The sequence below is a fragment of the Tursiops truncatus genome, chromosome 3, assembly GCF_011762595.2.
Source record: "Tursiops truncatus isolate mTurTru1 chromosome 3, mTurTru1.mat.Y, whole genome shotgun sequence".
In the NCBI taxonomy this organism is placed as follows: domain Eukaryota; kingdom Metazoa; phylum Chordata; class Mammalia; order Artiodactyla; family Delphinidae; genus Tursiops; species Tursiops truncatus.
The window spans coordinates 3594892-3666980 of record NC_047036.1 but is presented as its reverse complement, the minus strand read 5'-3'; positions in this window follow the sequence as shown (position 1 = coordinate 3666980).

Genomic DNA, 72089 nt, shown 5'->3' with positions numbered 1-72089 from the left:
AAATTTTAGCAGAATTCACAAGTGAAACATTTAGGACATGGTGGTTTCTTTTTTTGGAACATTATTAACTATTGATCACTTCCTTTTATAGATATAGTTCTATTCATATTATCCTTTTATCCTGTATACATTTTGATGGTTTATGATCTTTCAAGTTACTGGCCCAAATCAAATGTCAAATTTGTGGACATAGAGTTTTTCCTAATTTTCATTTATTATTTTATTATCTATCAGATCAATAGTGATGATCCCTCTTTAGTTTTGGTATTAATAAATCATTTCATCTCTTTTTTTGTGCTTAGACTGGATACAGTTTCATTAATTTTATTGATCTTTCCAAAGAATCAGTTTGGTTTTCTTGATTTGTTCTATTGGTTTCCTGTTTACAATTTAATTTATTTCTGTTTTAATTTTTATTGCTTTTTTTTCTTAATTTAAGTTTAAATTGCTTTTCTTTCTTTGGTTTAGTAAGGTAGAAGTTTAGCCTATCGATTCCACAAATTTTCCCATATATATGCATGCAATGCTGTAAATTTCTCTCTAAACACTGTTTTCGCATCACAAAAATTTTGATAAGTTTCTTACTTGTTTTCATCTAATTCAAACATCTTACGTGTTTCAATGGTTGGAAATATTTTTAAAAGTCTCAAGACTTTTCTTTGTCTCGAGTGTTATTTACACATGTTGTATTTAATCTCCAAAACTGTTAGTGGTTGCCCTAGAATTTGCAATACACATTTACCACTAATCTACATCTACTTTCAAGTAACACTTTATTGTTTCACAGATAGTATAGGTAACATAGAAGTGAGTATTCAAAATTCCTCCCTCACAATGTTATAAGTAAATAACATTTCTGTCATCCATTACACTCATCCATATGCTGTAATCACCCAGTACATTTTTGCTATTATTACTTTAAACAGATCAATTTAGATCAATTAAGAATAAGAAAAAAGAAAAAAAAATATTTTGCCTAAATTTATTCCTTTTTTGATGCACTTCCTTTCTTTATGTAGATCTAACTTACTGGCCTAAATAATTTTCCTTCTCTCTGAAGAACTTCTTTAAACATTTCTTGTAAGGCAGCTCTGTTAGCTCCAAAATCCCTTAGGTTTGTTCCTGCCTATGAAAGTGTTTCTTTCTGCTTCAGCTTTGTTTTTCTTTTCTTTTTTCTTTTTTTAACATCTTTATTGGAGTATAATTGCTTTGCAATGGTGTGTTAGTTTCTGCTTTATAACAAAGTGAATCATATATATATATATATATATATATATATATATATATATATACACACATATATCCCCATATCTCCTCCCTCTTGTGTCTCCCTCCCACCCTCCCTATCCCACCCCTCTAGGTAGTCACACTTTGAACAGTAATTTTACTGTGTGCAGAATTATCATTGGTTGAATCTTTTCATTTATCACTTTAAACATTTTACTCTATGCTGCTTGTTTGCATAATTTCTGATGAGATATCTCATGTAATTCTTATCCTTATTCCACTATAGGTAAGGTGTTTCTTTCTTCTGGCTTATTCTAAGATTTTCTCTTTGCCTTTATTCTTCTGCACTGTGACTAGTGATAGACATTTTTGTATTTACCCTGCTTGGTGTTCTTTGAGCTTCCTAGCTCTGTGACTTTGTGTCTGTCATTAATGTTGGATACCATTATTACTTCAGCCATTATTACTTCAAACATTACTTCTGTTCCTTGTTTCTTTTCTTTGTCTGTTATTCCCATTTGGCATGTGTTACACTTTTTGTAATTGCCCCAAACTTCTTGAATATTATGTTCCATCTTGTTCATTCCTTTTTCTCTTCGTATTTCAGTTTCAGAAGTTCCTGTTGACTTATTTTCAAACTGATTGGTCCTTATTGTCCTTCCTGTCTCTCCTGGGTCATACATCGCTCCTTCTATGTGTCCATTCTGAGACTTCTGTGTACTTTACTTCTAAGGATGTGTATTTGGGATTCTCTTGGGAGGAGAAAACTTGGATTACTGGGCAAAGTTACCTTCAGGTTCAGGAGGCAAAATGTCTGTCATTTAATGTGGACTTGACCCAGGTGTAGGAGTATAAGAGCACAGGTGACTTGGCTCAAGAATAGACAAACTCAGAGGCACAATTTACACTTTAGAGCTCCCTGAAGATTGAAACTAAGATTGAAAGGACACTACTGTTTAACTTCTTCCTCTTCCCTCTCTGACTTCCACAGTTTCTCACTGTGTTTTCATGGAGCAATTCCTTAATCAATCACTTGCACATGAATCCTGATTTCAGGGTCTGCTTCTGGGGAGTACAACTTAAGCCATTGGTCCAGCAATCTCTTATTATTTCATTAAAGATTTGATCTTTTCAAGAAGTGTTTTTTTTCTTTATTATGTTGTCTAGCTTCTGATTTACCTTCAGCAGGAAGCTGGGGACAAATTGCGTAGTCCACTCGGAGCAAAGTAGAAGTCTGCATTCTCAGTTTGGTGCCGTTATCTGAATATCAATGCCTTGAGTGTGGTGAGCAGCTCTCCGTTTGCTCAGGATCATTCTGTCCTGGTTTTACTACTGGAAGTCCTGTGTCCAGAGAAACCCCGCAGTTCTGGGCAAACAGGGTCAGCTGACTATCTTAACCAACTTGAAAAAATTCCTCTTGGTAGGGCAATTGGGAGCAGTGCCTGTTCTGTGCCATCTCAGACTTTTTCTTTCCTTTATATATTTTAACTCCAACTGTGTTCTTTATCTTGCCTCAGTCTTTGTGGTAAGAATGTCTCCACTGCCTCTTTACTTTCTGTCTCTCCCAATGTCTCTTCTAAGTTATCTCAATGCCATTCCTACTAGTGAAACCTGAAACATCTCTCTCCTATAATAAAGTGGATTTTACTTCTTACCCACTCTACTCAACAAGATCTTCTAGACTTGGAATGGAAACAGGGCAGATCTGGAGATCTATGATGCTGGTTTGGTGCCCTGTCACTGGAGCACTAGCTATCATTGTGGCTCTGTTTTAAACAAAGTTGCCTTATCTCTCTCCCTTTTTAATTCTATGTTCCTGGGAGAGAGTAACTGATTGGTCAGCATGTATTGCTTGTTTATCCTAGATGGATGTACTCTGGCAAGGGGGTGGAGCTATATGGCACAGACATGAGTGGACAGAGGGTGTTTAATTTAATTATCTAAGAGTGATCCTTAGATAAAGGAGATCATTGTGAGTCAGGAAGTATACATACAACATCTGTTAGGTCAGTGGTCCTCAAAGCATGGTCTCCAGACCACAGTATCATCAGCACCACCTGGGAATATATAACAAATGCAAATTATTGAGCCCTATCCTAGAACTACTAGATCAGAAACTCAGAGCTGGGTTCAAATAAGCCCTTCTGGTGATCTTGTTGCACAGTAAATTTGATTTTTTAATTTTCTTATTTTTTGGCCACTCTTTGTGTCATGTGGGATCTTAGCTCCCCGACCAGGGATCGAACCTGCAGTGGAAGTGCATAGTCTTAACCACTGGACCACCAGGGAAATCTGATGCATGGTAAATTTGAAAGCTCATCTTCCAGAGGACACCCTTGACTTTGTAACCCTGCTTTTATCATACTGTAGTTTATTTTTTCATAAAATAAGAAGAGATGATTGAACAATTGTTCTCAATAATGAGGAATAAAGAAGTATAACCCCATTCCTTGTGATGATAGTGATCATCCCTCAGGCAGCAAGTGTCTTCCTGGAGAGTAGTACACAACAACAGCATGAGCCTAGGACAGACAAACAGCGCCATTCCAGAATTCCATGAGGCTGGCTGCTCCTGGAAGGTTTGGTGTATGAAAAAAAAACAAAAAACTAAATTGGATTCCACGGTCCAGGGCTCCCTTCTACACCTGCGTGTCGTGAAGTGTGTTCCCTGATCAGATTCTGTCCTGTGTGGGATTCTATGCTTGCAGAGTGGGGCTGATTGAGGCTTTGCTGGCTGGAAAGACAAACTCACTCCTATAATAGTTATTTCTGTGAGGACAAACCCTTGGCTGTTGCTGAATGGTCCAGTGAAGTCTCTTTACCAAACCACATAGTGGCTGGTTGGTGTCCTCAAGGGATAGTGTCATATGGGGGAGGCTTAATATTGGTCTTTTTCACCTTGAATATGAATCTTTGGTAAGTGCTACCCCATGCTGTGTCCATGTGTACCTTCAAGCCGACAATCATTCACTCTGTACACATACCTATTATGCAAATTCCCTGTTGGCCAATGATGATGGCTACTTAATGTTGACTGGCTATTTTGTCTATTTGGTTGTTCAATGCTTTTTCCTTAATGGTCCCCTTCCAGTGGGCATTAGCATGTAATACAAGTATCATCACACATTGTACTCACTCCTATATATGCATCTAGTTCCTTTAATCAGAGTTCTTTGCCTGTAATATGCCAGTCCTTTTTTTTTAGGTCCCTATCCAAAGGCCAGACCATTGGCAATTGTCTAGAAATACATGTACATTCTCACATTGGTCCACTTCTCTTTCTACACAAAGTGGATGGCCAGGTACATCTTCATGACCAGTTATGCCCACTGGGAAGATTTTCTTTCTCTGCTGGTTGTTATGGACATCCTAGAACGTCAGTAGTGGAGCTGCCATTCATTTTCAGCTTGCATCCATATCCCAAGCCAGTTTATCCTTCAGCTGATCATATGAGACCACCTATAGGGTTGTAAGAAGGAGTTGGAGATGGGTGATGCTGCAATCATAGTGGGTGGTAGTTGGTTCTGGGCTACCTGGTCATGCAGCTCCCTTGTGCCTTCTGGTCTTGCTTTGCTTGATCATGGATATTCAGTTCCCATCTTACAACAGATTGTTACAAGATCTATATGGTTTTGTAGCTTGGTGGGGGTGACAGAATGCTGTTCATAAGGTGCAGGCTGGATTTATGGTCTTTCTGACCCATGCTCAATTGTTCTATCTACCAGAGCCCAGTAACATAGTAGGAACTCTTTCTCAAGAGGCATATCATTCTCCACTTGATGCTGCAGCTTTGCTCTGGAACCTCATGTCCATTTATTGTGATTCTTCCAGTGGGACTTCCCATAAACTTCACCTTCATTTTTCCCCACTGCTGATGCCTCTAACTCATAGTATCTGCTGTATCATAGGGTCCAAAGGGAAGGACTGCTTGGTCTGAAGCCTGACCTTCTAAAGATGCCATTTCTGATCTGGGCACCACTCAAAGCTGTCAACCTTCTATGTCACCCAGTATAAGGGTTTGCCATTCATCGTTCTTCTTTGTAATAGGGCATGGAAGATAACGTCAATTTCTGTTACTTTGGAGGGGCTATCCTGGAATACCGCTGCACACTGGACCCCTTAAATTTTATCGAAGTGGCATCTCCCTAAATCTCCAGAGTCTATTTCTCACACTCTGGAATGCACGTGCATTACCAAGGTCTCCAGCATAACAGGCATCTCTCGTTCACTGCCCTTTGTACTATGTCATCCATGCAATGGACCAATGTAAGGTCCTTCAGGTATTCCACTGTTCTGAGGCCCGTGAAACTAAGCACCACGTCTATAGTGGTGGCCCTTTCCCCTCCTGACCTTCCTCTGTTCCATCTGCTGTCTGCTCAGAGGCTGACTCTGGAGGCATTTAATAGAATGAGAGAGCTTGGAGTTACATCTGCTCTGAGCCCTGTTGGTCATTCTTATCCAATTGTGCTGGAGATATGAAGTTCCTATTGTCATCTAGTCTCAGGAATCCAGGAGCTTCTGTCTCAGGTAAGCGACCTATCTCTTAGGGTTGTGCTCCATCTTGACTCAACTAATCAAATTTTCTGACCCCCATGACCACTCCTGACTCCTTCCCTAGAAGTCTCTGTATGTATTTTAACCCCCACCAATTTCCCCCTTTTCAATAATATTTTCTTATACTCAGAGAAATCAAAGAAGCTCACAACTGACTGTGTCCCTCAGTCTCTGAACCTCAGTCTCTGAACCTCAGTTTCTGCCGCTGTGGAATAGGAGTAATAACTGTATTGTTAAAACATTTAAATGAGTTTGAATGCATGTTATAATCTGTAAACTCTAAACTAGGGATTATCATTATCAGCAGAAGAGAATAAAGACTCTTTTATTATGAAGCACTATGAACACTGCAAACTAGCCTGTTTATCTTCCCTTTATTATTCCAGTTTTGTAATGTATATGAGAGGGAACGGGGGACCCTACAAATACCTGGGTCTGTTCATGAAGAAGTGTCTACATGGGGCAGTTTGTAAAGTCCCCAGGCATGTAGGCACCTGGTGGATGATGGCTGCCCATCATGACGGTGTTGAGGAGCTGAGCCCAGGCACCTGGACAGCAGGCGTGATCTCTGACTCTAGACCACCTGTCAAAGCACCTGGGTGTGGACATCACTCAGCGTCGGCCACCCCCTTCACTCTCAGAAGCAGGGTCAGAACCCCCCTCTGTGCCTCCCCACAGCCCCTCTGCCCTCCATCCTTCCTGAGTCTCACCCACACTGACCCTCTTCCCACCCTGCTCTGGCTCTGGCCGCGCCCTTTATTCACTTTATCCTGCTCTCCTGAAGCTCATCTCTTCTGATTCTCAATCAGAAGAGCCAGTTTGAAAGAAAACAAAAATAAAGCATTTTTACCTGGTAAAGCCTCTTCACATTTCTGCCCTAACAGTCTAATTCTTCTCCAGGCCTGAATGAATTGAAGAAGGGTCAGGAATTATGGAAAAGAAAGCTGGAAGATTACTATTATAAAAGCTTAAGATTTCACAAAATGCACACATGAAGATGATGGCTGTGAGAATAAACTGTGTACCAAAATCGAGCTTATCCTGGGTGATTCAGTCCTGGCCCTTGTTTGCTAAGGTGTGCTCTCAGAACCAGCGTTCTGTCCCTGACTCTGACATCCAACACATACATTGTGATCCATGATAAGCTACTCAGGGGGTTTCTATTTCCCAATTTTTATTGTCATTCCCCCTTTTTATCTTATTTTCCACCTTAATGAAGACCGCAGCCTAGGAGCCCATGGGTTTTATGAGCAAATGCCTTTATGAGAGAGTAAAGATGGGAGAGGCATCTAGCTTTAGTTCCTTCAGCTTCCCCACCTCTGCATAGATCCCTTCACTGCTAATAGACTTGAAGGGGCTAAGAAAGGAACTTCCCTGGCAGTCCAGTGGTTAAGACTCTGCATTCCCAATGCAGGGCACATGGGTTCGATCCCTGGTTGGGGAACTAAGATCCCACATGCTGCACTGCACGGCCAAAAGAAAATAAAATAAAAGGGGCCAGGAGAGCTGTATATTATAGTCGTTATCAGTCATTGGAGGGTTACTTTTTCTTTGTTCAAGGACACTTACTGGTCACCTAAAGATTGACTTTTTAATACAACCTTGGCTATTTAGTCACATATTATCAGTTTAACCCCTCCATCAACTCCCCCTCTACTTTATAGCTACTTTACATAAAGCACACACATCCTACTCTTTCCGTATCTTCAAGTCATGAACAGGCTGCTACCCTCACGGAGAAGCCACAACAGGTCCTGGGTGAGGGTTGGCATTTTCATGTAAATGGCAAGTTTTATATCAATGTCAGATTAGCTGCGAGGTTGTTTAAACACTGAAACCTTCTGACCAGTTGACAAGACAGGATTCCCATGAAGAAGGTGACATTTCTGAGGCGTCCGTACCTCCAAGGTTTTGATATATTAGTTGAGATTTCCTGATGGCTCGTGATACAGACACTCTTGTCAGTATTTTAAAAATAATAAAAGGCACATTTTTTCTTGCTCTATACTTTTCACTTCAAAATTATTCTGCTACTAAATTACCTATTCAGTATTAGCACTAAAGGTTTGGGCTAAGGGAAGCAGAAGCCACTGTGACAATGTGCTGGCGGCAGAGCAGGGGCTGTGCATGTGAAGATGTCCGTGCAGCCAGAACATCCTCGGAGCCAAACCAGGCGCCTGTCTGCAGTGTCACTACTTGCCCACTAGGAACGCGACTGTACACCTGCAGGGGTGCTGCACCCAGAGCACAGTACACCCGCAGAGGTGCTGCACCCAGAGCACAGTACACCCGCAGAGGTGATGCACCCGGTGCACAGTACTCCTGCAGTGCATACAAAGGACACTCCAGGCATTGCAGGCAGAGATTTCATAGTCCATCACTATGACTCACTCGCTGGGCGCTAGGAGCAGTCCCTCTCTATTAGTCTCCTTATATCTTTGTTCTTCCTTTTCTTTACCCTATGTTTTAGACATAAAGTGTCTGCTAAAGTGAGTGAAATTATACCATGATTCCTTGTACTTGCAGGAATAGTCAGAGCTCAGGTCAGTGGGGCACAGCCAACTCCTGCCCATACCCAGACCCTGCTCCTCTTCGCCAAGTCCTGATGGATATGTGCCCTTGGTTGAGTCATTTTCACGTGTTGTTACTTTCCCCAAACCACTGGAAACACTCATTCCCTGAGTTCTAGCAATAATAATAATGGTAACATTGATAATAGGACTGCTTCCCAAGTTGCCTAAATTCCCCCTTCCCTTCACTTATAACCCAGGGGAATTTTGAGCAATAAAATTTCTAAAAAATGGCTATATTTTTCTTGCTCAGAAACATTAACAGCAGCTTACTGCCTACCAGATAATTCTAAAGCTCTTATCCTTGTAATCAATGCTCTCCATGGTTATTCCTCCACTAAGTTTTCATAATTGACACCCAGTTCTCCTCTGTATTCATTCAGGTAAAGTCATATGGTATGTGTGTCCCCAAACATGGCCCCAGGTTTCCTTCCCATCTCCATCCCACCTCTAATTCTTTCTGGCTAAATCCTACACATGCTGCAGAACTCAGATCAAACAACATCATCTTCTTGAAGCACTTCTGCTCTTGTCGGAAAGGAGACATTCCCTTCTTCATAAATGTTATAATTTACTCATAAACTGAGCATAGAGATGATGCTTTTCTTTGTCTCTGCATGCCTATGACTCACCACATAGCACTTTGTGCCCAGAAGAAAGAGTCAATGAGAACAATTGGTATTTTTAAGGGATTGAAGGGTAAGAGAGGAAAATACCTCCACTGCCTGCCCAAAGGCTTTACTTTTATCACATCTAAACTAATTTACTTGAGGATCAGAGGGCACCATTATGTTCATGGATTTCTGTTTTGGCTTCGAGGGTTAAGTGAACATGAGTACTTATAACGTGTGCATTTGAACAGCTCCAATATGGACAGTGACTGAAAGGCTGCTGGTTGAGGCAGCAAGGTTGTGCATGCCAGAGGGGTGAGAATTCTGTTTTACAAAGTAAAAGTTTAGGTTTTAAATAAGATATGCAATGCATGAAAATCTAGATACACAACTAAGTCATACCAGATACAACGTTAATTAAAATTTATATGAAAATACTAGAATTAAGTTAGGAATCAGTAGAGAAACAATTTAAGCTCCTCTGTATTTTAGCTTGAGTGATCATTCAGGCAAATATTCTGAATCTGCTTTGAAAGTCATTCTGAATAAATTGTGTTCTGATAATTATTTGCCTTGAGTACCAAGTTTCTTCCCTTAAATCGACACAAGGTGAAGACTTCAAACTCAAAGAAGAGGAGAAAATTGATTAACATGGACCTCAATCCCTAAGCCATCTTGTTGTTTATGATATTTTTTTCTAGCTTTGTGTCAGTGGAGTGTGAAGAGGAAAAGCCTGCCTAACTTAATGGGGGCTCTGTAAAAAGAAAAAAAAATATCAAATTCAGCTTGTAAAATACTCAGAGATTGGGTGGTCTAATATAAACAAAGGTGCTGTTATAGACTACATTAGGATTTTAATCTAAGGAAATTTAAAACATATTTCAGAGTGAGTGTTGCAGTTTCTGTATGACTGCAAGACTTTTACTTGTCAATATAAAATATATTTCAGAATATGTGGTAAGACAAGGAAATGCATCATCATGATTTTTTATCTCATGTGCTAGTTACCAGCCCCTTCTCCATGAGGGCCAGTGGAAGTCAGTGGTGCCCAGGAGAAAGCCAACACTGCCTGGACTTAAGTATATTTGCACATACAAAGAGATTATTTAAACATCAGTAGATGGTAAACTATTAAAGTTCCTTCGAAGATCTTAATATGAAGTGTCATTTGGAACAAAGTTAAAAATACTTCTTCTTTGGGTAAGGATGGATGGGGAGTTTGGGATTAGCAGATACAAACTATTATATACAGGATGGATAAAAGGCAAAGTCCTACTGCACAGCACAGGGAACTATGTTCAATATCCTGTGATAAACCACAATGGAAAATAATACGAAAAAGACTGTATATAGACGTATAACTGAATCACATTGCTGTACAGCAGAAATTAACACAACATTGTAAATCAACTATACTTCAATAAAATAAATTTTTAAAAGAGAGAGATTATATTGTGTAAGACACTGCATTTCTCAGTCATAAACCAGTGTCATTTTGGTGACACCAGGGACAAAAAGAGACCAATGTGAGACAATTAGGTTAGGTTCTAAAATGATTGGTGACCATGGACTGGTTCTTTAATTTCCTTCTTCTCACGAAATGCCAACCCACCTTCCTGGACAGGTGAGCATAGACAGTGTTGGATCCAATTTACTCTGGATTTTCAAATCAGGAGGGATATTTGGTTCTCTCCATCAGATTAAAATGAGAAGACTCTCCCTGTGGGGATTTGTTTAATTGAAGAGAGAGTCATAACATAAATAATCACAACATTGATTAACTATAATTGTAGTAATTTTATTCAATCTGGGAACATCTGCAAAACATACTTAGTTCCACAGGGCCCGTCACCTGTGTCATATTTGGCCAAGGGTAAAGTTGAGTTGCAAGTTTCAATTATTAAGCTTGTGGAGGTGCTTGTGCAAAACTCTTGCTAATCAATTGTAATTCACTTTTACTCATTTATTGATCACCGACTACAGTCTAATTCTCTAAACTAATACTCTCTAATCGTGAGCATCTATTACACTAATGGTCTTACCCAGATGCTAGGAGCTGTGGTAACCCAAAGACATGATATATATTAGGTGGCTGACATGCCAAGCCCTGCTCCAATAGAAAACAATGAAGTGGAAAAATATATAACAATAAAGTCAACTGTAGTAGTTTGGCTAGTGAGGAAACAGCTGAAAAGAATGGCTGAAGTAAATCTATTTTTTAAATGATGCTGCTTTCAGACTGTCTGTAAGGATACCTACTGGACAACTGGTTGAAGGTTCACATGGGTGAGATGGCAGGAGTCGCCACATGTGTTGTCTGTATGCATTGTGTACCCTTTAGTACATAGCTCTGTGTTCTTGTTGATTTCCATCTTTACCACCATGGTTTGTGTTCAGTTCTGAAATGTCACTGCTTTTCACCTTGCTGACCATATGACAGATACTAGATAGATGTTCACGAACCTCCTGGCCCCACAGGGATGCTTTGTTTCCCAGACATCCTTTCAGTCAGTTTGGGGCCGTGGGTGGCTTCAGCTCACTCTCTGCCCCCTGTTCACAGATTAGAAGAGATACAGCCTGAGAGGACACAGCTGCACCATGGGAGGATTCGCACATGTGGAGCCACTGCTTGGAAGAGATTACCCAGGGTATCCATTCAGTCTGCCCAGGTTCTGAATGAAAAGCAAGCCTGTTAAGTTTACTCACTAAGTTTTTGCTTCTACCTGACTCACACAGAAATCAGCAAGTCTTATGACAAGGCAGTAAACAACGTGGCCCTGGGCTGTGGGCAGTGAGGCAGCCGCTGGGGTCTGGGAGATAGGGCAGTTCCAGGGATGGCGTGAAACGTGGAGCACAGTCAGGTGTGCACTGGGTAGCCTTTGTCCACTTGCTTGTTTGTTCATTGTTCTGTATGCGTAACTCCTCCATCATTCCGCTCATTAGAATGGGCTTTCCCATATTTCACTCACTTGGTTAGAAAATCTACAATGGAGATGATTAAAGAACACCACTGGAAAGATGGTTTCTCTTCCAGCTTCGGCTCCTCAGCTGACCTGTAATGTGTGGTGAGACCCAAGTGGAAGTTTCCTCTGCCCTGTTGGGCCGTACGGTTCATACTGGATGACACAGTAAAAATACAACTTGAGGGTTTAAAATTTGCCAAAGTAAAAAGGAGATTTGATTTAGGGGAAGAGTAATCTACCTGCTCTCTGATGCACTAGGCCATCCTCCATCAGAGTTCATGGGCAAAGACCACTGACATTAAAACGACATTGAAATAGATGGAATTGTTGGGATTGTTCTGTGCAACACAATTGTTTGACATGACTCACTTGTTTTAAACCTCCCCACCTTATATTACACTGTATTAGGTTGTATTCCCACATTTTTTAAAAACTGTATTGGAAAACCTCCTTAGGTAGATATAGAGACACATTACTATGATAAAATATTTCATGCTAAGGAATATTTGGTCAATAATACTGGCTGTGTTTTCATTCTTAGGTTAAGTGGCATTGAAAAATCTCTTCTTACAAAACAGTGATTTTAATACTTTTGTTGTTGATATTTTTAGTAAATATCAATTTTAGGGTAAATTCTATCTAATAACTTATTGCATGGAAAAATGAACCAGATAGAAACTGAGCTGCTGCAATGAAGCTGTGTAGAGGGCCTGTGGAGACTTCAGTGTGAACACTCCTTAACTAAGGTCACCCATCACCCAATAAACAGTTCAAGGGGTCCTGAGTGCAGGACTGGCAGGTGTGGACCTTCAATCAGAATTTTATTTTAATACTTCTTGATTTCAAATTAATGTGACTGTTTCTATCTAGTGCTAGATCCACACCCAGAATCAGTCACTTTGGGTTTTATACCAATCATTGTAATCACGAGTGATGTTCTGATCTGTTGGCACCACATCATCTGGCCAAACAAGCTTCTACTTGCAGAAATGCAATGATGATCTCTCTAGTATCAGAATTTCTCTATCTTCAACTCATGTATAATTCTCTAAATGTGTCTTGCTACCAAAAGTTAAAGATATTATTTTATCAGTCTTTGAGATAAAGCTGAGCTGAAAGGGAACATTTGAGTTTATGAGGGAATACCCAGCCTTCACACATTTCTTAACCAAAACAGTGTAGGCTACACCAGCTAAATGACGCTGTACGTGGTCCACACTTGCAATATGCATATTGTCCAATAACAATCCTAACTGTGTCAACAAAACAACACAGCATCTATCAGCCAGACTTTAAACCATCATGAGGCATTCACACTGCAGCTCCCTGTCAATCTCCTGGTCGGCTTTCCCTCAATTCGGTGTATCTGTATTCCATATGCAAATTCTCCAGTGAATGATTTTCCTGTTTTGTAAGCTAGACTGCACCTGTAACATGTGGGATTGAGTTAAAAATGACAAGCAGACAAGCACAGGCACATTATCTTGACAAACTCAGCCTCCGAAAATTACCCTGGGCCTGAATTATTAAAATAACAAGGAATGTTTCACTCAGCTGTGCAGAAATGATCCTAATTGTCCACTTTAGCTAAATCCTTTCAGTCTCTGAGATCGGTCAATTTACACTGGTGGCTTGCAAATTCCTCAACTCCCATTAGAGGAAAGAAGAACAGCAGTCCAATGCACCCTCATTTATTTTAATAGCCTGCCAAGCAGACATGAAAATGTTAAAGTTGGAAGGCTATAACATGACAGGATCCTGACTTGTCAGAGCCACATTATAATCCAGTTAAAACACTTTCTTTTTCTCTTTCATGTCTTCTCAGGTAAGTGGGGAACTAATTGTCAAATTACTAATTTTGTTGGCATTAATATCAATACTAAGACAAGAGGAGCATGAACTGTTGAGTGAGAGGTTTTTTCTTCTACACCCTCTGCTGCTGATGGGGAAATTACCCTGGAATCAAGTAAAGAATTAAATTTATATGATCCACTTGCTATTTGCTACTAACCCATTCCTGCTAGCCCTGTTTGCTAATCCTGTCAGCTGAACAGGATGCTTTGACATCATCTGGCATGTGTTTGTGGTTCCTAGTGTGCAGGACATTACAATAATGAATCAAATTAAGCATTTACTCTGTGCTACATTTCATACAAGTAGACAATGCAGCATGAATGTGTAGAAGCTAAGAGACTTGCTATTCAAAGTCCTTAAATGTAAAGAACTTTCAATCTGGTCATAGATTTTGTTATCAACATTTAGAATGTGTATGTTGTCCTGGAAAAACATTAATATCAGCACCATTCACTCTCAAACGTGTCCTGTTTTGATGGTAAATTATATGATTACCCTAGTTACCTATAAAATGTGGGCTAAGTCATATGGCATCACCTAAAACATACTTTTTGAAGTAGTTGGTGAAGAGTGTTCACACATGGGGGAGACATTGGGGAGACAGGGTCTGTGCTAAAAGCCAGGTTGTTTGGCAGGAAGGTGAAAAGGAACCAGAAGGAGGAAGTGGCTGGAAGGTCAGGCTGTAACCATTCTGCTTTGACAAGCAAAGCAAAGGAAAATGTTTTCCAAAGCTTGGGGTTTTGGGTGCTGTCTACACATTGGGTTTTGCTCTTGGAAAACGGTGGGTCTTCAGCTGTGGAATCCAGGTCTCTTTTATACTCAATTTTTACAATACTTAACAAAGGAAAGAGAAGAAAAACAACACTATAAACAAAATGGGCTTTATTTTATGAATGACAAAACTCACAGAACATACCTCTGTACATCCACTTGAAAAAAAAAATGAATCTAGAGACACAGACCTTACACCCTTCACAAAAATAAACACAAAATAAATCATAGACTTAGATGTAAAATGCAAAACTATAGCACTCCTAAAAGTTAACATAGGTGACACTTAGATGACCTTGGATATGGTCATGGCTTTCTAGATACAACTCAGTCATGATCCATGAAGGAAATATTTGATAGTCTGGACTTTATTAAATTATATTAAAATTACAAACTTCTGCTCTGGGAAAGACAATTTCAAGAGAATGAAAAGATATGCCACAGACTGGGAGAAAATATTTACAAGGACACTTCTGATAAAGGACTATTATGTAAAATGTACAAAGAAAACTGAAAACTCAACAATAAGAATACAAACAACCTGATTTAAAAATGGGCCAAAGACCTGAATAGACACCTTGTCAAATAAGATACACAGATGGAAATAAGCAGACAAAATTGTTCTCCATATTGTATGTCATCTTGGAAATACAAACATTAAAAATTAAACAGTTAGATAGCACTGTATACCTATTAGAATGGCCAAATTCCAGAACACTGACAACACCAAATTCTGGCAGGGATGTGAAGCAACAGGAACTCTCATTTATTGCTGGAGGGGCTGCAAAATGGTACAGACACTTTGGACGACAGTCTAGCAGTTTCTTATAAAACTAAACTTATTCTTACCATAAATTCCATCAATCATGCTCTTTGGTATTTACGCAAAGGATTTGAAAACTTATGTCCACACAAAAACCTTCACAGAGATGTTACTTTATTTATAACTTTATTCATAACTGCCAAAACTTGGAAGCAACCATGATGTCCTTCAGTAGGTGAATGCATAAACTATGGTACATTCAAACAATGGAATACTATTCAGTGCTAAAAATAAATGAGTTATCAAGCCATGAAAAGTCATGGAGGAAACTTAAATGTGTATTACTAAGGGAAAGAAGCCAATATGAAAAGGATGCATCCTAGATAATTTCAACTATATGACATTCTTAAAAAGGCGAAACTATGGAGATAGTAAAAAGATCAGGGATTGCCAGGGGTAGAGCAGTGTGGGAGAAATCTATGGGCAAAGCAGAGGATTTTTAGGCAGTGAAAATACCCTATGTGATACTACAATGATAGATATAACACATTTGTCCAAACTCAAATAATGTACAAAGCCAAGAGAGAAGAGTATTGTAAACAGTGGACTTTGGGTGGCAATCAAGTGTCCATATAGGATCATTGATTGTAACAAATGTACTGTCTAGTGTAGGATGTTGATAATGGGGGACACGGTGCATATACTGGGACAGGAGGTACATGCAGAATATGTACGTTCCTCTTGATTTGGCTGTGCACCTAAAACTGCTCTAAAAATAAAAAAACAAGTCAAAATAAGGACTCATAGTTTAACAAAAAAGAAGAAGAAAAGAAAAGATTGTTTGCAAACCCAATGAACCACTACATAAAATCCAACATAACATTCACTGGATCTTTGACTGCTCTCTCCAGACTCTCTTCCATCACTGTTTCAGGCAGAATCTAGGGTGTGATCACATGCCTTTCCAGGAGTTCTCTTTCATATCTCGTGGTGCTGCGCCTGCTGCTTCCTCTGCGTGGAAGACCCTCACTCTCTTCTCCAAATGGAGCACCTTTTGAGACCCTGCTCAATCTCTTCTTTGTGAAGCTTTTCCTGACCCTGCCTTCCTCTCTACATAGTGATTAGACCAACAGTTAGTTCATACTGCCAGTTTAGTGTGATTTTTGTCTATCTGTCTCCCTGCACACAAAAATTAATGGCCTCAAGGTAAGGGGCATGTTACAGTCATACCTGCATCTCAGTAGGAGTAAAATGGAAACATTATCATATTGTTAACTGTAAGGAAAATAATGATATAAACAGAGACACAGAAATTCAAAGAGGGTAGTTTCTTGGCCACCAAGTTTATTAAACCACTTTCAATGCTATGTTATTACCAGATTTCCTAAAACTCCCTCAGTGGAATGATTTATTTAGACCTTAATATGTGCTTGTTTGCAGTGGAGTTTTCTCTAAAACCCTTCCCACCTCAATCCACACACACAGGGATGGCACTGCCCTGGCTCTCTCTTTCCACTTTCATCACAAAAAGGAAGCCTAAGTCTTGGGCCAGTGACCAGTTTCAGACTGAGGAGGGACACTGTTTACTCCTGTGTTCACTTCCACAGAAACTGAGATGTTTACTTGTTAATTTGTTTGCTTGTTAGCATTAGGCTTTGTAGGAAAAACACCTTTAGAATTAACATGTGGGAAGGGAAGTTTTCTCAGTCAAGTAAATGAATCAATATTTAATGGCATTTTTAGAAGCAGTATTTGTCTATGATAATGTTGAAAGGTTTGTAACTTGGAAATTAAAACACCACGGCTGTGAGTTTTTGAAGAGCATTTAACCTTACATGTGAGATGGATCTTGGGTAGAGGAAGATGAAGTCAAGGAACTATAGATATTTTTAGAAAACAGAGTGCCGGCAGGAAAAGAAGAGATGTATATATCAGGACCTGTTGAAGGCAAATCCATGTTCCCAGGGATAAGAAATGGAACAGGAAGGAATGATGGGGCAGTCATGATTTGGTGGTTTCAGAGTCACCACTGTCCACAGTGAGGAGGTTCACTACAGAGCAAAGCATCCAGCTGTTCCTAGCCATGTGCCACACTTCATGCTTTAAATCTATCTGTGCTACTGGAGATCAAATTGAAAGATGGCTGCTTTATCCAGCCTGCCACTCCTCAGGTTTCAAGACCACACTGTGTATGGTCCTGACAAACATCCTTCTGGAGACAAGCCTAAAGACAGTGCCTCCCTTTACCCTGTTTCCTGCTGAATCAGGAGGACGCCACACAGGGGCCACTTCCAAGAGTGTGGAAATTCACCATTTCTGGTGCTCCTTTGAGTAATCAGGCAGAGGACTGCATCCTCCAACAGAATGCAAATTAATTGAGGAACTGGCCTTTTTTACAGCAGAAGCACAATGTACAAGGGTTGTGCAAGTGAGAGTATTGGTTAGTGTGGGCTGCCATAACTAAACGCTGCAGACTGGGCAGCCTACACAACAGAAATTTACTTTCTCCTGGTTTCAGAGGCTGGAAGTCCGAGATCAGGATGCCAACATAGTTGGATTCTGGTGATAGCTTTCTTCCTGGCTTGCAGATGGCCACCTTCTCACTGTGTCCTCAAGTGGTCAGGAGGAACATCCAAGTCTCTGCTGTCTCGTCTTATGAGGGCACTAATCCCATCATGGGATCCATCCTAACGACCTCATCTAAACTTAATTACTTTCCAAAGTCCCCATATTCAAATACTATCACATAATGGGCTAGAGCTTCAAAGTATTATTTTTGAGGGGATACAATTCATTGCAAAAAACAATTAACATGGAGTCCAACATAAACAGGTACCAGGCAGGCATCTCTGACAGCTGATCACACTTAAGGGTAAGATTCATGAAGAAAAACATAAAATATTTGGACATTTCCTTACGTAGAGTTTTATGGATCAGATAATAGTGGAAAGGAAAAGTTAAGGAGAATAACACTGAGCATCTGACTTCCTTAGAAATGTGGCTGAGAGACATGTCCAGAGGGATGACAACTCCCCCTCTCTCGCTCTGTGTATGTGTGTGTGTGTGTCTTTCTCTTTCTCAGGCAAACCATAGCATAAGTGCTGAATTCAGGCTGTAAAATTGCTTCTATATAATTATTTAGCTTTCCTTTAGCTATTTATTTAGTGTAAGTAATCTGCTCACCATCAAGTTAGGATGTATAGAATTGATCACATTTTGCATAATGGCCTTAAACAGTTGTATTGGAACACTGTTAAGCCATCACCAACTTCAAACACTGAATTTATTCAGCAAATCTTTCTTGAGCACCACTGTTTCAATGCTAAGATTCAGGAACAGAACAGACAAAAAATTCTTCTCCCTTAGTATTTTTTCTTAAGTTACAAGTAAAGGGGACTTCTATGTAACATCCAAAATTAGATCAAATTCATACAGATGGGGACTTAAGCTGCCACCCAAGATAGAGTAGCAGGGAATGGATTTTACTTCTCCCAAAACAATAAAAAATGGACAAAGTATATAAAACACTGGTTTTCAAGACACAGGACAACAGCTTACTCTTCAGATAGAGAACAAGGGAAGGACGCTCTTTCCCACCACTTCTATGCAATTTTTTTCTGGAAGTCTTAACTACTATAATAAGATAGAAAAAGAAAAATATGTATATATATATACAGAGAAACAAATCTCTATTTATAGATGACATGATTGTCTATGGAGGAAAACCCAAACAATCAACAACAACAACAAAAAACCCCTCCTGGTACTAGTAAGAAAGTAAGGAAAGGCCACAGAATATGACATTATTGTATAAAATGAGATTGCTTTTCTATATACCAGATATGAACAACTTGAAATTGAACTTTGAAAAGCAATGCAACTTACAATATCAATGAAAAGTGAAACAGGTTCAAATCCAACAAAATATGTACAAAGTCCATATGTGGAAAACTATAATATACTCATGAAAAATATAAAGGAAATCTAAATAAATGGAAAGTAGTCCATATTCATGGATTTCAAAACTCAATGTTGTTAGGGTGTCAATTCTTCCCAAACTGACTATAGAATGAATACAATCAAAATTAAAATCCTAGCAATATATTTTGTAGATATTGACAAACTTATTCTGAAATTTATAGTGAAAGGTAAAATAGCTAGAATAGCTAACACAATACTGAAGAAGAACATATTTGAATTTTTTTAAATATCCAATTTCAAGATAAAATAAAAACTACAGTAAGAAGACAGCAATGTGTTGGTGAAAGAAGACATGTAGATCAATAGAACAGAAGGCAAAGCCCAGAAATAGACCCACAGACACACAGTCAATGGATCTTTGTAAAAAGAGAAAAAGCAATGTGATAGAGGAAGGAAAATCTTTTTGACAAATGCTCTGGAACAATTAGATGTCTGATTGCAGAAAAAAATAGAGTTCACAGACAAAGACATTACACTTGAGAAAAAAATAACTCATAACGGAATATAGACCTACACGTAAACTGCAAAACTATAACATTTCCAGAACAAAAAGTCTTAGGAGAAAATCTTTATGACCTTGATGTGGTAATAAGAGTTCAGGTACAACATAAAAAGCATGATGCATGAAAGAAACTGTTAATAAATTGCAATTTATTAAAATTTTATGTTCTTTATGCAAAATACACTGTTAAAATAATGAAACAACAGTCCACAGATGAGTAAACTGTTGGCAAGACACATTTCTGTTAAATAATTTGTATCCAAAATATTCAAAGAATTCTCAAAACTCAAAAGAAAGACCAAAAAATCAATAAATGTTCAAAATATCTGAAGAGATACTCACCAAATAGTCATAGAGATGGAAAGTGTACATGTGAAGAGGCTCAACATCATTTGTCATAACAAGGTCAGTGATTTAAAATAGCAGAGGCACCTCCACATGTCTATAAAAATGGCTCAAAATTAAAACAAAAGCAATAAACTGAACCAAAACAAACCAAAACCCTCCTAAAAACTGAAAATATCAATTGTTGGCAAAATTGCAGAACAATAGGAACTCTCACTCGTTGCTGGTGAGAGTACAAAATGGTGTAGATGCTTTGGACGATACTTTCTCAGTTTCTAACAAAGACAGACATAGTCTTCCCATATGATTTGGTAATTACACGCGTAGGTATTTATTCAACTGATTTGGAATCTATATTAACATAATACCTTCCATGTGAATATGTATAGCATCTTTATTCATAACCACCTAAAACTAGAAGCAACCAAGATGGCTTTCTATGTGTGCACGGGTAAACAAACTTGATACACCCCTCCAAGGAAATATTATTCAGCAATGAAAAGAAAAGAGATAGTGGCTCCCACCAACAGTGTATGGAGGTTCCTTAGAAAACTAAAAATAGAATTACCATATGATCCAGCAATCACACTCCTGGGCATATATTCTGAAAAAACTATAATTCAAATGGATACATGTACCCCTATGTTCATAACAGCACTATTCACAATAGCCAATACATGGAAACAACCTAAATGTCCACCAACAGATGAATGGATAAAGAAGATGTGGTACCTTGAGGACACGGGCAGGGGGAAGGGTAAGCTGGGATGAAGTGAGAGAGTAGCATTGACATATATACACTACCAAATGTAAAATAGCTAGGGGGAAGGAGCTGCATAGCATAGGGAGATCAGCTTGGTGCTTTGTGACCACATAGAGGGGTGGGATAGTGTGGGAGATGCAAGAGGGAGGGGATATGGGGATATATGTATGCATATAGCTGGTTCACTTTGTTATACAGCAGAAAGTAACACAACATTTTTAATTACACTCCAATAAAGATGCTAAAAAAATATGAGATATCAAACCATGATAATACATGGAGGCCTCTTAACTATGTGAGCTAAATGAAAGAAACAAGTCTGAAAAGATTATATACTGCGATTCCAGTTATATGGTGTTCTGGGAAAGAGCAACATTTAGGGAGAGAAAAGATCTATTGTTGTCATGGAGAGAATGATGGAGGGAAGGTTGAATAGATGAATTACAGGGCATATTTTAGAGCACTGAAACTATTTTGTTTAATATTGTAATAGTTCATACATGATACTGTGTATATGTTAAAACACACAGGTCTTTATAGCACAAGAATGAACCTTAATTTGTGCAAATTTACTTTAAAAAATCCTTTAGGAGGTTAAAGGATCCCAGAATAGAATATAGAATCTGACAAAATAGTCTGACTAAGTCACAAATATATGAAAGAGCTTTGCTGAATGAGGTCAGGGAAAATGATGCTAACTTAGGTAATTTGGAAGTGAGTGGAGTCTATAAGACTAAAAACAAAATAAACTGTACATAGGCACTGCAGTCTGGTTGTTTTCCACGGGTGTGGGTTAGCAATTTTGATACTGCTCTATACATGCTATAATTGAACAATTAGGTAAATGGATGATGGATGATGAAGACCTAGATTTTCACTGTTGGAGGTGAAGGTTACAGGTGAGCAAGGGAGTTGACTAGAACCAATTAGAGCTGCAGACATCAAAGTGAACTCATATACAGCTGAAAAATATACAACTGGTTACACATACAAATTTTGTAGATATTTGTAAATGCACAAGTTACTATATACATATAAAACATACATCTCCTTGCTCTGTTGGTTGAGGGATATAGAAACAGTGCGTCCTCTTGTAAGGACACTAGTGATTACATTCAGGGACCATCCAAATAATCAAGAAAATCTCCCCATCACATAATTATTTACTTAATCACATCTACAAAGTTTATTTTGCTCTAAAAGGTAACTTTCACAAGTTCCAGGGATTAGGATGTGGATATCTTTAGGGGGTGGCCCATGATTTATTCTCCAACAATGACCTTGGAACATCTTGTAGTGAAAGTAAAGAAATACTCAAAAGACAATGATGGGGTTTCCCTGATGACACAGTGGTTGAGAGTCCACTTGCCAATGCGGGGGACATGGGTTCGTGCCCCGGTCCGGGAGGATCCCACATGCCGTGGAGTGGCTGGGTCCGTGAGCCATGGCCGCTGAGCCTGCATATCCGGAGCCTGTGCTCTGCAATGGGAGAGACCACAACAGTGAGAGGCCCGCATGCCGTGAAAAAAAAAAAAAGAAAAGAATGATGAAGGTATGTTGTAGGGACACAGAGCAAGGAGATAGCTGACAGAGCTCCTAATGACCAAATCTAGAACAATTAAGAAAATAAAGCCTTGGATTATAATCAAAAGTATAAAATAAATATCCATGAGTCCATACTGATAAATAATTAAATAAATAAGCAAATGGGAGAGAGTTCCAAATAATTTATGCATTTACTCTCTCCCTACTCTCAAGTGTGGGATGCTATAGTAACTTTACAGTAGAGAAACCTGACAAGCACTGACTCCACTAAATAATCATTATTAATGTCAATAGTTACAAGTCATATTACTAGTGCATACCCTTAGAATGATGTTATGAAAATCACACTTTATCTTCCACAAAACACATAATCCTACTCTAAACATGAGAGAAACATCAGGTAGATTATATTTGGGGACATTATGCAAAATACTTGACCTGTACTCCTCAAAACTGTCAAGAACATAAAAAAACAAGGAAAGTCTGACAAACTGTCACTGTCAAGAGGAACCTATGCAGACATGATGGCATGATGACTAAATGTAATGTAGGATCCTGATTGGGATCCTGGAATAGAAAAAAGACTTTAGGTAAAACCAAGGAAATCTGAATAAAATATATAATCTAGTTAATTATAAAACATCAATATTTATTCATTAGTTGAAGAAATTACACTATACTAATATAATAAAAGAGGAAACTTGTGTGGGTATATGGGAATTCACTGTACTATCTTCACAATGTTATTTTTAAAAAAGTTATTATAATCCTATTCAATGGAAGATATAAAAAGGAGCTAAATTAAGCTTTTGAAGATCTAAACTACATTGTATGAGACAAAAATACCCTGAATAGAGTGAAAAGCAGATTAAAAATTGCAGGATAAAAGATAAGCAAACTTGAAATGACAGCAATTGAAACTATCAAACTTTAAGCACAGAGAGAAAAGAGAATCATGAGAAATAAGAGGAGAACCAGTGGTATGTGGGATGACACCAGGTAGCTGGATAGAAGTATAGTTCACATACTCAAAAAGGAGGAGAGAAATGGAAGACACTGAAACAATATCAGCTGATTTTTATTTTTTTCAAATTTGATGCAAACTATAAAACACCAGGTACAAGAAACTCAGTTAAAATCAAGTGTAAGAAACATGAAGAGAATTACATCAAGGCACATAATGATCTTTTTTTTTTTTTTTTTTCCAAACCAGTGATAAAAGGGAAACCTTAGGAGCAGTGAGAGGAGAAAAACAAAATGTTACACAGGGACACAAAAAGAAGCAGGAGAGCAGATTTCTCTTCAAAATAAATGCCAGTAAGAAGACCGGTTCAATGACTTTAAAGTACTGAAAAAAAAAAGTTACAGACAAATTGTGTAAAAAGAGGAAACGAAGACATTACCAGACATGTAAACGATGAAAGAATTTATCACTTGTAAATGTGCACTACAAGACACGTTAAAAAAAATCCTTCAGGCAAAAGACAAGTGATATCTGATGAAACACAAATTCATGCAAAGGAATGAAGAGCACTGGAAATCATAACTACATCAATAAATACATGATATTTTTTATCTTCATTCAACTTAATTGTTTAAATTAAAATAACAAAAATGTTGGGTAGGTCTTATAGCACATGTAAAATTAAATGTGTGACAATATTAACAGAAAAGCCAGTAGGGGGAAAATGGAAGCATACTACTGTAACATTTTTATATTCTACATGGAGTCATATATCATTACTTGAAAATGGATTGTGATAACTTTAAGATGTACATTATGAACCCTATGGTAACCACTAAAATAAAAAAAAAAGTCATTGCTGTTAAGAGTGCATGAAGATAAATGAAATCACAAAACATGCTCAATAATCCAAAAAATGGTAAAAAAAAAAAAAAAGGAAGAAAAAAGACAAAGAAAATGTGGGAGGAAATATAAACAGTAGAGAGCTGACTAAAACTTAAACATGTCAGTAATCACATTAACTATAAATGGTCTAAACCTCCTATTAAAAGGCAAAGATTGGGACTTTCTTGATGGCACAGTGGTTAAGAATCTGCCTGCCAATGCAGGGGACACGGGCTCCATCCCTGCTCTGGGAAGATTCCACATGTTGTGGAGCAACTAAGCCTGTGTGCCATAAATACTGAGCCTGCACTCTAAAGTATGTGCACTGCAACTACTGAGCCTGCATGCTGCAATGACTGAAGCCCATGCACCTAGAGCCCATGCTCCACAACAAGAGAAGCCACTGCAATGAGAAGCCCACACACTGCAATAAAGAGTAGACCCTGCTCGCCCCAACTAGAGAAAGCCTGCATGCAGCAATGAAGACCCAATACAGCCAAATGAATAAATAAATAAATAATAAAAAATAAAATAACTAAAAAAAAAAAAAAGGCTCAGATTGTCATATTTGATCAAAAAGCAAGACACACATATTTTCAGCCTGCAAGAAAAGTACTTTAAATATAAAGTCACACATAAGCTAAAAGTAAGATGAAAAATATATTACCTGTTAACACTAATTTTAAAAAGCTGACTTGACTATATTAACCTGAAACAATGTAGGTTTCAGAGCAAATATATATAACCAGGGAAAAATAAGGACATTTCATAATGGCAAAGGGGTAAATTCATCAAGAAGACATTACAAGGTATAAATGTTTATTCACCTAATAACAGAGCATCCTAAAATATGAAGTGCAAAGGTAGGGTCCCAGAACAACATGATGCCTCACCTGCATTCCCAAGGAAAACATTGTGCTGGGTACAGGATGTGCTGGTAAGCTCACAAATTGTGTTGCATGCAAAGAGCTCAGAGCTCAGCCAGTGTATCCCTGTTTCCTCTGCATTGGGAGCATGTAAATGTTTCAGAAACTGCTTAGCTATGTACATATCAATGGCCCTCAGGCATGCCCCCCAGCTTTTTGTGTCTTGGAGCCCTCTAGGCAGGGGTTGGGGGGCCTTCTACTGAAGGACCAAATGCTGTTAAGACGTACTGCCAACATCAGTTACAGAATGGATCCAATTGCCATGGGGGCAGACACATTGCCAGGGGCTGGATCCTGAGCACTTTCTCTCCTCTCTTGCTGTGAGTAAACATTGGAACATTTGATTCTCAGTGCCCTTGAATTATAGTCCCTTCTCTGGATGGTACTTATCTGCCTTTCGACCTTGCCCACACTCACATTATAGTCTATTCTGTATGCAGCACAGCATGCAGTGAAATATCATAGGTATTTCAAATCCATGAGAAAAGCATATCTTGCATCTAGTTAGGTCTCCTTTAATTTTTCTCACCAGTTTTATAGAGTTTATTATATAGGACTTGCAAATCTTCTGTAATTTTATCCCTAAGTATTTCATATTTGTATAATGTCATAAATAATATTAAAAATTTTTAATTTCCAATGGTTTTCGGCTACAATATAGAAATGCCATGTCTTCTTGTGTATTGTTCTTGTATGCAATTACCTTGATAAGCTCAGTTATTAGTTCTCTTATTTTTTTGTAGATCCCATCAGATTTTTATGTTGACAATCATGGCATCTGAGAATAAAGATGATTTACTTTTTCCTTTCCGATCTGGTTGTCTTTTATTTGTATATATATTTAAAATTTTCTTTCTTATTGCACTAGCTAAAAGTTTTAGTACTAGTTTGTATAGAAGTGATGAGAGTAGACAACATTTTCTTGTTTCTGATCTTAGAAAGAAAGCATAAGTTTTTCCAGCATTAACTATGCTGTTAGCTGTAAGTTTTCTGTAGATGTCATTTCAAGTTCAGGATGTCACCCTCTCTTTCTACTTTGCTAGGATTCTTTATCAGTAATGAATATTAAATATTGTCAAATAATTGTTCTATTTCTATTGAGATGATATACGGTTTCTGTCCATTAGTTTCATCAATTGTTGAAGAAGGGTATTGAAGTCTCTGAATATCATTAGGTATTTGTCTATTTCTCCTCATTCATACATTAAAGTCCTAATTCCCAGTACCTCAGAATGTGACTGCATTTGGAGATAGGCCCTTTAAATAGGTAATTAAGGTAAGATGAGGTCATTTGGGTGGTCCTGATCTTATGACAAGTGTCATTATAAGAAGAGGAGATTAAGGCACAGACAACACACACCAAAGGGGTCTGTGTGAGCACATAGCAAGAAACACCATCTGAAAGCCAAGGAAAGAAGCCTCAGGAGAAAGCAAACCTTCCAACACCTTAATCATGGACTTTCCAGGCTCCAGAACTGTGAGAAAATACATTTCTGTTGTTTAAGTCACCCAGTCTGTAGTATTTTGCTATGGCAGCATTAGCAAAATAATATAGATATTAATAGGCAAAAATCAAAATAAAACCAAACAAAAATCTTTCAATTCATACCACATACTACACACAAAATTATTTAAATGTAAAACTATAAAACATACATCAGACAACACAGTAGAAAAATTGTCTTATCTTGGTATAACAAAGTTTATTTTTAAGAAGTGACTCTCAAAACTTTCATATAGGATGGAAGTCTTATACTGCCTTGAAACAATGAATTTAGAGGTAACAGTCTGGGTAGAAAATCAACTGTGTTTCAAAAATTATGAGTTGAAAAAAATTCCAAATGTATAAGCATTTTGCTTGTATATTAATGTCAAGCAATTAAGTAATAGTTTAGCTAGGAGATATTATTAGTTTAAAGTCATTTTACAATTATTCATATAATTGACTTTTTTTTAAAATTTTTTCAAAAGGAGCATATTACGGGAGCACTGGAACTAGCAAAATACACTACAAAATTCTAAGTTCTATGGAAGAGATTCTAAGAGAATCTAAGATGTTTCTGAAGATTTATTATCTCTAGTGTATTTTAACTTCAGATTTCAATGCTAAAGGTATAAATAAATAAATTTTATACTCATATGAGAGAAAATTTATAGACTTATCAAAGACATGGTATTCCAAAATAGGGAATCATTTCAATAAATTACCTAATATGAAATATTGCTATGCTATACTATATATAGTATATATATATATATATATATATATATATATATATATATTTTAGCATAATGTAGTATGTTGTGTAAGTACTATGGTATACCATATATACACGTTATGTAGAAATAAGTAAGCAATAACATAGTGCTAAAGAATGTGGCTTTTAAATATTTATACTCTAAAAAAACAGGAATGATTTTCATTCATCCCAACATGAAGGAAAAGAATATTGCTACAACCACTTATATTTCAGTTACAATCTGTTGATAGGTTGTTCTGAATGAAAATAAACATCTCTCCAAACAGCTTGGCTGTTTTCCACAGAAAAATATAAAAGGAAGCATCAAAGTGCTTAGTAGGCTTATAAAATTGGATATGGCAAAATAAATGGACCTTAATCCCTCTCTAACTTGAGTAATAAATGCTGCTTTAATTCAGAGACCCTTTGCCTTTAGGTCCCTGCTTTCTGTTAACATCACCTGTCAGCGGTAATACCATGTAAATGAGCAAGGCTGAGCCTCTCCCCAGCATCCTTGCTAATCCCCTCCCATTCTTCTAATCATGCTACACAGAAGCCAGTATCTATTTTCATCAGGCAGATAGGATCTCTTAAGGAATTAAAGAGGTTTTCCACTTAGTTCTACAGTGGGCAAGGCCATGGCTGTGATCTGGGGCTTTAAGGGTTTCTCATTATGCACAGGAGCTTGCTGGATCGAAGGACTGCGCTCTGGCTACTGGATTTTTAATCCGCTTGCGGTTAGGGTTAGAACTTCCAGTTATTAAGATCTTTGATTACTCAGCACTTGGCTTTTGATTGAGTGAACTTCTGAAGACAGCACAGGACTGTGATTTCAAGTTAGCAGTTTTAAAGTAACTACTGGAAAAAATAGATAGGAAAAGTCCTGTGATTAAGCTACACTATCCCTTTTTAATTGACTTTCTGAAGTTATTTGATGCTTAACTCTTCATGTGCCAAAAGAAAAAGGAAATAAACTGAGTGAGTGAATTTAATGTTTTCCCCTACGGGGGCAAACTTCAATGAAATTTGCAAGATTCTTGGCAATGGAGGAGCTCAGAGAGACTTGGCTTTAACCAAGGGTAATGATTGACACAGAGAGGATGTGATATGAACATGATGAAGCAGATTTCCACCAGTGGGTAGAAATTCCCTCTGTTGATGATTTAAGTCTTAGAGCAAAAGTAGAAACAAGGCCACCAGGTGATGTTGTCTAGAGGAGAGTGTACGTATTTTTATTATTACAAAAATATACTATGAATAGAAATACTTTTGTACCGGTTAACATAACTCACACTAAATAATCTTAAATGTCTCTCTCTCTATGTAACATGAGGAAGTAAAGAGCTCTGGTCTCTTTCTCTGTGTCCTAGAAGGAAGTTACTCTTACAGTCTGATTTTCATCAGACTTTGACATGATAGGAAACCCAGAGGAAGCAGAATCAATGAAAACAACAGCTCTCCACTCCCGGGCACAAATGGTTGAAGACGTATACTAGGAGTCCTACTTAGTCTCAAAGTGAGCCCTCTATGATTTTGTTAAAAAAAAAAAATCACTCGATGAGTCTTATAGCAGAATAAAGATACTATAAGAAAATAGTAAAACTGGTTAAATAAATAGAAATTATTCAACCCAAAGAGCATAGAATAAGCAAATTGAAAAAAAAATCAATTAAGCCTCAGTGCTCTTTGGGGTAATGTCAAAAGAGCTAACACACATGTGATAGGAATCTGGGAGAAAGTGAGGGGTTGTAGCAGAAAATATATTTGAAGACGTAATGGTCAAACATTTTCAGTTATGACCAAGTGGAGCAAGGCCCCAAGTTCACTGGAGTTGCTTTGGAATCAGAAATGAAAGACATGCCATCAGCCCTTTATCAGAGATGGGAATCTATTTCTGTCTTGACTCTTGTTTCTGTGACTCAGAAGCTGAACTGGGCTTTCTAGGCATCCATGGCAGAGGCAGGACTTTCCTGGGCTCCAGAGGCTTGAGCTGGGCTATCAGTGCATATGTCAGTTGCACGCACCGTGCGCGCATGTGTGTGTATGTTTGAAGTTCTAGAGCTGTGAATGACTATAAAGTCAGGCAAGGATATCAGGTTATAACTTTGGAAAGGTATTTTGGTAACTGGGACCCTGACTATGGGGAAAGTGTCTCACCAATAGATTTGAGAGTTATCCTCATTGCAATGATAACTATTGACAAATTTCTTGAGGATAATGTACATGATTTTTTAGAAAAACACTTCTGGTGGCATTTTGGAAGATGAATTAAAGTGTGGTTAATTTCTAGGTAGGTTATCAGTACAGGAGCATTGGAAGCATCTTGGTAATACATTTGGCCCATGAAACTGAAAAGGAGACAGACTTCAAGTAGGTTTTGAATAAAGCAAAGTACAAACCTGATTTCTGTGGGGAGTACCAGAAGGGAAGCCATCTAGAAGTCACAGATGAGTGGATGCCAGGTTTGGGCAGAGTAGGAGAAGACATTTATGAGGTAGGAGAGGTGGTAGAAGCTGAGGTCAGTGGAGGACGTTGGGATTTTGAGGTGTCCAGGAAACATTAACTGTGGGTGTGCAATAGACAGTAAGGTGCATGTACCTGGAGCTCTGTGTTCCCTAGAGGTAAAGACACTGATTTCTTTTGGGTAGAAGTCAGTGGTGTCTCCACAAGAATAGATGCAATCACTCAAACAGAGTTATTGCCAGGGAAAATCATTGAAGATGGATGTGGGATTAATGGCATTTGAAGGAAATTGTAAGGTCATCTCAAGGAAAGTCAGGGTAATAGAAACCCTAAAATATCCTGAGAAAGAGACAGGAGGACATTCTGGAGAGAAAGAATTCTCAGCCCATGTAGGTAATGTGGGGAGAAGAAAAGACAGGACAGGAGTCTTTGGATTCAGCAGTTGGACAGATGTTAAAAGTCAGGAGACTGTGTCTGCATCAGAGTCACAAAAATCCTGCAGAGAATAGTATCCCCCCAAAAAGAAATAGTGGTGGAAGAAACTGGACTTCAGTGGCTTAAGAAGAAATATGAGGAGCATGGTAACTACTGTGAGAGTGGATTTCTCAGTCATCTGTTTGGACTGTTCTATTGAATATTTTAACATGTCTACTGCTGGATAGGGGTCTTTTGTGTCAAGATTCTAGGGTCACAGTGGGTCACTTTTAGTGCATGTCTTTGGAGGAATTTCATCCAGTGTGGTAGCCAACTTACAAGATGACCCCAATAATTCTTACCTCTTAGTGTTTCTAGCTCATTGTAGTTATCCACAATGAATCAGAATGACCTCTGTATTCAGTGGTAAATTAAAGATACAACAGAATGTCGCTTCTGAGGATAGGTCATATAAAACATGGTAGCTTTGGCCTTGCTTTCTCTTGACTCAGTTACTTTGGGAGAAGCCAGCTGCCATGTCATGAGGACACGCACGAGGTCTGTGTGGAGAGGATGTAAGGACTCCTGCTCATAGCCAGTAGCAGTCTGTCAGCTGTGTGGGGAGCCATACTGGATGGGACTCCATAGCCCCATCAAGTCTTCAGGTGACTGGAGCCCTGCCCAACATCTTGACTGACCTGAACCAGAACTACCCAAAATCTTGGTACCCAGAAACTCTGTGAGATAATTAATGATGACTCTTGTTTTAGGTGCTTACCTGTTGGTGTAATTTCATAGGCAGCAATAAATGACTAATATCTATGTCCCTATATTATCTTCCCATTATTTTGTGTTATTATTTTTATAGAATCTTTTGATTTATGATCATACTCAATGAATCATTTTAACTTTCACAAACTCTCCCTTACTGTATGGACAGGATTTCAGGGTACAAATTATAAAGTTAGAGAAAAGTCAGATTTGTGTTTTCCATTCTCACCATGGAGTCTTTCTTCTGTCTTTAAGTTCCATCTAAACAATAATCCTATACTCAGTGATTTAGATGTCTTCTAGTGAGAATTTCAGGCATGCGCCATGTGGTTCTTTCAGACTCTGGTTTTCAAATGATGAAAACCACACACAGGGAAATGATGAACAGCCTGAGTGAAACATAAACTTGCATAAACTGGCCAAACTCACTTTGTCTTAATTTCCATGTTTACAGGGACCAGTAAAATTGCAATTTTGCTGTGTTTAAAAAGTCATTTCTAACTAAAATTTATTCTAAAAATATTATAATTGTGTCTTTAAATTCATTGTAATGTGAAATGTAGTAAAATTCCCATAACGCAATATTCTTCATGCTAAAAATAGTAATTTTGTTTCTACCAATGTGGAAACCAGGTATATGGGTGGTGTGTGTAACCTGAGTCTCTGGGTTTTCTCTACCCCTGTGAGTAGGTTCTTCTCCCTTTACCAGCACTTTAGAGCTCCCTTCTCTTTTCATTCTTCCAGAGTCACCAAGATGGTCTTAATTCCCCAAATGACTACCTTTTTGTTATTTACTTAACTCTTTTCTGGACATCAACTTCATACCCCAAATTTAATCTCATTTCTCTCTTTTTCAGACATTGTTTCATGAAGCTCACTTGTTTTCATACACACTTTAGTACAAGCCACTTTTACTTGAAGACAACCCTCCTGGTCTATAGCTGTTTAGTATTTCCATAGCTACCTGTAGAACTGGAGGTGCTTGGGAAACAGAAAAATAAAATAAAAATTTAAAAAGGATGAGGCACATAAAACGGAAGTGAATATTTATCACACATCTTCTTTAACTAATGGACATTTTCCTCATTGGATGTGTGAAGAGGAAAATATAGAATCAATACCAAATCCATGACTAAAGTTGTAATTTCAATTTCAACTATTCTATAACCCTAATCTCTCTGCATGTTGCAATAAATTGTAGAGTTTAATAAATATTTTTCCTTTTTGCATTATATTTATTATGAATTACAAAATTTATTCAGAAAGTTGTTTTTTGTTTTTTTTTTTTACTGTAACAAAAATATAAATGAAGTGAGCTGTGATGGAGAAGTGATCATATTATTCTACCTGGATACAGCAGTAAAGGATCAGTGGTCCTAGATTTGTGCACTCTTTTAAAGCTTTGTAAAAATATCCTCCAGGACCCTGTGACTGTTGTTGAACTTTTCTTTAGATTCTCCACTTGAATTGAACACTTGCCTACCTCGCCATCACAGATTTCAAGGGCTCAACTATCGTCATGACACAGCAAAGATCATAAATAAATAATTCCTTCTTTCCTAGGTACTACCTGGTACCCCAGAACTTTTTCACAAAAATCATGCAAATAGCTGCACTAAAGCAAGAAAGTGCCCATTTATCTGCATTAATTTATATTGGGTGGCAAGCCTGGGAAAGTCCATGTTTTATCTCAGTGTGCCAGTTACAGCACAGTGTCCAAGTGCTAATTCAAAACCTTGACTCATTCCTTCCATGTAATGTGTTACTAGAGGAACCCTGTTTCAAAGTTTGTTCTGCTTCAACTCATAGATGATTGGATTCAATCAGTGAGCAGATGTCTTTTTGTGTCTTTTGAGATGTACTGGCATGTTTCCTGTAATCATTTAATCCACCAATGTCTAGGGCCAATTTAGAAATGAAATTGAACATCTTCAACCCAGAGCCGAATCTCCTTTGCACAGGCTGACTGTGGAAGATGGATTTCTAGGTAGGTTACAATGAGAGGAGGTGGCTGGAATCGTCTTGGTGAAACATTATGATCAATGGAAATGAAAAGAGAGAGACTTCATCACTTCAGCTCTCTAAATATCTGGATTGTGATTAAAGGATAAATGGCCAATGAGGCTGGAAGAGAGGGGCAGAAATCTTCCCTCTCTTCATAACTAGAAGTCCACTTCACAAATGAGATTTTTTTTTTGGAGGAGGAGGGTAGACCACAGAGCAGGATCAAACTAGCCTGTCTTATTTTCATAACTTCCAGGATATTAATGATGTTTTAATGGCTTTGGTGATGTTTATCTATGCTCTGCTCAAAGGATTTGGTTACAGAGAAAGCATTTCAGGACCCTCAGTATTAGGCCTTTTTAAAATAGCTTCCTTGGTAGATACCTGGTTCCAAGCACCTCACTGTTAGCTGATTAAAAAATAACTTTCTAAATGCATCTGCACTTTTCTTTATTTAAAAAGGATACTGAATGTATAGTTTTTATTTTGGTGCTATTTTTTCCCATAGTAAATGAAAACTCAATATCTCTGTCCTAGAAAAAAAAAGTCACTAATTGGATCACCTTTGATTAACTTGCTTGTACTCTCCATTCTTTGTGTACTGAAAACATTTTTGCAAAGGCTGCTCTATTCTTAGGGACAAATTGATTCACAAATAGAATTTGGTGGAAAATGCAATGGGAGAGAAGGAGCCAGAGGGAAATCAGAGTAGGAGAGAAGAGAGTCAGCAAATTAGGAGAGAGTTAAAAATAACACTGGTGTAGATATACCTTAATTAAGCGATCAATATCTTCTAGGTAGATATACTACAGTCCTTCACAATTTTCATTAAAAAAAAACAAATGCATCTGGCAAACCAAGGTTTCTATGATATATTTAATAAGGGGCTTAGTTATGAATTTTTCATGGAAATGTTAACATTTTTCATTGACCAGTGTATTTTCCTCTCCATCCTATGACCATCTTGTTAGTTATCACTTGCCAGGGCTATCGAATCAGATTTATAACTTCTTTCACTCTCTTCTTCACAGTTATCCACCCAACCCTCAGTCCATGTATTTCTCTACTTTGTTATCAGGGTAATTTCCTTAATTCAGTGAATCAGTTATGGATCTTTCCTAGAGCATCTACCACACACAGTGCTCCTTCCTTGGTAACAGAAATTCAAGTAAAATTGATAATTAATCCTCTGACCTCAAGGAAATCCCCAGCTAATGGAACAACCTCAGGACAATTATGGGGAAGTATGATTAAGTGCCTGGGAGAGGCGTTCACCTAGATTGTAATGGAGAGACCCTGCAGATGACACCTGAGCACTTATCCTAGGGATAAAGGAAGAATGTCCTGGCCTCAGGGTAGAAAACAGAGAAGGTGGCATGTGCAAGGCAGGGGTGGACCTGAGAGTCAGGACACACCGGGGAACCCCAAAGGGAAGTCCGAATTGTGAGTTGGGGAATAGAGAGGGGTGATGTTGCAGAGATGGGCAGGATCAGACCATGAATGGCAGTTCAGGCCATATTTAGGATCATTTTGCAGTGGTATAATGTTCTCTTGAATGCTTCAACTGAATTCAATTGTCTCAGGTGAGATTGTAAATGGTTGGCTGAGTAAGATAATCAGGGGATCCTGGCAGCCTCTGGACTCTCATTTTGCAGAGAGCCTGGACTTGAGTTACTATAACCCACAGAGTGAGCTACTGTGATTCAATCAACCTGTTGTCCCCATTTGAGGATAAATGATTCTTAAGGGGGGTTTCATTAGCTTCCCCCTACACCAGTCCACAAATCAAGGACAAGCCCCTCCACTCCTCTTCATGTCAACTCTCCACAGCCTCCACCCAACCGTCCCATCCAATCCTGCTTCCCTAGCCAATCAGCTCCATGCAACCCACTTCCTTCCCACTCTGATCCTACAATGTCCATAACAAATGCAGAAAGAGGAGGAGGGTGGAAAATCATTAAATCATATAATGCATATATGAGAAATGCAAGACATATTTGGGTTTAAAAAGATATGTTTGCCAACTTGTGAAAAGACCAAGTAATTATGGTTTTTAAAAGTCAGTGACAAAATTTTAAGATCCATTTAAATTCCGAGAGAATACAATGCCAAGATAAGACAAAACTAATGATTTACTACCTGTCACTTAGAGAGGTTATGAGTTCACAATAGCTTTTATAATGGTTGAGAATACAAATATGTATCAGATAATATACAGGGTAACTAATGGGAATGATTCACTTTTTAGGTAATTTGAGATTTGAGTGTAGACTGACAGATCAGTTAGAGGTCATAGAGGTTTTCTTCTGGTATGATTTTCTCATGCCAAATGATCAACTATCCCCCTAAAATAAATGTGATGGGCCTCAAATAGTGAAAATTAACAAATAAGTATAAGCAGCAGTTCTGTAATTTTCCTCCTACTTTATGGTGTGCCCTTTGCAAAAGTCCTGTATCTTTAGGCTTCATTTTCCTCATAAACATTTCATGTAACAAGCAAACAAAAATACTCATTGCAAAGGGAATGAATTAATAAATACATGAGATTTTTTTTATTTTGACTTTAATCTGATTAGTGATTAAAACCTTCCAGAAATTAAGTCTCAGATTCGCTGGATTATAAACGTGTTTAAGAGGGTAAAAGGACGTATATCCATCTATCCAATCTTACCCAGTACATGACCCAAAAATGCCAGATTTAAGGGAACGATCCATTCTACTTTTGATGAGACATTAATGAGGCAATGTCTGGTTTTATTAAATATTATACATTATTCATGAACTTTCCATTCTGGAAACTAAAATATAGACATTTTCATATTATAAGCATCAATACTACATGAGATTAGCCTGGGGGTCACCTAGAGGGACCTCTGGGACCAGCATACATCCCAGAACAATTTGTGAACAGTTGCTCTAAAAGACACCCATTGGTGGATTTGGAATAGTTGCTCTTTGGAAGAAAAATATATCCATTCTAAAAAGTTTATTTTTACCATATTCCTTTGTTCTTCTGGCCTATAAAATAGACCTTTTGCTATGATGAATATGATAAATAAAAATGATGATTTTAAGTTATCCAAAATAAACATGAGTTTACTCAGAACTCTACAGTGAAGAGCTGTGCAAAATTACTTTGACACAAGAATAAACCTTATTCCTTCAACTTCCAATGAAAGAGAAATACATTTTAGGTATGACTTTATTTCTTGTGTCCACAAATAATGTCACACTAAAAATATATTCACTACCCCATGAATGAAAAGACCAAGCAAAACAACTCTAAAATACTGTAGGCACACTCTGAGAGACAATGATGAATTTAAGTGCTGTTATTCTTTGATAAATCAAAAAAAAATTACTTAGATGATTTTTATAACAGCCTGTAGGAGAAATAATATGTAAAAGAACATAATTATTTGCGGTTTGAACTACCCTGAGATTTACTTTGTAAATAACATTTACTTGTTTTAAATTAAGAAAGAACAATTTTATTACCCTAATTCATGGTTATTACATGATTGTAACTACTCTCGCTGCTATGTGTTGAATTGTTTCCCCTAAAATTCATATGTTGAAGTCCTAACCCGTAGTACATCAAAATGTGACCTTTTCTGGGGATGAGGGGGTCTTTACAAAGGTAATTAAGTTAAAATGAGGGCATTGGAGTAAGTCCTAATCTAATATAACTGGCATACTTATAAAAAGGGGGATACTTATGGGACACAGACAAGCACACAAGGAGAATATCATGCAAACATGAAGGTAGAGATTGGGTAGGTGCTTCTAACAGCCAAGGATGGTCAGCAACCACCAGCAGGAGAGGGACCTGGAGGAGAGTCTCGCCCCAGCCTCAGGAGGATCAACCCTGCCCACACCTGGATCTTGGACTTCTGGCCTCCAGACTGTGAGACAATACATGTATGTTGTTTAATCCACTCAGTCTGTGGTATTTTGCTGAGAATCCCCAGCCAACGAACACACCCACTGTCTCCTGGTCTAACAAATGTCCATATTGCTCCTCTTTTGAGCTCTTTTTACTTTTAAGAATAAAACAAGTAGATGCTCAATTATATGCCAGTCGGCCCTCTCCCTTCCACGCCCCCAAGTCTTCAGGAGAACCATGGTTGGCAACCCCTGGTGAGTTTGTTTTTACCACAAAGAAAGACACTTGATAAAATGTTTCTTGGTTGATAAATGTTTAATAACTTGACCTTGCTTGTTTCCTCCGGGCAGATCCCTCCCCAAAGAGCCCTCAAAGGCAGCCACCCCACTGGACAGCCAGAGCCCTGACCACGTGGGTCACCAGCCTTGGCAGGGACCTCTGTCCTTCTGACAGTCCTTCCACACCCATTGACTGACCACCTCCTCTCCACACAAAGACAGGGTCACCTGTACTTCAAGAGCCCTGTTCCATGTTCAGTCCTCCAGGACCAGCCAGCAGGACCAAACATGGGCCTAGAGCCAGGGCCTGGGTCCCAACCTCAGCTGCTCATTTAAGGAATGACGGGCCCTCTTTGTGCCTCAGTTTTTACCACTGATGAGAGAGCTTGGCTGTGCTGTGCTGTGAACCACCTGTAAAATGTCTAAACCAATTCCTGGGAAATGGAAAGTGCTTAATTATATGTTTTTATCTACTCCCATAGCACCACGTACATCCTTCTGTTTAAAACACCACACCATGACTAAGACCAAGTGCAGCCAAAATAAATAAATAAATAAACAAATATTTTTAAATATAAAGTAAAATGCTTACCACACTGCATTTCAATCTTCTATTTACTTGCTTACCTTGCCCACAATTTACATCTGTATTTGTATAAATAAGCAATTGGCTACAGCTAGTTATTGAGTACTCCTTACAAACATTTTATAGCATTTAATCCTTAAGTTTTAATCCTTACTATTTAAACCCAACACTCTACTTCCCTTTATATAGATGAGAAGAGCAGACTTAAAGAGGTTAAGAATTACCTGGGTGTAATCACTGTAAATGGAAAGTAACCTTTAAAAATTGTATAAAAATACATTTTAAAAAAATGGAAGAAAATTACCTGGGTGGCATGATGTTTGTAATGCCTCTTCAAAATCTGTGTGCATTTTCTATCTCAGACACACTAAGGAAAGAATTTGGCCAAGCAAAGGCTCTGGTTGGGTTCCCTGAAGTCAGAAAATTGCCATGACAAGGTGACAATATGGTGAGGTTCACAGGCCCACAGGTGAGTAGGCCCTTCTTACTGCCAGGTCCTTGCACCAGCCCCATGAAAGAGGACTAGTAAAGCCCTCTAGTCCAGTTAACTCATCAGCTACTCAAAGGGTCAGTTAAGGCATGGAATTGTCGGTGAGACTCATAGGCTGGGTGGGGAGTCCGTCACTGTGCACCAAGACCGCATTCAGAGCATCAAGTCCTCAGGTGCTCCTGTGCAGAATGGCAGCTAGCTGCTGCCTGGTCCGTAACACTTGCTCAGTGCCTTTCTACTTCCCTCCTCGGTGGGTCCCTGGAACACCCGGATTCCAGAAATTAAAAGATTAACACCAGGCACAACACTGTGATATACCTAACACCTCAAGACCATGCCTGCCCTCCCCAGAGGGCTTTCACACAGAACCGATCTGAATGATCATGGCCACGCCCTACCCACCAGTTATTAAATATTTTAACCACAACCCCTGGGAAACCACATTTCTTAAAATTTAAACTCTAAGTGTACATTTATTTGACAATTTTTTGAAAAGGGTAGAGACCATTTATTAAAATAAGTTCTGTTGAGGTTGAATTTCCAAATCCTTCTTTAAAAAACGTACACTTGACCGGGGTACGGAAGATGGCGGAAGAGTAAGACGCGGAGATCACCTTCCTCTCCACAGATACACCAGAAATACATCTACACGTGGAACAACTCCTGCAGAACACCTACTGAAGGCTGGCAGAAGACCTCAGACCTCCCAAAAGGCAAGAAACTCCCCACGTACCTGGGTAGGGCAAAAGGAAAAAAGAATAAACAGAGACAAAAGAATAGGGACGGCACCTGCACCAGTGGGAGGGAGCTGTGAAGGAGGAAAAGTTTCCACACACTAGGAAGCCCCTTCGCGGGCAGAGACTGCGGGAGGCGGAGGGGGGAGCTTCGAAGCCGCGGAGGAGTGCACAGCAACGGGTGCGGAGGGCAAAGCGGGGAGATTCCCGCACAGAGGATCGGTGCCGACCGGCACTCACCAGCCCGAGAGGCTTGTCTGCTCACCCGCCGGGACGGGCGGGGCTGCGAGCTGAGGCTCTGAGGCTAGGGTTTCGGTTTCGGACGGAGCGCAGGGAGAGGACTGGGGTTGGCGGCTTGAACATAGCCTGAAGGGGTTAGTGCACCACAGCTAGCCGGGAGGGAGTCCGGGGAAAAGCCTGCACCTGCCGAAGAGGCAAGAGACTTTTTCTTCCCTCTTTGTTTCCTGGTGCGTGAGGAGAGGGGTTTAAGAACGCTGCTTAAAGGAACTCCAGAGACGGGCGCGAGCCGCGGCTAAAAGCGCGAACCCCAGAGACGGGCGCGAGCCGCGGCTGAAAGCGCGGACCCCAGAGACGGGCGCGAGCCGCGGCTGAAAGCGCGGACCCCAGAGACGGGCGCGAGCCGCGGCTGAAAGCGCGGACCCCAGAGACGGGCGCGAGCCGCGGCTGAGGGCGCGGACCCCAGAGACGGGCGCGAGCCGCGGCTGAGGGCGCTGACTCCAGAGACGGGCGCAAGCCGCGGCTGGAGGCGCGGACCCCAAGGCGGGCGGGAGACGTTGGGGCTGCTGCTGCCGCCACCAAGGGGCCTGTGTGCGAGCGCAGGTCGCTCTCCGCTCCCCTCTTCCGCGGAGCCTGTGCAGCCCGCCACTGCCGGGTTCCCGGGATCCGGGGACGACTTCCCCGGGAGAGCGCACGGCGGGCCTCGGGCTGGTGCAGAGTCACGCCGGACTTTGCCGCCGCAGGCCCGCCCCGCATTCCGTGCCCCTCCCTCCCCGCCGCCGGCCTCCGTACGCCAGAACCCCCGAATCAGCGGCTCCTTTAACCCCGTCCTGTCTGAGCAAAAAACAGACGCCCTCCAGCGACCTACACGCAGAGGCAGGGCCAAATCCAAAGCTGAGCCCCTGTGAGCTGTGAGAACAAAGAAGAGAAAGGGAAATCTCTCCCAGCAGCCTCAGAAGCAGCGGATTAAAGCTCCACAATCAACTTGATGTACCCTGCATCTGTGGAATACATGAATAGACAGCCAATCATCCCAAATTAAGGAGGTGGACTTTGGGAGCAAGATCTATGATTTTTCTCCCTATTCCTCTTTTTGTGAATGTGTATGTGTATGCTTCTGTGTGAGATCTTGTCTGTATAGTCTTGCTTCCACCATTTGTCCTAGGTTCTATCCGTCCATGGTTTTTTCTTAAAATTTTTTTTCTTAATAATCAATTTTAATTTTAAGAACGTTATTATACTTTACCTTCGTCCTTTCTTTCTTTCTTTCTTTCCTTCCTTCCTTCCCACCTTTAGACAACGAATCATCCCAAATTGAGGAGGTGGTCTCTGACAGCAAGATTTATGATTTTTCCCCCTTTACCTCTTTTTGTGAGGGTGTATGTGTACGCTTCTGTGTAAGACTTTGTCTGTATAGCTTTGCTTCCAACATTTGTCCTAAGGTTCTATCCGTCCCTTTTTTTTTTTTTTCTAATTAAGAATTTTTTAATTCAATAACTTTATTATACTCTATTTTATTTTTACTGTATCTTCTTTCTGTTTTCCCTTCTTTCCCTCCTTCCTTCCTTCCTCCCTCCCTCCTTTCGTTCCTTCTTGCCTTCTTTCCTTCCTTGCTTCTTTCTTTCTTCCTTCCTTCCTTCCTTCCTTCCCTCCTTCCTTCCCTCCTTTAGACAACGAATCATCCCAAATTGAGGAGGTGGTCTCTGACAGCAAGATTTATGATTTTTCCCCCTTTACCTCTTTTTGTGAGGGTGTATGTGTACGCTTCTGTGTAAGACTTTGTCTGTACAGCTTTGCTTCCAACATTTGTCCTAAGGTTCTATCCGTCCTTTTTTTTTTTCTAATTAAGAATTTTTTAATTCAATAACTTTATTATACTTTATTTTATTTTTACTGTATCTTCTTTCTTTTTGTTTTTCCTTCTTTCCCTCCTTCCTTCCTCCCTCCCTCCCTCCCTCCTTTCGTTCCTTCTTGCCTTCTTTCCTTCTTTGCTTCTTTCTTTCTTTCTTCCTTCCTTCCTTCCTTCCTTCCTTCCTTCCTTCCCTCCTTCCTTCCCTCCCTTCCTTCTTTCTTTCCTCATACGTCTACTAATTCCCTCTACTTTTTCTCCCTTTTATTCTGAGCCGTGTGGATGAAAGGCTCTTGGTGCTCCAGCCAGGAGGCAGGGCTCTGCCTCTGAGGTAGGAGAGCCAACTTCAAGACACTGGTTCACAAGAGACCTCCCAGCTCCAGATAATATCAAACGGCGAAAATCTCCCAGAGACCTCCATCTTAACACCAGCACCCAGCTTCACTCAACGACCAGCAAGCCACAGTGCTGGACAACCTGTGCCAAACAACTAGCAAAACAGGAACACAACCCCACCCATTAGCAGAGAGGCTGCCTAAAATCATAATAAGGCCACAGACACCCCAAAACACACCACCAGACGTGAACCTGCCCACTAGAGAGACAAGATCCAGCCTCTTCCACCACAACACAGGCACTAGTCCCCTCCACCAGGAAGCCTACACAACCCACTGAACCAACCTTAGCCACTGGAGACAGACATCAAAAACAGGAGGAACTACGAACCTGCAGCCTGCAAAAAGGAGACCCCAAACACAGTAAGATAAGCAAAATGAGAAAACAGAAAAACGCACAGCAGATAAAGGAGCAAGATAAAAATGCACCAGACCTAACAAATGAAGAGGAAATAGGCAGTCTACCTGAAAAAGAATTCAGAATAATGATAGTAAGGTTGATCCGAAATCTTGGAGATAGAATGGACAATAGAATGGACAAAATGCAAGAATCAGTTAACAAGGACCTAGAAGAACTAAAGATGAAACAAGCAACGATGAACAACACAATAAATGAAATTAAAAATACTCTAGATGGGATCAATAGCAGAATAACTGAGGCAGAAGAACGGATAAGTGACCTGGAAGATAAAATAGTGGAAATAACTACTGCAGAGCAGAATAAAGAAAAAAGAATGAAAAGAACTGAGGACAGTCTCAGAGACCTCTGGGACAACATTAAACGCACCAACATTCGAATTATAGGGGTTCCAGAAGAAGAAGAGAAAAAGAAAGGGACTGAGAAAATATTTGAAGAGATTATAGTTGAAAACTTCCCTAATATGGGAAAGGAAATAGTTAATCAAGTCCAGGAAGCACAGAGAGTCCCATACAGGATAAATACAAGGAGAAATACGCCAAGACACATATTAATCAAACTGTCAAAAATTAAATACAAAGAAAGCATATTAAAAGCAGCAAGGGAAAAACAACAAATAACACATAAGGGAATCCCCATAAGGTTAACAGCTGATCTTTCAACAGAAACCCTACAAGCCAGAAGGGAGTGGCAGGACATACTGAAAGTGATGAAGGAGAAAAACCTGCAACCAAGACTACTCTACCCAGCAAGGATCTCATTCAGATTTGATGGAGAAATTAAAACCTTTACAGACAAGCAAAAGCTGAGAGAGTTCAGCACCACCAAACCAGCTTTACAACAAATGCTAAAGGATCTTCTCTAGGCAAGAAACACAAGAGAAGGAAAAGACCTATAATAACGAACCCAAAACAATATGGAAAATGGGAATAGGAACATACATATCGATAATTACCTTAAATGTAAATGGACTAAATGCTCCCACCAAAAGACACAGATTAGCTGAATGGATACAAAAACAAGACCCTTACATATGCTGTCTACAAGAGACCCACTTCAGACCTAGAGACACATACAGACTAAAAGTAAGGGGATGGAAAAAGATATTCCATGCAAATGGAAACCAAAAGAAAGCTGGAGTAGCAATTCTCATATCAGACAAAATAGACTTTAAAATAAGGACTATTAAAAGAGACAAAGAAGGACACTACATAATGATCAAGGGATCGATCCAAGAAGAAGATATAACAATTGTAAATATTTATGCACCCAACATAGGAGCACCTCAATACATAAGGCAAATACTAACAGCCATAAAAGGGGAAATTGACAGTAACACATTCATAGTAGGGGACTTAAACACCCCACTTTCACCCATGGACAGATCATCCAAAATGAAAATAAATAAGGAAACACAAGCTTTAAATGATACATTAAACAAGATGGACTTAATTGATATTTATAGGACACTCCATCCAAAAACAACAGAATACACATTTTTCTCAAGTGCTCACGGAACATTCTCCAGGATAGATCATATCTTGGGTCACAAATCAAGCCTTGGCAAATTTAAGAAAATTGAAATTGTATCAAGTATCTTTTCTGACCACAACGCCATGAGACTAGATATCAATTACAGGAAAAGATCTGTAAAAAATACAAACACATGGAGGCTAAACAATACACTACTTAATAATGAAGTGATCACTGAAGAAATCAAAGAGGAAATCAAAAAATACCTAGAAACAAATGACAATGGAGACACAACGACCCAAAACCTGTGGGATGCAGCAAAAGCAGTTCTAAGGGGGAAGTTTATAGCAATACAAGCCCACCTTAAGAAGCAGGAAACATCTAGAATAAACAACCTAACCTTGCACCTCAAGCAATTAGAGAAAGAAGAACAAAAAAACCCCAAAGCTAGCAGAAGGAAAGAAATCATAAAAATCAGATCAGAAATAAATGAAAAAGAAATGAAGGAAACAATAGCAAAGATCAATGAAACTAAAAGCTGGTTCTTTGAGAAGATAAACAAAATAGATAAACCACTAGCCAGACTTATCAAGAAAAAAAGGGAGAAGACTCAAATCAATAGAATTAGAAATGAAAAAGGAGAGGTAACAACTGACACTGCAGAAATAAAAGAGATCATGAGAGATTACTACAAGCAACTCTATGCCAATAAAATGGACAATCTGGAAGAAATGGACAAATTCTTAGAAATGCACAACCTGCCAAGACTGAATCAGGAAGAAATAGAAAATATGAACAGACCAATCACAAGCACTGAAATTGAAACTGTGATTAAAAATCTTCCAACAAAGAAAAGCCCAGGACCAGATGGCTTCACAGGCGAATTCTATCAAACATTTAGAGAAGAGCTAACACCTATCCTTCTCAAACTCTTCCAAAATATAGCAGAGGGAGGAACACTCCCAAACTCATTCTACGAGGCCACCATCACCTTGATACCAAAACCAGGCAAGGATGTCACAAAGAAAGAAAACTACAGACCAATATCACTGATGAACATAGATGCAAAAATCCTCAACAAAATACTAGCAAACAGAATCCAACAGCACATTAAAAGGATCATACACCATGATCAGGTGGGGTTTGTTCCAGGAATGCAAGGATTCTTCAATATACGCAAATCTATCAATGTGATAAACCATATTAACAAACTGAAGGAGAAAAACCATATGATCATCTCAATAGATGCAGAGAAAGCTTTTGACAAAATTCAACACCCATTTATGATAAAAACCCTGCAGAAAGTAGGCATAGAGGGAACTTTCCTCAACATAATAAAGGCCATATACGACAAGCCCACAGCAAACATCATCCTCAATGGTGAAAAACTGAAAGCATTTCCACTAAGATCAGGAACAAGACAAGGGTGCCCACTCTCACCCCTCTTATTCAACATAGTTTTGGAAGTTTTAGCCACAGCAATCAGAGAAGAGAAGGAAATAAAAGGAATCCAAATCGGAAAAGAAGAAGTAAAGCTGTCACTGTTTGCAGATGACATGATCCTATACATAGAGAATCCTAAAGATGCTACCAGAAAACTACTAGAGCTAATCAATGAATTTGGTAAAGTAGCAGGATACAAAATTAATGCACAGAAATCTCTGGCATTCCTATATACTAATGATGAAAAATCTGAAAGTGAAATCAAGAAAACACTCCCATTTACCATTGCAACAAAAAGAATAAAATATCTAGGAATAAACCTACCTAAGGAGACAAAAGACCTGTATGCAGAAAACTATAAGACACTGATGAAAGAAATTAAAGATGATACAAATAGATGGAGACATATACCATGTTCTTGGATTGGAAGAATCAACATTGTGAAAATGACTCTACTACCCAAAGCAATCTATAGATTCAATGCAATCCCTATCAAACTACCACTGGCATTTTTCACAGAACTAGAACAAAAAATTTCGCAATTTGTATGGAAACACAAAAGACCCCGAATAGCCAAAGCAATCTTGAGAACAAAAAAAGGAACTGGAGGAATCAGGCTCCCTGACTTCAGACTATACTACAAAGCTACAGTTATCAAGACAGTATGGTACTGGCACAAAAACAGAAAGATAGATCAATGGAACAGGATAGAAAGCCCAGAGATAAACCCATGCACATATGGACACCTTATCTTTGATAAAGGTGGCAGGAATGTACAGTGGAAAAAGGACAGCCTCTTCAATAAATGGTGCTGGGAAAACTGGACAGGTACATGTAAAAGAATGAAATTAGAACACTCCCTAACACCATACACAAAAATAAGCTCAAAATGGATTAAAGACCTAAATATAAGGCCAGAAACTATCAAACTATTAGAGGAAAACATAGGCAGAACACTCTATGACATAAATCACAGCAAGATTCTTTCTGACCCACCCCCTAGAGTAATGGAAATAAAAACAAAAATAAACAAATGGGACCTAATGAAACTTCAAAGCTTTTGCACAGCAAAGGAAACCATAAACAAGACCAAAAGACAACCCTCAGAATGGGAGAAAATATTTGCAAATGAAGCAACTGACAAAGGATTAATCTCCAAAATTTACAAGCAGCTCATGCAGCTCAACAACAAAAAAACAAACAACCCAATCCAAAAATGGGCAGAAGACCTAAATAGACATTTCTCCAAAGAAGATATACAGACTGCCAACAAACACATGAAAGAATGCTCAACATCATTAATCATTAGAGAAATGCAAATCAAAACTACAATGAGATATCATCTCACACCAGTCAGAATGGCCATCATTAATAAATCTAGAAACAATAAATGCTGGAGAGGGTGTGGAGAAAAGGGAACCCTCTTGCACTGCTGGTGGGAATGTGAATTGGTTCAGCCACTATGGAGAACAGTATGGAGGTTCCTTAAAAAACTACAAATAGAACTACCATATGACCCAGCAATCCCACTACTGGGCATATACCCTGAGAAAACCGAAATTCAAAAAGACTCATGTACCAAAATGTTCATCGCAGCTCTATTTACAATAGCCCGGAGATGGAAACAACCTAAGTGCCCATCATCGGATGAATGGATAAAGAAGATGTGGCACATATATACAATGGAATATTACTCAGCCATAAAAAGAAACGAAATTGAGCTATTTGTAATGAGGTGGATAGACCTAGAGTCTGTCATACACAGTGAAGTGGGTCAGAAGGAAAAGGACAAATACAGTATGCTGACACATATATATGGAATTTAAGAAAAAAAAAATGTCATGAAGAGCCTAGGGGTAGGGCAGGAATAAAGACGCAGACCTCCTAGAGAACGGACTTGAGGTTATGGGGAGGGGGAAGGGTGAGCTGTGGCGGGGCGGGAGAGAGTCATGGACATATACACACTAACAAACGTAGTAAGGTAGATAGCTGGTGGGAAGCAGCCGCATGGCACAGGGATATTGGCTCGGTGCTCTGTGACAGCCTGGAGGGGTGGGATGGGGAGGGTGGGGGGGGGGAGACGCAGGAGGGAAGAGATGTGGGAACATATGTATATGTATAGCTGATTCACTTTGTTATGGGGCAGAAACTAACACACCATTGTAAAGTAATTATACCCTAATAAAGATGTTAAAAAAAAAAAAAAAAAACGTACACTTAAGGCTTAGCCTATGATGTCTGCATTTTTAATAAGGGAATGAAAACTTGCAGATACTTTGTGGAGTAATTGGAATAGGATATGTCCAGTTTTCATACTTTGTCTTCTAAATGTGAGTTGCTTGAATACTTCATTTTATAGGATATTTTAGTCACGTGCCTTAATCACATTTTTTCTTCGCATGGTTATCAGGAATTTAAAGGAGGAATGAGGAATAGGGGTTAATTTGGCTAGTTTGTCAAGTCAAAATTGGTTGAGAGCCATTTTTATTGCAGTATAACCCTTAGTTTGAAAAATAAAGTGGAGTTCAGAGAGGTTAAGTAGGCTATTTAAAGACCAACAGGTAGTAAACAGCAGAAATCTATCCCCATAGCCAGCAGCTACTAGCATCCAGATCTTTGTTTGTGATCTCTTTCATTAAGAGGACCATTTCCCCTTGGAGAAATGGTTGGTTCCGAACTGGAGATGAGCCTGGAGCAGCACATAGTGCCAGGGTGCTTTGTGACCACCTAGAGGGGTGGGATAGGGAGGGTTGGAGGGAGGGAGACACACAAGGGAAGAGATATGGGGATATATATATATCCCCATATATTTATAGCTGATTCACTTTGTTATAAAGCAGAAACTAACACACTATTGTAAAGCAATTATACTCCAATAAAGATGTTAAAAACAAAAATAAAAAGAAAGTGTTCAAAAAAACAACAATAAAAAGCAGCAATGATGGGAGTGTGTCAAAGGTACACAGGAGCCAAGTGACACAATCCCCATGGCCAAAACTGGAACCATTTACCAACACAGTAAATAACACAGTATCAGTATGGGATGATAAAAAAGTATAAAGTAAACATCCCTGAGTCCATAATGATACAATTAAATGATTGAAGAAGGAAATAAATGGAGAGAAGAGATATATCTCCTCTGCAGAATTCTGAAAATGTTACCTATCTCATATGCCCACAGGACGTGGTAGAGTCCCCAGCCCTTAAGTGCCGGCTGTGACTGTGCTCCGTGACTCTAATTACTGTATTACACAGTGATAGTGGAGCAGCCTGAAGATCACCACCTGGCCAGGTGATCAGATTAACATCAGTCGTGACAAGTATAGACATGCATCAGTTCCTGGGGCTGCCATAATGAATTACCTCAAACTGGGTGGGTGGGGGTGGGGGTAAAACAACAGAAATTTGGACTTCCATGGTGGTCCAGTGGTTAAGACTCCACACTTCCAATACAGGGGGCATGGGTTCGATCCCTGGTCAGGGAACTAAGATCCCACATACTGCGTGGCCAAAAGAAAAAACAAAAATTGGTAAAACAACAGAAATTTATTCTCCCACAGTTGTGAAGGCTGGAAGTCCTAAACCAAGGTGTCAGCAGGGCCACACTCCCTCTGAAGGATTTAGGACAGGATCCTTCCTCGCCTCCTTCAGCTTCTGGCAGCTCTAGGCTCCTTGGCTGGGGACCACACCACTCCAACATCTGCCCCCATCTTCACATGGCCCTTCCCCTTGTCTCAAATCTCCCTCTCCTCTCCCTAATAAGGACACGAGTCCCTGGGTTAGTGACCACCCTAAACCCAAGATAGTCTCATCTCAAGATCCTTAATGTAATTACACCTGCAGAGAGCCTATATCCGCATAAGGTCACATTCCTAAGTCCCAAGGATTAGGATTTGGAGACCACTATTATACCCAGTATGCTATTCCTAATTGATGGGATGAAGAGAGCACTTTACTTCCACGGTCTTCTTCCTAAAAATAGCTAACCCATGTCTAACTTTGAGAAAAACATCAGACTAATACCAGTTGAAGATCACTCTACAAAACACCTGACCAGCACTCCTCAGAACCACCAAGGTCATCAAAAGTGAGAAAAGTCTCAGAAACTGTCACATGCAAGAGGATCTCATGGAGACATGACAACTAGCCTAATGGGGTGTCTTGTATGGGATCCTGGAGCAGAAAAAGGACATTAGTAATAACCAGTAATAACCAGGGAAGTCTGAAAGTACGGAATTTAGCTACTAATAATATACCAGTATTGGTTCATTAATTTTAACAAAGGCCCCATGCTAATGGAAGATGTTAATATAGGGGAGCTGGGTATGGAAACTTTCTATACTATCTTCATAATTTTTTCTGCAAATCTAAAACTGTTCTAAAATAGAAAATCTATTCTAAGAAGAAAAACGAGATTTGAATTTTTCATGGTTCAGCTCTTAACCACAAAGCCATGCTCTTTTCACAGCACCACATGTGCCACCTTGAAGTGTTTTGTCTTGGGTTCAGAAAGCAGGTCACATGCATCCATCCTTATCCTGTGCCTCATGAAGAATCACCAGTTCAGAGGTTATTCTGAATGTACAATGGGCTGTTTTCTTTTGTTGTTGTTTAAATAAAAACAGGATGTTTTCTTAAGCATAAATTATAAAGCTATAGGGTGCATTCCAAAGAGGAGAAGACTTTCACTTTTACCTGTATATATACTTCTGCAGCATTGGAATTTCCTCTTCTCTTTGCCTCCCCTTCACCTCCAAGATGTTTACTTAGCATTGTTCTGGCTAAGGTGACATTGACCCAATGTTCCCCATATGTGTTCAGAATTTTAATTACTCATAATAGTTTTTAGGTATTAAAGTCAATAGTCTTTCTCCTTTGATTGGTGATTAACACTTGGAAAGTGAAATACAGGTGTCTCTGCCTTATTGTTGGGCAACATGGAGTGGGGTTGGGGACAGATGAGAAGAGAAAACATATTTGCCTTCTAAATGAGGCTCAGAGTTAGGAGTCCAAAATGAAAGTGCTTAAGAACAGCCAATAATCTGGTGATCATGACCACATCTCTCATCCTATTGCTCCCCAAGTCATCCCCCCACATTTCTTTTATGCGAGTGGGAGGTTAGGGAAAGTGCAGCTGCCCCATCTAAATGTCTCATGTCCTATTCCATCAACTAAGTTGACCACCTGACGCCAATCAATGTGGCTGGGCTAATTCTGCAATGGTAGGGAGACCAGCCAGTTGAATTCAGCAGTCCCACATAATGAAAGTATCACTGAAATTAATAAACAGAAGGAAGACATCTATTTCTGTCTTCTCTTTGTCCAAACCTGATTTCTCAGAGTGGCAGAGCTCAGACCATACAACCAGCTATACAGAGAATAGTACAACTGCTGGTCATATGGTAACACACTTTTGGTTTGATATTTAAGTCATGACACATATTTAAGGCCATAATTCTCAGTTCCTTCCTTTAATTCTCTGAAGGGAAAAATTCAGTATGAAAATTCAGAAGGCCGTAACTCTAAAATTCATTGGCGTGAAGAAATATTTGACATTCCCAAGAAAGGGTGCGGATTCTAGCGATTATGCGGTTAAGCTACAGCTGGATTGCTATTTGTCTGCAATTTTAAACACTGGCTGTTAAAATTAATTACATTCAAGGAGAGTTTATCAGAATAAAAGTCTCAGACGTGATATTTTTAGTCTCTGGAATTAAAGTGGCACCCATGAGCCAATAGATCACACTGAAAACAGCCAGCCTTGCCGTTTTGAATTCTTTAAACAGACTTATTCTGATTGTAACAAAAACACCCATAAATCTATGCACATATATATTGATCTTGGCTTCCTCTTAAAAATGACTCTGTCCTAGTAAGTTGGCATATTTCATAAACAAACCAACAAATTATTGATCTATCATATACTCTAAAAGTCCTATGAAGAATCTAGGTTGCTTTTAAGTTCATACGGCACCTAAGGGAATGAGAAACTCTGAAATGAAAAATAGAGATTTAAAACGAAGCCCAGAAGATATATAGCTGTCTCCTTCTACTTCTTTCCAAGCGCCTATTGTGATTCAATCTGTGTATCCCATATCCCGCTCTGTATCTACTGATATGGCATAGGGTCCATTAATGCCATTCCTTCCAGAGGCTTCTGTAATTAAGTTACTACATTTAATAATTGCTTTGTGAAAAAGCCTGTCTAGATATCGCTTTGCTTAAACAAAGCATGTGTAAATGAATGTATTTGTAGGGTATGCTCTATTAACAACTCACTGTGGAATTAGATGAAAAAATAGTTTCTATTAATTTAGTCCAAAAAGGATATTACTGAAATATTTTATTAATAAAATTCAAAGGGTAACTGATACATTCATCATTGTATTGAATCAAAGAAGGACCCATATAATGTCATGTCCTCAGATGTTTTTCCCATGAGTAAGGCAGGTTCTGTCATAAGCTCGAGTCACTCAGACAACATCAGTTACATTAATCATCAAGATTGCAGTGAACGTGTGGAGCAGCATTTGGCTTCAGCTAAAGCTGGGGTAGGGCCTAGGCCAGTATTGGGAATGTATGTTTGCACCGATATGTATTTCTGTAAGACCAAATAACGTCCTCATCTTTCAGAAGAAGGAGACAGAAAGTAAACATTAGGCAAGATGACTCAAGAGATCTTAATGCACCTTAGAACGTGCAAAGTGATAGGAAGGAAAAAAAGTTACATAGAGCAGGTCGTAATATAATGGAGTATGATCAGGGCAGGAGTGTCTGCCAGGGAGGCACTTGATCAAAGTCTTTAGGAAGGGGGAGGAGTCAACCATGCAGATAAGGGGAGTGGAGAGGTCCAGGGCCATGGCAAGTCCGTGAGATGGGAGTGTGTGGGTGGGGTCAGCAGGGCAGGCTGGAGTACCAACTACCCAGCAAAAATGCAGCAGGAGAGACGCCAGAAGGGCAGGCTGTGTTGAGGGCATCTCGGTAACATGTTGAGGGTCATTTGAGGACCTCAACTTCCACTGAGAGACATAGAGAGCTTTGCTGCTGAGGGTAAAGCACAAAAGCAAGCAGACCCCCAGATGCAGGCAACAGGGTGCACACCTGGGAAAGAGCTCAGGGCAGTGAGAAGGGGTCAGATTCTGCAGAGGAGTGGTGGCTGAGTCAACAAGACCCCTCACCAGCTGGCTGTGGGATGCACGGAAAAGAGGAGTGGAGCTTGCCCACCAAGTTCTCTGGTCTGACAGCCCCAAAGTCAGAATGGCCATCTACCAAGAAAGGTACCAGAAAGTAAATCTGGCCTGGGGGAAGACGGGTGAGGGCTCCAGAGTTCATATTTGGACCTGCCAATCTGAAATGCCTGCCAGACATTCAAACAAAACAGGAGTGGGATGTCTGGAGTACAGCAGAGAGACTTCAGCAGCTAGAAGGGGATTTCCTTGTTGTAGAGATATATTCAAAGCCAAAAGAAAGGCAAGATCAGCAAGGAAATACACGCACAAGACAAGTGTGTGGATATTACGAAATATCTTTGAAAACTAAATGTAGCTTCTGACACAGAATCTGTTCTATTTGTATGTAATAAAGAATCTTACCAAGCAATATGGTTTATTCAGGATGATGATTGCTATTTTTCACAGCGTAAACATATATTAACACAATATCCAGTCTTTATGACCCATGCAATATAAATATTAATACAATTTAACAACTCAAAGATGAGAGTAGTTAGGTTATTTTAGGCCTGCATATATTTCCTATGATGCGCTCACAAATCCCAGGATATTCCATGTAGATACACTCAGTTTCCAAGAATTAACTTCATTAGGTAAAATGAAGTATTTGTTAGCATCATGAACTATACAAGTTATTTTGTGTGCAGACTTAGCATTAAGAAGAACAGTTTCTCAAATCAAAAGATTTGACTTTAATTTCTGGTTTTGGCATTTCCTTATGATATCTTGGGCAAAACACTGAAGCCTGTGTCTAATTTTCAGCTTCCTTGGCTATGAAATGGAATAATAATATTTACATCAACTAAGATGTTGAAATCACATTTTTCTAACTTTCAATATTTCATAATCAGTTTATCTTTCATACATTATATTTTAGAAAAGTGTTCTTCTAATTATAAGATGTTTGCGTTATCTTTTCAGTATTGATTTGTAATTATTTCAAAGGGTCAAAGTCAGAGAATACTGTAGACACCATAAAGATATCTTTATAATATGTTTGCGATATGTTTTACTGGCTATAGTATGTATAATTTTCATAAATTCTCTGTGTGCTTTAAAAATCATTCTCTAAATATTGAGTATAGGACACACTATATTCCATGATGACATGAATATTAAGTGTGTTATTCAGAATTTCTATATCTACTATTTTTTCATCTATTTAATCTATCAATTTCTAAGAAAGTTATGTAAAATCTACACAATTGTGATTTTTATCTATTTCTTATTGTAACTTTAATGTTCTGCATTTTATAATTCTTGTTAGGTGCCTACAGATCCAAGAATGCTGTATCTTTTAAGTGAAATGAGTCTTTTATCAGGAGTAAAGATGGTCTTCACCTATTGTGATGTCTGTTTTGCTTAAAGTCTATTTTATCATCTCTTGATATAAATTCACCAACTTCCTTTCTGTTTGTATTTGCCTGATATAATATCAAGGTTTTGGAAGGGATTTTGGTCTCGTTTAATTTATCTGTTTTTGTTTTTTTTAAATATTTTTTTGATGTGGACCATTTTTTAAAGTCTTTATTGAATTGTTGTTACAATATTGCTTCTGTTTTATGTTTTGGTTTTTTGGCTGTGAGGCATGTGGGATCTTAGCTCCCTGACCAGAGATTGAACCCACAACCTCTGCACTGGAAGGCGAAGCCTTAACCACTGGACTGCCAGGGAAGTCCCGAATTTATCTATTTTTAAATGTTTGGTTCTAATTGGGAAGTCCCCATATTTTAACAGGAAAAGCAGTCCATTAAATTTTTTTCTGTTACTAATTATCTTAGACCAGGTCCTCAGGAGCAGGCACTTGGGGGGAAGGAGGCCAAGTAAGTGTGGGAGTAAGTTGGATGGAAGGTAGCTTTAACTCCGTCCTTTCTGAGACATCTGGGAAGAGGAGAGACACAGCCATAGCTCAGAGCTGTCTGACCAGGAGCACAGGAGTTGGTTCATTTCACGTTTTTGTGTGTATTTGTCATCAGTTAAGGGTCGGCCTTTAGTGAGAGGTGAACAGTGGTGTAAATGGAGGGACAGGGGTGCAGGCTGTCAGGGTGAAAATAATAAAGGGATCTGAGAGGATGTGGGTAGAAAACTGACATTTTCAGTTATACTGATACATTTTTGTGCCATCTTATCTTTACAATTTTTTGCTTCTTTCTTACTTCTTTTTCATATCTGTTGGTTCAATTCATTTATCTATCTATCTATCTATCTATCTACCTACCCCTTATTTATTCCAAATGTAAGTTTGAAGCCATAAATTATTTATATTTTAGGTAACCTTAAATATTTAACATATTTGTGTGACAATATCTAAAGTTAATCAGTATAATATATAAATATAGCAAATCTCTTCCTAACTGGTAGTTGATATATAGAAAGGTACAACTCCAAACACCTTCTCCATTTCCCATGCCATGGTTGTAGAGTATTTTATTTTCACCTTTCATAGAATGTTGAGAAATAATGTAATCATTGTGTTTTCACCCAATATAATACTTATTTGGATTTACAAAAAAAAAGTCTTAGTTTCTTTCTTTGTCTTTCTTTTTCATATTCTTCTTCTTCTATCTTTGTTCAATTTTCTCAAAATTCATCCTTTAAATAATTCCTTTGGAAAAATTATATGACTTGGATACATCTTTAGTTTAAGCATGTCTTTATCTTGCCCTGATTCATGGGGTACAAAATTCTTTTCTGAGAGATAGTTTACATCAACTCTTTCAAGATACCATTCATTGGCCTTCTGACCTCTACAGTCACTGCTACAGCCCAGTGTGTTTTCAGGCAGGGTAGGTTAAATATTTTACTTACATTTTATAAAATTAATATATTTGGATTTTTTTTTCAAATACCTTAATTTGAGTGCTCCAAAATTTGTTCATATATTTCACTAACTCTTGGAAAATCGGAAGAGATAAACTCACTGTGCAGGCTACACTGTGCTCGCTGTGGGGACAGAGAACAGAACATGGGTCCCTGTTCCTGCTGAGTTCACCAGCATCCAAACATCCACAGGGTGGGTGCTTTGTGTTCTGTGAAAAGAGAACATTCTATTCTCTCACTTCGTGGCATGGACATATATACACTACCAAATGTAAAATAGATACCTAGTGGGAAACAGCCACATAGCACAGGGAGATCAGCTCGGAGCTTTGTGTCCAGCTAGAGGGATGGGATAGGGAGGGTGGGAGGGAGGCACAAGAGGGAGGAGATATGGGGATATATATATATATATATATGTATAGCTGATTTACTTTGTTATAAACCAGAAACTAACACACCATTGTAAAGCAATTATACTCCAATACAGATGTTAAAAATAAAAAATAAAAATTTCCCCTCCTCTTTACCCCCAAGGGAGCTGAGCCTGAGATCACCACGGTATTAAATTATCTTGAGCTCAGAGTGGACTCTGTGATGTGGATTAGAGAATTTTTAAAAACTACTTCAACTGATTATGGAAAATCAATAAGAACAAACTTTAATCGTACAACCTATGGAGAAAGATAAACAGTCTCCAAGTTACTGGTTTGAGATGCAATTTGGGGTAATAAATAGAAAAATAAAACAACATAAATAAATACATTAGATAAAAACAGAAAAATCACACACATAATAAGCCTGGGAATGTTAGTGAAATGGCTTCTAAGAAGAAAGAGGGTTTTTCCCCCAGTTTAAACATAATTAAAATACACACATGAAAGCCCTTGAAGAATAACTACATGTGACCATTCCTAGATTTGGCTACGCATATAAATGCAAATAGGTAAGGGAGCGTAATCTCCAGCATATTAATCTTGTGAAAATGGGTGTGAAAGAATATTTAGTTATCTGGATCCCAAATACATTGTTTTCTTGCCATTTTTATAAACTGAGTTCAGCTCTCTAAACTCGTGGAACTCCCAGGTATTTTTATGATAGGGCTCTATTAATATTTACTCTTACAAGATATTTGTTTAAAGGCTTAAAATGAAAGAAGTTCTCAGACAAGACTTTTCAACTATCAGGACTATTCTAGTCTGCTTCAAAAGCAGTTTATGTTATCAATTTATTTGCTCCTATAACTGTTAATAATATGATCCCAATAGTATGGTTTTTACTCAATTTTATAGAAAAAAAAGAAAAGAAAAGAAAAAATTGACTTGCCTTGCGTTCCAGCCTACTAACTTGTTGAATAATAAGATATTTAAGTGTTCTGGACTTTTCTTTTCCTCCAGGGCAACTACAAAATAATCCTGTGTGATCATTTTACATGAGAAATATATGGATTTCAAGGACAGTTATTCTATTATTCAGCTTGTTCACACTTTTGTTGCATTTGGAGAAATATGTTAGCAATTTGACAACCATTTGAGCTTTATTTAGTTTTTGCAGTTTTGAATTAAAGCTCTCAGTCTTGATGGTATAGACCTTACTGTGGTCTGCTTTAACTCAGAGATCTTTGCATCACTTTTTGAGTACATGTCTCAGTACCCATCCTGCCCTGGAGGGACTTGATCATAATTTCCCTCTCCCTTTACTTAGAAACCTCACTATCAGCTAATCACTCACGAGAAAGGGAGATAACATTTACTGAACACCTAATATGTGTCAGGTCCAGTAAATTTGGAGAGCTAGGAAGCAGAAGGAGAGTGGATCATTTCCATCATCTATATCTCTAATATTGACTACTAGAGGAAATCCACAAAAAAACACAGGAAGTGGCCAGTTAAGGGACTGGTACATTTGCAAAAGGAAAAATTGCCTTTTTTAGTAGAAGCATGGAGAAATAGAATTCACTTATTTTTCATTTATTAGTTTGAATGAAAATGTCCCCAGCCTCTGCAAGAATTCTTCTCTGCTGGGACAAAGCCCCGAGAATCATGAATATTGTACGTTGTGTGGCAACTGCATATTTGATACGTTGATTCTCATAATTTTGGGGAAACTGAAATGTAGATAATGGCTACAAAACCATAGCAAAAGTTTCCATTGCATTTCCCACTTTGAAAGGTCAATACCAAGACTCACATGAATCTTTTAACAGAAGCACTTACCCATAGTGGTCAAACTACCGAGAAAATTAAGTTGGCTGGGACATTGGAGGGTTCTGATAATGACCTATAAGGCCAGTAGTGTTTGGAATTGTCAATATTTTTTTACCAACCTCAAGCTTGTTATTCTTTCCCTGGACCATACTAGCCCTGAATTCATCAGACATCACTCTTTTTGGAACGTTCTCTAACACGTGAAAAATTTCACAGTCCTGTGGGCCAGACGTGAATGCTCGTTTCAGTCACTATAATTTATGTTTCCTGATCTCACTCTACTTATTTTCCCCTGTAAGGCATTACTAGGTCTCGCTATTAGCTTAGGTTTCAGAGCCAAAGAGAAGGTTTAATCTTGCAATTTGTGTGCCATACTCTTCAAGGAGAAAAGTCCTCATAGCAAGAAAGAATAAGACTGACTATCTTTAAGATCTCTCTCTACTTCTGGGGAAGGGTAGATTAATTGAGTATGATGTTGAGTTAGAGGTAGAAATATTAAGCCTGAAACGATCTCAGAGACCCCTCGAGACTGACCTAAATGTGTAATTTTTGTTTCCCCTGCTGAGTGCAGCCTTAAAAGCAGCTCTTTTTTTTTTTTTTTTGATGATGATTATCATCCAGTTTCTTTTTCTACTTTCTGACTCATTGTGCTTAGAGCCAGGCACCAAATACAAGCAAATAAACAAACATGCATATTCTCTCTCTTCTTTTCTTTAACACATTTTTATCACCAGTATTTTTACCTGTTTTCAACCTAGATGCATTAGGAACTGCTTCCTTGTATATCTTAGAAGTAGTATTAATGTTTGATGGTACAAAGGAAAAAGATTGCTTGTGCCTTGAATCTGTAGCATGGATTTTAAACTGTAAAGAACTAGAAAATGTGAAACTGCCTATGTGGGAAAAAGACAGTCTTTCACCTGTTTACTCCTCTGCCCATTTTCAGCATGAGAATGGATGGCAATAGTCTGTCCATGGTCTGCTGCAAATGCACAGGGAAAACCCAGCTCACGATGAGAATTTCAGACACAGGTTCTTAAATACTGGGTCTAAAGCAATGCTTAGAACACTAGTTACTTACTGAGTGCATCTGATTCTTTAAGCAGAAGTCCCAAGCTTGACTGTGCCTGGGACAGCACATGGAAATTAGAACAATGCGCATCACTGCATCTTTCTTCACTGTGTCTATCATATGCCATGTCCAGCATGAGGATTATCACTAAATTGAGCATTGGGTTCATCTGGGTCAGATACTTTTCCCTAACAGTATCTAAAGAGGAAATTTTACACTTAATCTGTTGTACAAAGAATAAAACAAATTCCTGAACAGAAATGAGCTCAGGTTTTTCAACAAGCTACAATAAACTTATTATACATACATATGTATAGAAACTAGAGGAAAATACATGATATTTCTATTTTCATCTCACTTGAGCAGTATTATTTTGAGTCCTTCAATGAAAAAAATATAATTATATAAATTAGGTCTCATACCGAATGAGATCATGTGATGCAGTCTTCCTGAATAAAACAAAGGAACCAAATACACATTGCTCAAAGAAAACAATAAATAAAATTTACTTCTGCATACAGTTAGATCCAAATAAATAAAAATAATGTTGATATTTGGATTAGATAAAAAATTTAAATTATGGAGGACTTTAAAAAGAGCTATGAGCATTCTCTTTGCCATTTTATCAATCTCAAATTTTCTTATTCTTGGCAACAAATAAGTACAGTCTTAAAGTCATATTTTAGCAAATTATAAACATTATAAGTTTCTTGGCCAGGAAAGGGGAGGCTAATTCAGTAAATATTTAAATTTTCCTAGACTCTGGAGTTAAGTCATGTCATATTATATCCTTTATACTGAACTCAATGACTTCACCTCTGGCAGCGTTTGTGACTTTAGTGCAGATTCAAATCTCAATTGAAAGATTCTTCTACAAGGAAGCAAATTTAAATAATAGTTCCAAAGTTTCAAAAAGGCTAAGATTTTACCACCAGAAAAATTACCATACCTTTCCTTTTTCAAGCAGAGCTTTTAGCAGGATTTCTCTGAGCCCTGAAGAGTCCATATAGCTATCTGCCACCAAATGTCTTACAAGCCACCATCTAAACCAAAAGTTTGTAGACATTACAACTGCAGGGTTTCCTTTTTTGAAATATTTTAAACATAGTTCATTTTATCTTTATCTTGCTCCTTTTATTTTTTAATTGAAGTATAGTTGAGTTACAATGTGCCCATCTCTGCTGTACAGCAAAGTGACTCTGTTATACATATATATATATATATATAATATTTTTTTAATATTCTTTTCCATTATGGTTTATCCCAGGAAACTGGATATAGTTTCCCATGCTCTACAGTAGGACCTTGTTGTTTATCCATTCTCTATGCAATAGTTTGCATCTACCAATCCCAAACTCCCAGTCCATCCCTCCCCCTCCCCCCTTTCCCTTGGCAACCACAAATCTGATCTCTATGTCAAGACAGCAGGGTCTCTGAATTGAAGTATTTACTTTATTCATAAAGCCAGAGATACTTCAAGTATACCACTTCATGAATGACCTCTTGTCTGTTCAATAGTTCATAAAATCAGTTTTATCCTGTTCTCCTCATTACTGAGAATTTCAATCAAACACTTGAAATTATCCTCTGGGATGCTCCATTTTCTCAGTAAAATGTCTTCAAAATGTGGTGGTTTATTTTTAGCTTTGTTGCAGTTAACCATGCAATATTAAAATAATTGTTTTGGGGATTTGGGGCAGAGTCCTTGTCAACAACACCTGTGGTTACGGAAGGCAGAGATTTGCTACAAGGTATGCAGCATTTTTTCTTGCCAAGCAGCAAAACTAGGTGTGTATATAGGACATAACTTGTTCTCCATCTGGGCCTCTGGCAGCTTGACTTTTCATTAACTTTATATTTTGCCTGGCAACAGAACTTTTCCAAGTTTATAAGATATTAATATATTTGAACTTCAGAATATAAGCATTTGTCTTTGATGTCATTTGAGTTTTTTTTAAACAAATGAAAAGCAGGAGTTGGTTCACAAAACTCACTAATCTTTTCCTTCCGTCATAACTTGAGGGGAGGGACATTGTCGTCATTTGTCCTGTGACCTGCTACAAGCAATTAGCACCAATGTCAGTGATACCAGAGCTCATTTCATCATTTGACAGAGGAACTGTTTTCTTCGTTCACTAATTTATTTATTTAAGAAATGTTTAGCAAGTGTCTAATAGGTTCTAGATACTGGAAATATAACGATGAAAAAGAAGATGCCTGTTTTGAGTAGCAGCATGGAGCATGTATTCTGATGAGGGAAGAAAGGATGGAAAACCAAAACTTAATATGATACCAGGTGGTGAACAATGCAATGCAGAAGAATTTAGTTGGGTGAAAACGTAGAAAGTGAAGGGGCAGAGCAGGGCTTGTCATTTTTGATATCTCCGTTTCCGTGGTTTGTTCTCAGACTCAAAACAGTTGAACTTTTCCAGAACATACAGCTATACATACAGTTCTTTAATAGTGTTGGCTTGTTTTATTTAGCTATTGGAAAAAAAATTAGGTTTTGGTGGCATATTAATCATTTCAACATAATTTTTTCCTCACAAAACTATACAAAACAGCTAATATAGATGTAGGCTGTACAGATATGAAGTATTTTTATAGCTAATTTGGTTTCATGTTTCTGTCGGCAAGAACGTTGCCACAAGAGAGGCACCAATTCTCCTGTACCCATCACAAAAGGAAACAAAAATAACGTGAAAAGACACATAAACATTACTATATTTTCCTTGATGTCTTAGACATGGTCTAACCTCAAATAACAGGCTTAATGAATATGCCAATACATGGACATGATGATTATGACATTCGGTAGTGGATGAGGCTCAAATAAAGTGTGGTTCTTCTTCTGGTTCCTTATTGTGGTTCTGCTTTTCTGCTCTTCTCTGAAGCAGGAGTTGGTGGTCATCCTCCCTTACTAGAACCATGAACTTGTGTCAGAGGGACTTATCCATGGCAGGCACTTGCTTCTTGACTTGGTCAATCTTTGTCATATGGAGTTTATTTGGGGGGATTAAATAATATCTCTGACCCAGTGACATGCATTCTATCAACAATATTTCTATCATTCTTGTTATGGATTTGTCTTTGCTAATTTTAGAAATCTCTACAATTGCAAATGTCAGAGTTGTAGTTCTTCCCAAATAAATTTGTCCTAATAGTTCCTTCAGTAACAATACTCTCTACCTTTATGCTTTTATAAGTTCAGTATGAAATTAGGTATTAAACATGTATTACATCCTGGCACTGTATAAGCAGTGAAAATATAATGAAAAATAAAATTGTTGTGTGTAAAATATGACTCTAATTTTACAAAACGGTCAATGGCACAAATGTCGTTTCCTCATATCTATATAAGCATACATACGTGCATATGGGCTTGGAAACAAAGTAAAGAAGAAGAAAAAACAAATCCACAACGATGAGACGTAAGATTATCAAGATATGCCTGCAGGGGGCGCCGGACACATGCCGGTTATGCAGAGAGACTATGTAAACGGTAGCCCCTGTAGTTTTCAAGTTAGAATTGCACCCATATTGTTGTCTTTTGATATTTTGTTTAGCGAAAATGTTAAACTGTAGAGTAATATAGTCAGTATAACTTTAGTTAAAGGGAAACAAAAGACCAAACTAAAATAAATAATCTTTCTCTCAAATCATATGAAAAATAGTGACATAAAATATACATTTATTACACTCATGGATTCACAGATTGAGGAATTCGGACACCGCAGAGCTAGATGGCTTATCTCTGTTCCATGATGTTCAGAGTCTCAGCTGGAGACCTGAAGGCTGGGGTCTAGAATCATCCAAAATCTCGTTCGTTCATATGTCTGGAGGTTCCTGCTGGCTTCTGGCTATTGGCAGGGGGCTGACATTTTCTTTGCGCTGTTTCCTCAATTTGGATGGGTTCCAAAATCAAAGAGAGAGAGATGTGGAAACCTTAGTGCCTCATGATCTAACCTCAGAAGTCAAATTGCATTTCTTCTGCCACATTCTGTTAATGGACATCATCACAGACACCTGCCAGGTTTAAGGAGCGAGTAAAAGAGAAGCCATCTCTTATGGAAGAGGTATTGGACCAGATCTACTTCTGTGGTCACTAGAAGAAAATATATAATCTGCTACAAACAAACACACTAGGTTATTAACCTGATTTACCTTAGAGATGAAGAATAAAATTATTTTTTCTGCTACATTTATTTGCATTATCTCATCTGTGCCACAAGCATGCATTACTTCTCCCATTTAAAACTTTCAGAAGGAGGAGTTTTTAAGAGAAAGAGACCCAACTGGAAACACCAAGAACTAGAAAAAAACAAAACAAAACAGAATCATTGACTCAATGAATAACTAATAGAAGGCCAAGAGTGAAGCAAGCTAACTGACAAGACTGCAAGGGTCCCAGAGGAACCAGATGAGATGGAAGAGTCTGGAAAGGGGTTAACAATGAAATCAAAATAACTTTAGTAGGGTGAAAAGCGGACTCCATGTTGTAGAACAATATAGAAAAAGTGTGTGATGCACACTTTAGATTAGTAAAGTGTTGAAAACAAAGACAGAAGAGTTTTGGTGTTAGAAGATAGAGAACGTAGATCCATGGATGAGAAATTGGTTTCTTTATGGAAGATGTTCAAATAAAGCTAAAAATACAAAGTTATACACAATAGTTTCCTCATTTGAAGATGAACCTAAACTACAGATGAGAAGCTCTTAGCAAGTGCCCAGAAAAAAGGGAGAATTTTTAAAAATCAAACATAGATGGATATATTGCTGCAATGTTAGTAGTGGTAGTTTACGTTATTATATGTCATTTCAAGGATAAAGAAATAATCTCAGAAGAATATGTTGAGTTGAGATTGTAGACCAGACAGAAAATCTGTTATAGAATAGTAAGGAAAGACATGAAGTAAGTTGTGTATCTGATATTGTGGAGTCAGAGAAATGGAACCAAAGTAAAGGTGTAGAATGATTTGCATTATTTCAACCTTAGAAACAAGGGGATTCAAAGATTTCAAAGACAGAGTAATCTAAAACTAAGGGAAATAGTAAAACCGTACTCTCTTTGAATTAAGCACTCTTCTTCATTAAATCCTCAGCCTTAGTTAGATGGATGGCAGAAGAACCTTCTGTCTGTCACTTGGGAACATGTGACACTCTTCACTCTCTTTAGGCTCATTAAACACAGCACTTACTCCACCTTAAGAAACCAGAAAAAGAAGAGCAAGCTAAAACCAAAACAAGCGAGAGAAAAATAATAATAATAATAAAGATGAGAGCTGAATTCAAGTAAACTGAAAACGGAAAAGCAGTAGAAACAAACAATGAAGCAAAAACCCGTTTTTGTTTTTGTTTTGATAACCCTCTAGCTAGACTGATCAGGGAAAACAGAGAAAAGCCACAAATGACCAGTATCAGGAATAAAGGAGGAAAGGTCATTACAAACTCTAGAGACATTAAAATGATAATAAAGAAATATTAACACATACATATTTATGAATTTGCCAGCTTAGATTAAATGGACAAATTATTTGAAAGGGATAAGCTACCAAGTTCATTCAAGAAGATAAATACACAATAGTCAAGAATTTGTTTTAAGAAATTGAATTTGCAATTTAAAAAAAAACTTCCAACAAGAGAATTCCAGGGTCAGATGGCTTCATTGGAACATTCTACAATTTAAGAAATAAATAATATTAATGCTACACAAATCCCTCCAGAAAATAGAAAAGGAGAAAACATTTCCTAAGTGATTTATGAGAAAAATATCATCCTAATATGCAAACCAAAGACAAACTACTACCATTGCAAGAAGAAAACTACCACCAATATCTCTCATGAGCATAGATGCCAAACTCTTCAATAGAATATTGACAAATTGAATCCAGCAGTCTATAAAAAGGATAATACATCATGAGCATGTTGGTGTACCCTAAGTATGCAAGATCTGTTCAACATTTGAAAATCAATCACTGTAGTTCACCATAACATCAGACTAAAGAATTCAAACCAAGTGATCATCTCAATAGATGCAGATAAAAAAAAAAAAAAAGAAAAAAGAAAAAAAAAAAACCTGAAAAAACTAAACATCCTTTTATAGCAAAATCTCTTAGAAAACTGAGAATATAAAGAAATTTCCTCAAGCTGATAAAAAGCATTTATATAAAACCTACAATTAAAATTTTACTTAAAAGTAAAAGACCAAATATGTTTCCCCTAAGGTCAACACAAAGCAGGAGTGTCCATTCTCACCCCTCCTGTTCAACGGCTAGTAAATGTCCAGGCCAGAACAATAGAGTACTGGAGAAAAAAGCACAGATATTATAAAGGAAGTAATTATCCTGTATGTATTCCCAGGTGACATAATCATCTATGAGGACAATCCCAAAGAACATAAAAAATGCTAATGAAATTAATGATTGGGTTTAATATGATCAAAGAACACAAGATCAAAAAAATCAATTTGAAATTGAAATTAAAAAGTGACAATTACATCATTTACAAAACACCTCAAATATTTAGATATAAATCTAAGAAATTGTGTGCAAAATCTTCATTTTGAAAGAGAAAATATATTTTTGAAATAAGTCAGAGAAAACATAAATAAATGGAGATGCATATTCACAAATTGAGTAAAAATATTGTTAGAATTTCAGTTCATGTCAAATTGATATATAGGTTCAATAAAATCCCAATCAAAATCCCAGGAGGTTTCTTTTTGTTGAAATTACCAGGCGGATTTTAAAATTTATGTAGAAATGTGAAGGATTAGAAAAGCCAAATTATGTTGTAAAAGAAAAGCAAAGTTGGATGATGCGTGCTACTTGATTTTAAGGTCTACTATAAAACTACAGTACCTAAGATGGTGTGATACTGGTAAAAATATAGAAATAAAAATCACCTTAAAAATATTAAGTCCAGATATAGCTGTACATATGGTCAATTAATTTTCAACAAAGGCAATTTACCGAAAAAAAGAATAGCTTTTGAAGAAATGGTGCTAAAACTATTAGGCATCTATATGCAAAGAAAATGAATCTTAGAGAAATTTACTTAAAATGATCATAGACAATGTAAAACTTAAAACTATAAAAATTATAAAAGAAAGCACAGAAGAACTCTTTGTGAACTTGAGTTAAGCAAAGAGTTGTTAGATATGGTATTCAAAGTTCAATCCATTAAAAAAGTAAATTGTATTCCCTCAAAATTAAAAATATTTGCTCTTCAAAAGCTATTGTTATGGAAATAAAAAGGCAAGCCACTGACTTGATGAAAATACTTGAACAAAATATATCTGACAAAGGACTTGCAAATAAATACATTGATGTAAAGAGCTCTTATAACTCAATCATACAGATACAAGTAACCCAATTAAATGAAAATTGGGCAAAATATTTCAGCAGACACATTACCAAAGAGGACACATGGATGGCAAATAAACCCATGAAAAGATGCTCAACATCATTAGTAATTAGGGAAATGTAATTTAAAGTCATGATAAGATACCACTACACACTGATTAAAATGCTTAGATTAAAAAGACTGTTTAAGTGTTGGCAAGCATGTGAACAGCTGAAATTACCCTACACACTGCAGCTGGGAATGTAAAATACTGAAACCCTTTTCAAAACTTCTGGCAGTTTCTTAAAAAGTTAACACGCATGTGCCACATTATGTAGCCATTCAAATCCTAGGTATATTACCAAAAGAAATTAAGATGTATGCCCACCACACGGAGACTTCTGCATGGATATTTGTAACAGCTTTACTTCTTTTACCCCTAACTGGAAACAACCCAAACATCCATTATCAGGTGAAGGGATAAACAAGTTGTGTTTACAAAGGGAGACTATTTTGCAATAAAAAGAATTAACAATAGATACACAGAAGAATGGGGACGAATCTCCAAATAATTGCGTGGAGTGAAAGAAGTCAGTCGTCCACTACCTCTCAAAAGAAACAGAGTATATATCGTATAAACCCACGAATATAAATTTTTTTGAAAGTGAAAACCAATCTGTAATGACAAGCAGATGAGTGGGTCTTGGATGAGTGTGAAGAAAATGTGTACATTGGGATGAAGAGGCATAAGGAAACTTTTGGGGGTTCATATTCCCAGTTTGATGATGGTTTTGTTGTTCTAGTCATATGCCAAAGCTCATCAAATTATGCACTTTAAGTACATGCAGTTTATTATGTGTCAAATATAAGAAAAATATACTGTAATATGAGGAAAATGTAGAAAAAGAGTGTCCCTTAAATATACATGATTGGATTAATAATAATTTGGAATTTTACCTGTCTTATCCTATTTTTCTGCTGAAAGCAGAGCCTAAAAGGAGAGCTTGTGTGCTGGGGTATCAAGAAGACAGAAACTGGGAGGCAAGGGAAGTTAAATCAAGGGTGTGTTGGGGAGCTGACACCACTGCAGGCAAGCAGAACCTGGCTACTGCCTGGACACAGAGAACCATGTGAAGGGGGGAAGCGAGGCCTGCTTCCACTGGCTCCCACCCTGTTTGGATCCAGGGATGCTACACGAGGTGCTGACTTCCTGGCCCTTCCAGGTTTGTGCACGAGTCAGGACGGCACAGGAGTCCAGCAGAGGGACAGCAGGGATGTGCCTGTGGAAGTGAAAGATTAGCGAGTGCAGCTGGTTGTTATGAGAACAGCTGCAGCAAAGTCTGGGGGAGACCATGTGAGGGGAAGCTTGTCAGGCGTCCAATATGGCGACACAATATCATCCTTGGCCCATGATTCATGACTCTCTTTGAATTTAATTAAGCAATCAATGGATTTAATACTATAATGAGCCCACTGCTCCACTCAACTACTGGAACATCACCAATACCATACAGCTGCCGAGGGCTTCCTAATCCATGTCACCCGACTGCCGACCCATCATGTTAATCTCTGTCCCGATGATCACGTCCATCAGTCCCTTACTTTAAAAAAAAAAGTTTAATCTCTATGGTTCATTTCTGGACTTAATAGAAATGTATATATATATATATATATATATATATAAAATATATTATGCTCTGGGACTTTTCACTCAAATTACATTATTAAGATTCATGCATATTTGGGCATGTTTTTGTCATTCATTCACCTACACTGTTATTTCATTTTTCATCGTGAAGAAACTATTATCCACTCTCCTTAACTGGGCATTGAAGTTGTTTCTAGTTTTGCTATTACATATGTGCTGCTGTGAACATCCATGTGCATGTTTCCTGGTCCTCATGAAAAAGTTTCTCTAGAAACTAGAGAAGGGATAGCATAGCATGGCAGAGAATGTGGACATACAAGATAGTGCTAAATGGTTTTCCAGATGACTCTAACTCCAGCTAGGGAGCTGAGTCAACTCATGGGATTAACACATGGTATGTAAGTCACTAAGTTTGTTATGCAGCAACAGAGAACCAAAATGCAAATAATGTTATTTCTGGGACTCTTTTGTAAAACAAATGTTGGAATCGCCTCAAGCATCCATTTTCTAAAATGTATCGAACATTTTTTTGAAACAGGAGAAAAGTATATCTACAAAAAATCTGTACAAGATGTGGTTAACAGGGTATTCAGAGGCAAATTTAAAGTCCTTACCAGTTTCATAATAAAACAAAGAAAGAATTAAATGAAATGTACTAAGTTTCTTCTAAAGGATGTACCAAATTACAAGACACATCTAAAGAAAACGTACAATGAATTTAGTAACTCCATCTGGAGAATAAGTGAATTAAAATATAAATAATAACAGATTTGCAAATATAAATGTCAAATGCCTCACTAAAACACCTATAGGTAAAGCTAACATGCTTAAAAATATACATATATATGTTTTAATATATATTTAAACATATATATGTATAGATAAACAAGAATGGTGCTCTGACAGTGCAGATGTGGTACCAGCCACACAAGATGGTGAATATTCGAAACCCCTAATGTGGCTCACATATTCATATGTGATCATTTCAATAGAGCTCAAAAGGCAGTTGATCAGATGCAATATTCCTGCAGGATTAAAAAAGTAAACAGACAAGCAAATGAAAATCACTTAGGAAACTGGAAGTGGAAAGTTCCTTAACATTAGAAACTACTTTTTTTATGCAAAGAACCAACAGCTTATTTAAGAATATAGTTAGAGTTATTTCTATTAAAATAAAAATTATTAAAGCATGTAGACTATCCCCTTTACCTTTGATAAGTTTTCTTTATTTTTTTAGACAATCACACAAAATGATAAAAACAAATGAAATATAGCTTTCCTAAAGATGAAAATTACATGTCAGTACTTGCAGGTACTCTGAAATTCCAACTGAAAAACTGCCAAAAAATTGACTACTCATTTAAAATAATGTAAAATTCAACCAGATAGTCTATTATATAAAAGAAGTACACACAATTAAGAATATTCTTTAATGTTGGATATTACCATTTATACAAATATAATGGTAACAAAATCAAATTCTTAATGGCAAGCAACTAAAGCATAAAATATCTGTAAATACATTTAACGAAAACTACATAGAAGCACCAAAAAGAAAATTTCAAATCTTCTCTGAAGGCTAAATATAGCTTAGATAAAAAGACATGACATGGTATAAAATATTAAAATCTATGCCTCAAAATATTACACAGATAAAACACAATTCTTTAATTTTTAAACTTTAGCACCCTTTTTATCAGTGTCCATTCAAATGGGATTATACAAGGCATCTGTTAAATAAACAATAAGAAAACCAACACTTTAAAAATAACAATTAAAACTCCTGGTATTATTGTAGTGATCAGACAGTATGTAATTGATATAAGAAATGGCAATGCATTGACCAGAAGAAATTCATGGAACAAAACAAAAAATATATATTTTCTAACCTATGTAACACTTTTAAATTGATTTTTTTATATTTGTTTATTGGTTTTCTAACAAATTGCATTGGAAAAAAACAGGTTAACTTCTGAGAAAAACTCAATTTAGATGATTTATTTTTTATAATACTCCACAATTAATTTCAGTTAGAACATATATTTAATAAAACTATTAATGAACTACAAAGACCAGATGAATGAATATCCATAGATACCAATGTCAGGAGGAAACTGCTAAAAACAAAAGCAAAAAAAAAAAAAGGGAAAATATTTTGATAGATTTTTCTATGCAATTTCTGAACCTCAAAAAGGACACCATAATCAAAAAAGAAAGTCCATGTCAATATTTGCAGAAAAAAATAGATCGAGGATTAACAAGTTCACTATTTATATAAAATGTCATGCAAACTCAAAAGTAAAATGGAAGGAGTCTATTGTTGAAGACACCAGTAAATACTGATTGCAGGAGCCTGAGCCCACCCCTGAACACACACACACACACACACACACACACACACACACACACCCCGTTCCCAGAGAAACTCTCTCTTGCTCTTGGGAGGAAAAACTCTGAAATAAAATATGCAGGTGTAGTTATGGTGAGCTTATCTCATTTACTATTGGAAAAGTAACATGAGCAAGAGAGAGAGACAGAAAGATGCAGGGAAGTATGCAAAAATTGCAATTATGGTTTGCTTGGGTACACTCAGTAACAGAATTAGAGATTGCTTTTATTTTATTTTTTACACTTTTAAATATTTTGTCTACTGAAAAAATTCTAATAAACAGATATTGCTATCATCATGAAGAGAAGAATCAATTAATGATTCATCGTACTGTACACGATTCTGGTTTTCTTGTGGTTACATGGAATTCCTTTTGTGGACACTGTACTAAACCACTAAGTGCCAGGACTTTGAAATCTATCAGACAGAGACAAGAAATCCATGGGATTTTCAAAGATTTTAGAAAAATATCATTTGTGTGGTGATGAAAACAGAAGGACCAGTATAAAACTAGATTTTATAATCCAAATTCTTTTATTTGCTTTTGACTCCAAAGGGGATCGATTTTCTCCAAAAGGTATTATAAAGTAGGTGTCTTGTTTTTAGTACAAGTTATAATATGCTCATGCATATGACCACATGAATAGTAACATTCAGTGAAGGGGAAAAGACCACTCGACTAAGTTCAAGAGAAATTATCTCCTACTTCAGTTCCATCACTAACCTGCTGTATAATCTGACTGGAGACCACACGTAACTCCTCTGAGATGCAGCTTTCTTAAATACAAATATAGAAACAAGGTTTAGGGTTTTCTAAACTCATATTTTAGGACAAAGCATCCACAGATTATGTTTAAGCTAGAATCTTTCACCAAAGCAGTAATATAAGGCAGCTGAATCAAGGAAAATATTTTTTTCTCCTTCAGTTTGAACTAAACATTATACTGGGATTGTTTCCCTTCGATATTGCAAGTGAATGGAAATGAAACTCTACAGTTAAAACGTAACTTGAAAGAATTTATGTGGTTCAGTGGGTAATAATTGCAACATTTTCCATGGCTTATTAGAGAGCAATTTCTTTGGTTCTATTAGGTGTTTCAGAATATTTCGAAAGGTTTCTTCCTAGTGTATCTTTTCTTTTTTAATTTTCCTTCGAGTGGCATGATATTCCTGTATTTCAATGGAGAAAGTGGAACTAAATAAAATGAAAATTACCAATGCAGGTTCTTTAGTGCTACTTTACCCACTGTAACTGAAGAAGTACTAACCCTCAAATACTCCTGTGATTTGCTGTTTCCTTGAAACACATTGATTTACCTTTACTTTTCTTGATGCATAGAATTTAAAAAGTACCTGGTTAGCACATCACTACTCAGGAGTTTAATTAAAAATCTTCTGAAATGTATCTGATAATAACACATACATAAACACAGAAAACATTTCATTTCCTTATTTTGCCTGTTTTAAAGCTTCGGACCAAAGACTTTAAGAACCATCAAGTCTTTAAGAGAAATCATTTTTCTCCTCCTCTGTGAGCTCCATGAATTTCACAGTCATCCCTGGGGGATGAAAGTAGGAGTGAATCCGGTTGCGATGGCTGGTCTGCAGACGGCGTCCCAGAATCAGCCGGAGGGGGGCAGTATAAGACAACATTTTCATCGTTAGTTAGAGGAGGCAGCTGCCCGTGAATCAAATCTTCCTTAACAATTGCAACCGATAAAAATCAGCTTTTCCCCTTAATTACTGCTAAATGAATACCTTCTGATCTAGCAGTCAGATGGTAAGGCTGATGATTGAGCAGGCAACTAACACTTCTGGAGAGCTTGAAATTCCCTGGGTGCCGGACGGACCGTTTCCACAGACACATGAGATCTCACTAAGCAGGCAGCAATCCTGTGGCACTAACAGCCACGCTTTAGACGCGAGGACACTGAACTCAAAGTTTAAGCAGCCCCCCTCACGAACAGTCTGCCATGATGCTCAGCTCCATGGAGCAGTGGTCAGGGGAGGTGAAAACACTCACAGGTAGGATGCTTTCCTTCCCCGTGAGTCTCAGTGCCTGCCCTGTTGAACCAGAACAGGGTCACTCGGGCCTCACCACAACATCCAGAAACAATGCACAGAAGGAGCCGGCATTTACAAGCAAGAAAGTTCCAGACGCTGCAGTGCTATTGCTGAGTGCCGTCAGCTGGGCTGGAAAGAGGTGAGAAGATTGAATCGTGTGGCAGGCCGTACCTAAGAAGAGGGCACCGAGCTTCTTTCCAAGTTAGAAACACGCATAAAAATATGAAGGGGATTTGATTTTTAAAAGACACTTAAATAATGGAGCAAATACCTTCCACAGCAGCATTTTCTGTCTTCTGCATATTTCTAAAGGAGACATGCTTTGTAACCACATATCTACTCTCAGAAATGCTGCCCTAGATTTCCTCTGGAGGTTGAAGTCACTGTATCATTGCCTGCATCCTCCCTTTG